The 71226-nt window shown below is 38.1% G+C and overlaps 10 protein-coding genes across 10 annotated transcripts; 9 read left to right on the forward strand and 1 right to left on the reverse strand.

Annotated features, from left to right (window-relative positions):
- Positions 1-4787: 4787 nt before the first annotated feature.
- LOC145134404 (F-box protein CPR1-like) lies at positions 4788-6862 on the reverse strand. The gene is made up of 2 exons (XM_079069252.1): positions 6772-6862; positions 4788-6295 (listed from the first exon to the last, which is right to left on the reverse strand). The coding sequence occupies exon 2, from the start codon at positions 6220-6222 to the stop codon at positions 5098-5100; it is 1125 nt and encodes a 374-aa protein (XP_078925378.1). The 5' UTR covers positions 6223-6295; positions 6772-6862; the 3' UTR covers positions 4788-5097.
- A 6789-nt stretch (positions 6863-13651) lies between these two features.
- LOC145130247 (uncharacterized) lies at positions 13652-14305 on the forward strand. Its single transcript, XM_079065080.1, has one exon. The coding sequence runs from the start codon at positions 13652-13654 to the stop codon at positions 14303-14305; it is 654 nt and encodes a 217-aa protein (XP_078921206.1).
- Positions 14306-15269: 964 nt separating this feature from the next.
- On the forward strand, positions 15270-15647 carry LOC145130248 (uncharacterized). Its single transcript, XM_079065081.1, has one exon. The coding sequence runs from the start codon at positions 15270-15272 to the stop codon at positions 15645-15647; it is 378 nt and encodes a 125-aa protein (XP_078921207.1).
- A 4466-nt stretch (positions 15648-20113) lies between these two features.
- LOC145130249 (uncharacterized) lies at positions 20114-20767 on the forward strand. The gene has a single exon (XM_079065082.1). It carries the CDS (start codon positions 20114-20116, stop codon positions 20765-20767), a length of 654 nt encoding a protein of 217 aa, XP_078921208.1.
- Positions 20768-24896: 4129 nt separating this feature from the next.
- On the forward strand, positions 24897-25550 carry LOC145130250 (uncharacterized). The gene has a single exon (XM_079065083.1). It carries the CDS (start codon positions 24897-24899, stop codon positions 25548-25550), a length of 654 nt encoding a protein of 217 aa, XP_078921209.1.
- Positions 25551-26514: 964 nt separating this feature from the next.
- On the forward strand, positions 26515-27168 carry LOC145130251 (uncharacterized). Its single transcript, XM_079065084.1, has one exon. The coding sequence runs from the start codon at positions 26515-26517 to the stop codon at positions 27166-27168; it is 654 nt and encodes a 217-aa protein (XP_078921210.1).
- Positions 27169-29681: 2513 nt separating this feature from the next.
- LOC145130252 (uncharacterized) lies at positions 29682-30335 on the forward strand. The gene has a single exon (XM_079065085.1). It carries the CDS (start codon positions 29682-29684, stop codon positions 30333-30335), a length of 654 nt encoding a protein of 217 aa, XP_078921211.1.
- Positions 30336-31299: 964 nt separating this feature from the next.
- Positions 31300-31953, forward strand: LOC145130253 (uncharacterized). Its single transcript, XM_079065086.1, has one exon. The coding sequence runs from the start codon at positions 31300-31302 to the stop codon at positions 31951-31953; it is 654 nt and encodes a 217-aa protein (XP_078921212.1).
- A 4129-nt stretch (positions 31954-36082) lies between these two features.
- Positions 36083-36736, forward strand: LOC145130255 (uncharacterized). Its single transcript, XM_079065087.1, has one exon. It carries the CDS (start codon positions 36083-36085, stop codon positions 36734-36736), a length of 654 nt encoding a protein of 217 aa, XP_078921213.1.
- Positions 36737-39319: 2583 nt separating this feature from the next.
- On the forward strand, positions 39320-39973 carry LOC145130256 (uncharacterized). Its single transcript, XM_079065089.1, has one exon. The coding sequence runs from the start codon at positions 39320-39322 to the stop codon at positions 39971-39973; it is 654 nt and encodes a 217-aa protein (XP_078921215.1).
- The last annotated feature ends 31253 nt before the right edge of the window (positions 39974-71226 follow it).

Consider the following 71226-nt stretch of genomic DNA (forward strand, 5'->3'; position numbering starts at 1 on the left):
TTTCCATGGATATAAAGTTCGTCAAAAACGGAGTTGAAACGAAGAAGTTATGGTCGTTTGAAGTTGGAGTGGTTCGGGTGAGTAATCGTTAACTTGTTGACCAAGCTCATTTAAGGCTCACGACATGAGCATGAAGTGCTCACGACGTGAGAAGCGCCTGATCCTCCAAAACCCTTATTTTCGGGTATTTAAAGGTATGAGATGATTAAGGTCGCTTCTCCTAAGCCTCTTTCACTCCCAAGACCTCTGGAAACCCTAATCACAGCCCCCATTGAAGTCCTTAATCATTCTTGGTGTTATTCATGACTTTTTGGGGTCTTTGAAGCTCATTTAGGAAGAAGAAGATCATTATGGTGCATTTGTTGGCATCTTGGCTTCATCATCAGCTAGTTGTGGAGCTTTTGGACCTTTGTAAGTCCTCAAGCTCATGCCTTTCCTTTCCTTACTTACTAGATCTAAGTTTCCATGCAATTTATGGCTAGTAATGTTGGCTAGCATGCATGGGATCCATAAAGTTGGCAACTTTATGGATCATGGTGGTATCTTAAGTCTTATAAGTCTCAGATCTGGATTTTGGTCATGGTTTTGGACTACAAGTTTGAGTCTTAGACCTTTTTCCTTCATTTTGACCTAAGTTGGTGTTTGAGTCATGTATTGGACATACATGACTAAAAAGCTTCGATTTTTATGGCCCTTGGGGTCAAGGAAGACCCTCTAGACTATCCCATGTCACGACTTAATGGATTAGGAGCATAATGCTATTTTTTTGGGTTAGAACCGGACTCATGACGTGAGGAATAAGACCTCACAACGTGAGATCGTGTTCGAGGATGTTTCTGGGAAGAGCCTCGACCTCACGACGTGATCATAAGGTGTTCACGACGTGAGCATCTCCTGTGCAAGTTTCAGACTCTTTGATGGTTGGCTAGCTTACTCTTGGACTTATCCTTTGGTTTAGGCTCATAATGGACTAAGGATTTTAGAGTAATGGACTTTTGGTTGGGCAGCCTTGCTGGGCTTGCCCTAATGGGCCTTGGATGGTGAATTAGGCCTTAGTGGGCCCAATGTAGTTAGGCATTGAGTGGGCCCAATGGGTTTGGACCTTTGGGCCATTGGAAAATCATTGTACCATGAATTTTTGGGCTTTAGGGTAACGAAAATATGGGGTTGGGCCTAATTTGGAAAATTGGGCCATTAATGGGCTTTTATGGATTTTGGAGTTTTGGGCTTGGGCCTTAGTTATGTATCTTGTTGGACTAGGGGTAAAATGGTCATTTTACCCCAAGTATGGATTCTGGATCATGGTTTGGGACCTAATTGCTAATTGGGTGATATTTTGGTATTGATAGCTCGAGGAGTTGCCAGGACAACAACTAAGGATTTCTTGCAGTGGACTTCACCGGTGTGAAGTGAGTTACCTTCTTATGTGAGTGGGTCTAAGGCACCAATGCCGACCCACTAGTAGTTGATTATAGTAGAGATGTTTGTCTTTGTGATAATTGCCTGGTATGTCACTATCTGTTGAAATTTATGTGCTTGTATGCTATGTATTATGTGGTAGTGGTAGGAGGGATGAAATAGACCCCGTAACCAGTTGAGATAAACCGGAGGGTATGTCGGGCACCCATATATGCTTGATAGTATGGTTATGATATTTTATTATGTGGTAGTGGTAGGAGGGTGAAATAGACCTCGTAACCGGTCGAAATAAACCGGAGGGTATGTCGGGCACCCAGATATGCCTGACAAGGGTAGGTCGGGCACCCAGATATGCCTGACAGGGTAGGTCGGGCACCCCGATATGCCTGACATGGGTAGGTTGAGCACCCATGTATGTTTAACAGGGCATGTCGGACACACATATATGCCTGACAAAGGTAGGTCGGGCACCTAGATATGCCTGACAGGGGTAGGTTGGGCACCCCGGTATGCCCGACATGGGTAGGTTGAACACCCAAGTATGCTCAACAGGGTAGGTCAGACACCCATATATGCCTGATAGTATGTTTATTGTATGGTATGTGGTATGATGGTGGAACTCACTAAACTTCGTTCTTACGTTTTACAGTTTTGGTTTCAGGTACTTCTTCTTCGAAGGGAAATGAGCCGGCATGATTGTAGCGCATCGCACTATGATTTTCCGCACATGAGATCTTTGGGTGTTGTACTTTGATGTTATTGTTGTATGACATGTTTTGACACTTGTGTTGGTTATGGTTTGGATGATACTGTTGACGTTCTCAGACTAACGTTTTTATATATTAGTTAATTAAATATGAAATTTTGTGTTATGAATTTTGGGTCGTTTCAACAACACACTTACAACTTCTTTTTCAGTGCCTTGTTGTCATGTTAGGGGATGTTCGTTTCACATCTTGATGGTTCCATTAAGAGTAACATGACTCGATGAACTTTAAAGTGTTTGGTTCTTTTTATTTTGTCAACTTAAGCAAAGGATCATTTTTGCCTCTAAACCATTCATACATGAAGTTATATCTGAACCATTCACGCTAAGAAACCCCACCCATTACCCTCGCTACCTCCAACCATCCACGCCTTCCTCACGGCCAATGTTGCTCTTGTATTCCACCATTGACGTCTCCTACCGCCGCCATCCTCCTTGAGTTTTCCCTCCTTCCTTAAAGACACAAAAAGAAATGACAACTTCCTTGTCGTCATCCTCATTGCCTCATATGATCTCCTCCCATCAGCAGCCACAACAAGCACCGACAACCTCCTCCCTCCATCCTCACCACCTTTACCATCACTGTCATCGTTGTCTTCCTCTTTCCTTGTTTATGAAATCGATTTTGGTAAGTTGCTAGAATCGTCTTCCTCGATCCTTGTTTTTTGAAATTTGAAGTTGAATTAAAGTAGGCTCCTTGAAATTGTCTTTCCTAAACTACGTATCAACATAATTTTCATTTCTTGTGTTCATAAGGTTCCCTTTTAGTTTAATCCTAGAACTAAATTATATGAGGGAACATATGAATAAATCCAAATTTCAAAAATGTGATTTGTATAAGCAATCACAACTCTATAATTTCTCGCTGTGTTAGTTTTCTTTTGACCTTTCCTATCACAATTCATAATTGAAAGCCGACTCTAATGTACGCTTAATTTTCTTATTGGCATATATTGAAGGGAAAATGACACAAATGTCCTACGAACTTTCTAGGGTTTACCCGTTGAGTCCATAAAGTTTTTGTCGGGCTTTATGGGTCCCTAAACTAGGATATGACCTGCCCTTTTAGTCCCTGTCAACTTGTAACAGCCGGTTCAGTGACCTTTTAGACCAAATAAACTCACGTTGTGCCCCTATAAAGCCAAAAAAATAAGTTCGGGGATCAATTCGTACAAAAAAAACTCTCCTTTTCTTCTAAAGCCAATTCACACTCAATTCGTACCCTCCCAAGAAATCGATCGTTGCTCTTCTTTCCGTCTTCACCCTCGATCGTCACACACACTCACCGAAGATCACAACCCGCTTCCCCTTCTAATTGATTCTCAATTACAACCCCTTCCACTATTTTCGTTGATTCGATTTCAGCTCTTCAAGGAATTGACCTCCTCCTTCCCTCTTCTCTGTTCAAAATCGCACAAGCTACCTCTCCTTCTCCCTCTGAGTTGCAGGTTTGATGGATGCGATGTTGAGAATGATGCGTGAGTTTGATGAGGTTCACAGAGAAAACGAGAGTTAATATCTTTTTTTCTTCGATTTGCATGTGATTGGTTATGGTGGCTGACTGGTGGTTTTTATGGGTTATGGGTGCTCCAACGGTGGCTTATTTCACGAGACAAAGGGGAGGAATAAGGGTGTTTGGATTGGGCTGTTGTGATATTGATTCGATGGTGATTAAGGTGGGTTATGGTGGCTGTAATGGCCGAATAAAATGTTGATGAACATTTGGTTAAGGAGGGTACGAATTGAGTGTGAATTGGCTTTAGAAGAAAATGAAAGTTTTTTTTTTTTGTACGAATTGATCCCCGAACTTATTTTTTTGGCTTTATAGGGCACAATGTGAGTTTTTTTGGTCTAAAAGGTCACTGAACCGACTATTACAGGTTGAAAGGGACTAAAAGAGCATGTCATATCCTAGTTTAGGGACCCATAAAGTCCGACAAAACTTTAGGGACTCAACGGGTAAACCCTTGAAAGTTCGTAGGGCATTTGTGTCATTTTCCCTATATAGAATTAGCCTTGTTTTACAATCTTAAGGACATGATTTGATCTTCCTTTACAATTTCAATAATTTATTTGATGTTGTGTAATTTTAAGAATTGGTTTGTGTTGTGCAAATCTAGATAGTAGGGTAAAATGATAGTTTAATCATTCAACAACATTATCAACCTATGTGACTGTAAGGCAAGTTTCCTTCAAGGTTCCTTAACAAATATCAACTTCCAATAAATACGATATATTTTAACCTACATCTTATTTCACTGCAAACATACTTTGTGGAAACCAAATACATACAATCCAATCTAAAAGCTTCACCTCCACGTGAGACTACTAATTCATTAACATTTTTTTTTTTGGGTTTAGTTGAGATCCAAAACATCAACCCAACCTAACTATAAAAAAAACTGAAGACACAAAAACATGAAATATCAAATACAAACTACAAAACATAGTCTACACATCTTTGGCGTCTTGACAAATACAATTTTTATCATCTAAATTAAGGTTTAAACAAAGTTGATAGTCTTGCATTAATATCGTTTAAAATAGTAAGTTAATTTTTTTTTTATCAAACATGAACTCACAATGAGTAGTTAGAAGAAAATTCTAAAAAAATCCTTAAATAGCAATAAGGCTTAGATGTTTACAATACCACCAACAGAGATGTACAATATATCAGAAATGTAAAAAGAGGATTAACTTTTCGGCATACATAGCAACTGAAACATAATGAAAACACACACCATGTCGGCAGTGGATAAAGTAGATGTAATTAATGGACTAAAAACTGAAACTTGACCTAAACAAAATTAAAAAACAGAGCCTCATGCAAAGTAATTAAGACAAGAGAGATAGAATAAGTAGACAATCTAAAGGCTTACCTCCCCATATTACTAAATATCACTGATGCCTCTTCAATTATTCAATTTATTGGCAGGTGCTATCCAAACAGGACTGTCAACATACTCCACAACTTTACTTCCATTAGATAATTTATGAATCTTGAAGGTTTTAGTCTTGGTTGTAACCAGATCATACAAATCATAACGATCCACATCATCCATAAATCCAAAAAGAAACTCACTGCGTGATGTAAATCCAAATGGTATTATTCTATCATCACCATTAAACTGGGAAAACGCATGATGTTTGACCCATGATTCAGCCACCCCATACTCATCCATCACCCACAACTCACATTTACCACTTTCAAAAATGCACGACATCACACAAAGCTTTCCAGCCAAAACTCCTAACACAATGAAGCACTCATGCCCACCATAATCTAGTAAAGAATCTGGAAGAGGTATCTCACTGAATGTCTTTACACTCAAATCAAATGCCAATATCGATGGTGTCATCCAGTTCAAACCAGTATAACAAAGCCAATGAACATGGCCTTCATGGCCATCTACACAAACTTCATCTTCATCTTTAATCCCTGTGATGTGTGATGGAAAGCTTTGAAATATCAACTCCCAGGAACCTTTTCTCAGGCTATAAACCTCAACTTGTGGTTCCATTCTGCGTGGGTTGAAAAGCGCTATGAGCTTAACAAGTTTGTAATCATCAGTTTTGGGATCATACCCAAACCGAAAGTAGATTTTTCCTGGATTATGGGAGGAGCCCAAAGAACATGGTGGGAGAGTTAACACTGCAGAGAGAGAATGGTTTCGAATGCAAACAGCATAATCATCACCTACTCTATAATAAAAGCATATTAAGCCATTCACAGATCCTATGATATTGCCAAAACTACGTTCAGATTGGGGATTAGCGTGGAATTTAAAGAAATTAGTGAATTCGATTTTGGGAGAATGAGAGGGCCTTGCAGTGATTGAAATACAGTCAAACCCGAAACCAAAGAACATGAGAATCTCATCGTTGTGATGGATAGAACGATGGAGGTGGGATTTTACAAAGGAAGATTCAGATAAGAGAGCATTCCAATCTTTACAAACACGCCTCATTTGAGCAAGCTGTTTGGCCGATAACTGGATGAATATATCTGATAAAACTTCATGTGGGAGGTTCTCCATGGTAGTTGGGTGTCGTGTTCCTTCTATGTTCTTCTGCTTAAAAGTGTATATTTGGATTTTTGGAGCTGAGGAGCTGCAAGCTAACAGGAGAAGCAGTTAGAAAAGGGTCAGTTAATGGCCAACCAACTGAAAGGCTTTTGACATCAATCTCTTCAATTGATAATGGTTTATGAGTTAATGCCCAACTGCAGAAATTTGTGCATGTGTTATGGGTCTTGTATGGTCATAGCCGATGATTTATGTTTTCTTTTTTAAGATCAATGCTTGTTAATGCCCAACTGAAAGGGCTTTTGACATCAATTTTGCCGGTTCCTTTTCAAGGGTTTTCCCCAGTTCAACATATAAGCTTTCTTTATGGTGACAATTTCTTCAATTGACATTGATTTATGAGTTAAATTTTCGGATTTTCACAAATAAAGATGATTTTTAAGGACAATATTAGATTATTTTAAATTTCTTTCTTTCTAGATTGTTAATAAGGAAACCCTAATAAAAATAACACGGGGGAAGACTAGAGACAATGAGAGAGAATCGGAGAGAGAAACATACAGCGAGACAGTGACAGCAAGACTCAGTGAGATCACCAGCGCAGAGCGGCGGCAAGTGGCGAGACAACGAGAGTTTTGAAACGGTTTGGAATTCCCGGGTAGACTGTAGAGATTACAAATAAAGGTTAATTCTTAGAAATAGAGATAAAAGGAGCACATATTAGGGAAAATACCGTATAAGGATAAGTATGTTTTAAAAACATTCGAAAAACACCTGTTCAAAAAATACCATCCAGCTAAGGGGTTAGTACAAACAAAACAACCAAGTATACGTTTTGTTCAAATCTCACCCATTTTCCTGCAGGATAAATGCTGATGTGGCCTAATACAATTACTTGGTGACATGACATAAGTGTGAGTGACATGGCTGTAATTGACGTACTCCTCCTTGGCTCCTTCATAAATCGAATTACCGCTTCATTTATCAACATACTCTTCTTCTTTTCGTCATTATCATTCTTCTTCTCGTCTCCTATGATGGCTTGGTATGTTTAACTAAGCTTTATAATACCCTTTTCCAATATATTTGCTTGGTATGTGATTAATTTTTGCTGCATATGTTCGGAAAGTCATAAGCTTGGCCAGAGAACAACTTACATATCTAGTATTAGGGTTTATGATATGTTCTAGACTATAATGAAATGTGGTCATGGATCTATAATTCTGTATTGCTTCTTGCTTCGTACGATTCTTAATACCAAATTGGGACTTTAGGTGATAGATCCCTTGCATCTTCTATATACTTGGATTGAGATGTCCGTTTGAAGCAATTACACAAAACACCCTTTCTTCACTATTATGTGAATGTTATAATATCTAAAATATTGCAAGTACGTTGCTATTATTTATACAGAGCAAATTATGTTATTATCGGTAATAAATGGAAATCCATTGCTATTATGGGTTAGGAAATGAAATCACATTGTTGGTACATATAAAAGCTAAAGTACGTTGCCTATATTGGTTTCCAATAAGGTCATAATAATCCATCAAGAACTTCTGCACCGAATAGTGAACAATCTTTATTTATATCACAAAAGGCAACCATCTTTAGTAATGTCTCGACTTAATCTGATCCCATTCACTCATTGTATATACCCTTTCAAAAAGATGGGTTATTTTCTTTTTTTGATCCTTTAAAATCTGAATCTAATTCCTGAAATCAGATCAGAACATGTTCCTAGAACATAAATGTGAACATGAGGTGAAGTATGCAACCAATCTTCAAGATTTAAATAAGTTATTGGTGATTTTCCAGCCACATTCCCCAACTACAAACAGGGACGGAGCCGGAATTTTAACGGGTGCTTACCTTCCTGGACTATGAAAACACATTCTTTGCCATAATTTATTTTTTCCTTTTATCTAACCATGATGTGGTATATGACCTAACTCGATGTGAGTTGGATAACTTAAGACCGAAGGTCGTTTTTGGGATTATGAATCAAAGAATCTTACATCATTTAAATTTTAAATATCAATTTTTTTCACGTTCAGTATTGGCTATTCGATATTATTATTACTTTCACGCAATAAGGGTGTATTATAACATCTTCCATAAAATTATTCAGTAACAAGATTCAATTGTGGGCCATGAACATGTTTTTTTTAGAAAGGAATTGATGGTTTTTTTCTCGCTCATGATTTAGCTATGATTATAAAACATCAAATTAACAAGCATAATAACATTCTAATTACAAATTACTGAAAATTTAATAGTATCTGTAATAAATTTAATGATTAGTTTGTTATTAATCAGAATTTAACATCACAATGGTATTAAAATAATAACTCAATATTTACATAGAAGGTTTTTAAAATATTAAGTCCACAAGACCACCACAATTCAATTCATTGGGGGGAGGAAGTGACTTTTAATTTCAAAGTATAGGCTTGTGTGTGGTTTTATCTAATAAAATACTTCAAAAATAGATGACGAGATTAGGGGGGAGACACATTCGCTTGCCCCGGTAGTGGCTCCGCCAATGGCTACAAAGATCCTATTACAATAAAAAAAAAAAAGGGGAACCTAATAAGAAAACATATGCTTGCTTATTTGATTATAAATGAATAACTTTTTGCTTAGTTAACTATGATGAAAAGTCACCTCTTGTAACTGTTTTTTTGTTTTTGACATCCACTAGTGTCACATGTGATTGAATGAAGTGCTTGCAACGTCATTATACAATCTAATAATCACCAACAACTGATTTAAATCTTGAAGATTGGTTGCATACTTCACCTCATATACACTGTAATTACAACTTTATACAAATATGTATCTTATCTATGTCTTTCTTATTCCTGTTGGTTGATTTGCTTGATTTCAGTTTGCTCACCAAGAGCAGCCTGAAGTCTCCAAACCTGAAAAAGATAAATAAAGATTAAATTTGTTAAGCACAAATCACCATAAAAAAAATTAATACACAAAGAGAATAAGTATTGATTATTTTTGTCAGTGCTTACCTCCTGAACATTGTTACCACGTCTTGAAATTCGGGAAGAACATTTTTGCTTTTGGTGAGGCTCGAGGGAACTTAATAACATCCTTTAAAAATGTCAAGTCTTTTTTGAGCATCAGAAGCCTCAATGGTAAACTTGTGGAGAGAAGGGGAAAGAGCAAGAAGAAGCTTTATGAAGAGCAGTTCCGGTGTTGATCCTTGGAAAGATTTTATCTCCACAGTTTGAGACTTCTAAATGATCTGAAGAAGGTCCTGTTGGGATTAATCGATTATTTACCTAGGTCACGTGATTATGCATATGGCTGGATTTAGATTTATTTATGGTTTTATATGTTATGTTTTTATTAATATTTTATTAGGTAGAATAAGTATTTTGGTTTGACCGAATTTGTTAGAGTTGTACGTTGAGAAAGTGACGTTGGAAGATTGAGTCATGGGGTTGTACCAGTTCTTTAGGTGAAGTAATGGGTAGAACTGTATGGCTACTTTCATGCCTCACGTGGTACTCGATAAGGCTATATATAGCCATCTCTTTTCATGAATAAAGTAATGTGTTTTCCTCTATAAACTTTTGGACACTTCTTCTTTCTTTTCGTTAACTATTTTTATATTGTGAGCTTCTTTTCATCCGTGAGTTTTGACACTTGAGTGGGAGATTTCATAGTTGAGAAACTACATTTGGTATCAGAGCCCCACGGTTCTGGTGAAGGGGGTGTAACTCGTTTTTGTTAGCAGGCTGAAAAAATTGCAGCCTCCATCCTTGATCCATCTATTCAGTGTTAGAGGAGCCTAACCAAAAGCGGAAGAGACAAGCAGAAAAAATCAAAATGGGTGGGATTTTGGTTTGGCTTGCTTGCTGGGTAAAGGAAAACGGGATAGGCAGAAGCTTTGTTTTCTTGACTGGTGGAAAAAGCTCCTGGAACAGGTGAGATCGGAAGAGGTTGGGGCTGTGAAAAGAAAGAAAATAGTGACCATGGTACCAGCAAAAGAAGGTGGTTCAATGACATATCAGGTTCCGGTTCTGACCCCAACAAATTATCCGGTGTGGGCGGTCAAAGTGAAGTCCATTATGGATGCAAATGGCATATGGGAGACCGTTGAAGCGAGGGTGTCGGGTGACGAATCTGATCCAAAGAAGAAGAAACAAGCTCTTGCTTTCCTGTTTCAAGCAATACCAGAAGAGATGGTGTTGCAAATGTCCGATTACACCGATCCAAAAAGGGTTTGGGAAGGATTAAAAACTCGGTATTTGGGTGTGGATCGGGTAAGAACGACTCGATTAGCAACTTTGAAGAGGGAACTAGAAAGCTTGCGTATGAAGGAGGGAGAAACCGTTGATGATTTTGCAGCCAAGTTGAGTGGTTTAGCTTCGAAAGCACGGAGTCTCGGACATGAACTTGAAGAAGTTGACTTGGTGAAAAGGCTACTTGATTCTATGCCCAAGTCCTTTCTTCAAATTGTGGCGTCGATTGAGCAATGCTTTGAGTTGGATACGATGCTTTTTGATGAAGCTGTCGGTAGATTAAAGGCATATGAGGAGCGCATCAAAGGATCCGAGAAGGTGGAGGACGTTCATGGTGGGTTGTTGTTGTCAAGAGAAGAAAAGTCGGATGGTTGTATGCGTTGTGGCAGTGGCGGTTCGCATCGGGATGGCTTTGGACGTGGCCGGGGAAGAGGTCGTGGGTCCGGGAAGAGCCAAGATGGTAAGGAACGTGTTCGGGACAAGAGTCACGTAAAATGCTACAAATGTGGTGAATTCGGTCATTACAACAACGAATGTCCAAAGTGGGAAAAAGAAGCAAACTTGATCATCGAAGATGAACCGGCATTACTGTGAATGGAGTGGAAAAATAACCGATTAAGGGGGTGATTGTTGGGATTAATCGATTATTTACCTAGGTCACGTGATTATGCATATGGCTGGATTTAGATTTATTTATGGTTTTATATGTTATGTTTTTATTAATAGTTTATTAGGTAGAGTAGGTATTTTGGTTTGACCGAATTTGTTGGAGTTGTACGTTGAGAAAGTGACGTTGGAAGATTGAGTCATGGGGTTGTACCGGTTCTTTAGGTGAAGTAATGGGTAGAAATGTATGGCTACTTTCATGCCTCACGTGGTACTCGATAAGGATATATATAGCCATCTCTTTTCATGAATAAAGTAATGTGTTTTCCTCTATAAACTTCTGGACACTTCTTCTTTCTTTTCGTTAACTATTTTTAGATTGTGAGCTTCTTTTCATCCGTGAGTTTTGACACTTGAGTGGGAGATTTCAGAGTTGAGAAACTATATTTGGTATAAGAGCCCCACGGTTCTGGTGAAGGGGGTGTAACTCGTTTTTGTTAGCAGGCTGAAAAAATTGCAGCCTCCATCCTTGATCCATCTGTTCAGTGTTAGAGGAGCCTAACCAGAAGCGGAAGAGACAAGCAGAAAAAATCAAAACGGGTGGGATTTTGGTTTGGCTTGCTTGCTGGGTAAAGGAAAACGGGATAGGCAGAAGCTTTGTTTTCTTGACTGGTGGAAAAAGCTCCTGGAACAGGTTAGATCGGAAGAGGTTGGGGCTGTGAAAAGAAAGAAAATAGTGACCATGGTACCAGCAAAAGAAGGTGGTTCAATGACATATCAGGTTCCGGTTCTTACCCCAACAAATTATCCGGTGTGGGCGGTCAAAGTGAAGTCCATTATGGATGCAAATGGCATATGGGAGACCGTTGAAGCGAGGGTGTCGGGTGACGAATCAGATCCAAAGAAGAAGAAACAAGCTCTTGCTTTCCTGTTTCAAGCAATACCATAAGAGATGGTGTTGCAAATGTCCGATTACACCGATCCAAAAAGGGTTTGGGAAGGATTAAAAACTCGGTATTTGGGTGTGGATCGGGTAAGAACGGCTCGATTAGCAACTTTGAAGAGGGAACTAGAAAGCTTGCGTATGAAGGAGGGAGAAACCATTGATGATTTTGCAGCCAAGTTGAGTGGTTTAGCTTCGAAAGCACAGAGTCTCGGACATGAACTTGAAGAAGTTGACTTGGTGAAAAGGCTACTTGATTCTATGCCCAAGTCCTTTCTTCAAATTGTGGCGTCGATTGAGCAATGCTTTGAGTTGGATACGATGCTTTTTGATGAAGCCGTCGGTAGATTAAAGGCATATGAGGAGCGCATCAAAGGATCCGAGAAGGTGGAGGACATTCATGGTGGGTTGTTGTTGTCAAGAGAAGAAAAGTCGGATGGTTGTATGCGTTGTGGCAGTGGCGGTTCGCATCGGGATGACTTTGGACGTGGCCGGGGAAGAGGTCGTGGGTCCGGGAGGAGCCAAGATGGTAAGGAACGTGTTCGGGACAAGAGTCACGTAAAATGCTACAAATGTGGTGAATTCGGTCATTATAACAACGAATGTCCAAAGTGGGAAAAAGAAGCAAACTTGATCATCGAAGATGAACCGGCATTACTGTGAATGGAGTGGAAAAATAACCGATTAAGGGGGTGATTGTTGGGATTAATCGATTATTTACCTAGGTCACGTGATTATGCATATGGCTGGATTTAGATTTATTTATTGTTTTATATGTTATGTTTTTATTAATAGTTTATTAGGTAGAATAGGTATTTTGGTTTGACCGAATTTGTTGGAGTTGTACGTTGAGAAAGTGACGTTGGAAGATTGAGTCATGGGGTTGTACCGGTTCTTTAGGTGAAGTAATGGGTAGAACTGTATGGCTACTTTCATGCCTCACGTGGTACTCGATAAGGCTATATATAGCCATCTCTTTTCATGAATAAAGTAATGTGTTTTCCTCTATAAACTTCTGGACACTTCTTCTTTCTTTTCGTTAACTATTTTTATATTGTGAGCTTCTTTTCATCCGTGAGTTTTGACACTTGAGTGGGAGATTTCAGAGTTGAGAAACTACATTTGGTATAAGAGCCCCACGGTTCTGGTGAAGGGGGTGTAACTCGTTTTTGTTAGCAGGCTGAAAAAATTGCAGCCTCCATCCTTGATCCATCTGTTCAGTGTTAGAGGAGCCTAACCAGAAGTGGAAGAGACAAGCAGAAAAAATCAAAACGGGTGGGATTTTGGTTTGGATTGCTTGCTGGGTAAAGGAAAACGGGATAGGCAGAAGCTTTGTTTTCTTGACTGGTGGAAAAAGCTCCTGGAACAGGTGAGATCGGAAGAGGTTGGGGCTGTGAAAAGAAAGAAAATAGTGACCATGGTACCAACAAAAGAAGGTGGTTCAATGACATATCAGGTTCCGGTTCTGACCCCAACAAATTATCCGGTGTGGGCGGTCAAAGTGAAGTCCATTATGGATGCAAATGACATATGGGAGACCGTTGAAGCGAGGGTGTCGGGTGACGAATCAGATCCAAAGAAGAAGAAACAAGCTCTTGCTTTCCTGTTTCAAGCAATACCATAAGAGATGGTGTTGCAAATGTCCGATTACACCGATCCAAAAAGGGTTTGGGAAGGATTAAAAACTCGGTATTTGGGTGTGGATCGGGTAAGAACGGCTCGATTAGCAACTTTGAAGAGGGAACTAGAAAGCTTGCGTATGAAGGAGGGAGAAACCATTGATGATTTTGCAGCCAAGTTGAGTGGTTTATCTTCGAAAGCACGGAGTCTCGGACATGAACTTGAAGAAGTTGACTTGGTGAAAAGGCTACTTGATTCTATGCCCAAGTCCTTTCTTCAAATTGTGGCGTCGATTGAGCAATGCTTTGAGTTGGATACGATGCTTTTTGATGAAGCCGTCGGTAGATTAAAGGCATATGAGGAGCGCATCAAAGGATCCGAGAAGGTGGAGGACGTTCATGGTGGGTTGTTGTTGTCAAGAGAAGAAAAGTCGGATGGTTGTATGCGTTGTGGCAGTGGCGGTTCGCATCGGGATGGCTTTGGACGTGGCCGGGGAAGAGGTCGTGGGTCCGGGAGGAGCCAAGATGGTAAGGAACGTGTTTGGGACAAGAGTCACGTAAAATGCTACAAATATGGTGAATTCGGTCATTACAACAACGAATGTCCAAAGTGGGAAAAAGAAGCAAACTTGATCATCGAAGATGAACCGGCATTACTGTGAATGGAGTGGAAAAATAACCGATTAAGGGGGTGATTGTTGGGATTAATCGATTATTTACCTAGGTCACGTGATTATGCATATGGTTGGATTTAGATTTATTTATGGTTTTATATGTTATGTTTTTATTAATAGTTTATTAGGTAGAATAGGTATTTTGGTTTGACCGAATTTGTTGGAGTTGTACGTTGAGAAAGTGACGTTGGAAGATTGAGTCATGGGGTTGTACCGGTTCTTTAGGTGAAGTAATGGGTAGAACTGTATGGCTACTTTCATGCCTCACGTGGTACTCGATAAGGCTATATATAGCCATCTCTTTTCATGAATAAAGTAATGTGTTTTCCTCTATAAACTTCTGGACACTTCTTCTTTCTTTTCATTAACTATTTTTATATTGTGAGCTTCTTTTCATCCGTGAGTTTTGACACTTGAGTGGGAGATTTCAGAGTTGAGAAACTACATTTGGTATCATAGCCCCACGGTTCTGGTGAAGGGGGTGTAACTCGTTTTTGTTAGCAGGCTGAAAAAATTGCAGCCTCCATCCTTGATCCATCTGTTCAGTGTTAGAGGAGCCTAACCAGAAGCGGAAGAGACAAGCAGAAAAAATCAAAACGGGTGGGATTTTGGTTTGGCTTGCTTGCTGGGTAAAGGAAAACGGGATAGGCAGAAGCTTTGTTTTCTTGACTGGTGGAAAAAGCTCCTGGAACAGGTGAGATCGGAAGAGGTTGGGGCTGTGAAAAGAAAGAAAATAGTGACCATGGTACCAGCAAAAGAAGGTGGTTCAATGACATATCAGGTTCCGGTTCTGACCCCAACAAATTATCCGGTGTGGGCGGTCAAAGTGAAGTCCATTATGGATGCAAATGGCATATGGGAGACCGTTGAAGCGAGGGTGTCGGGTGACGAATCAGATCCAAAGAAGAAGAAACAAGCTCTTGCTTTCCTGTTTCAAGCAATACCATAAGAGATGGTGTTGCAAATGTCCGATTACACCGATCCAAAAAGGGTTTGGGAAGGATTAAAAACTCGGTATTTGGGTGTGGATCGGGTAAGAACGGCTCGATTAGCAACTTTGAAGAGGGAACTAGAAAGCTTGCGTATGAAGGAGGGAGAAACCGTTGATGATTTTGCAGCCAAGTTGAGTGGTTTAGCTTCGAAAGCACGGAGTCTCGGACATGAACTTGAAGAAGTTGACTTGGTGAAAAGGCTACTTGATTCTATGCCCAAGTCCTTTCTTCAAATTGTGGCGTCGATTGAGCAATGCTTTGAGTTGGATACGATGCTTTTTGATGAAGCCGTCGGTAGATTAAAGGCATATGAGGAGCGCATCAAAGGATCCGAGTAGGTGGAGGACGTTCATGGTGGGTTGTTGTTGTCAAGAGAAGAAAAGTCGGATGGTTGTATGCGTTGTGGCAGTGGCGGTTCGCATCGGGATGGCTTTGGACGTGGCCGGGGAAGAGGTCGTGGGTCCGGGAGGAGCCAAGATGGTAAGGAACGTGTTCGGGACAAGAGTCACGTAAAATGCTACAAATGTGGTGAATTCGGTCATTACAACAACGAATGTCCAAAGTGGGAAAAAGAAGCAAACTTGATCATCGAAGATGAACCGGCATTACTGTGAATGGTGTGGAAAAATAACCGATTAAGGGGGTGATTGTTGGGATTAATCGATTATTTACCTAGGTCACGTGATTATGCATATGGCTGGATTTAGATTTATTTATGGTTTTATATGTTATGTTTTTATTAATAGTTTATTAGGTAGAATAGGTATTTTGGTTTGACCGAATTTGTTGGAGTTGTACGTTGAGAAAGTGACGTTGGAAGATTGAGTCATGGGGTTGTACCGGTTCTTTAGGTGAAGTAATGGGCAGAACTGTATGGCTACTTTCATGCCTCACGTGGTACTCGATAAGGCTATATATAGCCATCTCTTTTCATGAATAAAGTAATGTGTTTTCCTCTATAAACTTCTGAACACTTCTTCTTTCTTTTCATTAACTATTTTTATATTGTGAGCTTCTTTTCATCCGTGAGTTTTGACACTTGAGTGGGAGATTTCAGAGTTGAGAAACTACATTTGGTATCAGAGCCCCACGGTTCTGGTGAAGGGGGTGTAACTCGTTTTTGTTAGCAGGCTGAAAAAATTTCAGCCTCCATCTGTTCAGTGTTAGAGGAGCCTAACCAGAAGCGGAAGAGACAAGCAGAAAAAATCAAAACGGGTGGGATTTTGGTTTGGCTTGCTTGCTGGGTAAAGGAAAACGGGATAGGCAGAAGCTTTGTTTTCTTGACTGGTGGAAAAAGCTCCTGGAACAGGTGAGATCGGAAGAGGTTGGGGCTGTGAAAAGAAAGAAAATAGTGACCATGGTACCAGCAAAAGAAGGTGGTTCAATGACATATCAGGTTCCGGTTCTGACCCCAACAAATTATCCGGTGTGGGTGGTCAAAGTGAAGTCCATTATAGATGCAAATGGCATATGGGAGACCGTTGAAGCGAGGGTGTCGGGTGACGAATCAGATCCAAAGAAGAAGAAACAAGCTCTTGCTTTCCTGTTTCAAGCAATACCATAAGAGATGGTGTTGCAAATGTCCGATTACACCGATCCAAAAAGGGTTTGGGAAGGATTAAAAACTCGGTATTTGGGTGTGGATCGGGTAAGAACGGCTCGATTAGCAACTTTGAAGAGGGAACTAGAAAGCTTGCGTATGAAGGAGGGAGAAACCGTTGATGATTTTGCAGCCAAGTTGAGTGGTTTAGCTTCGAAAGCACGGAGTCTCGGACATGAACTTGAAGAAGTTGACTTGGTGAAAAGGCTACTTGATTCTATGCCCAAGTCCTTTCTTCAAATTGTGGCGTCGATTGAGCAATGCTTTGAGTTGGATACGATGCTTTTTGATGAAGCCGTCGGTAGATTAAAGGCATATGAGGAGCGCATCAAAGGATCCGAGAAGGTGGAGGACGTTCATGGTGGGTTGTTGTTGTCAAGAGAAGAAAAGTCGGATGGTTGTATGCGTTGTGGCAGTGGCGGTTCGCATCAGGATGGCTTTGGACGTGGCCGGGGAAGAGGTCGTGGGTCCAGGAGGAGCCAAGATGGTAAGGAACGTGTTCGGGACAAGAGTCACGTAAAATGCTACAAATGTGGTGAATTCGGTCATTACAACAACGAATGTCCAAAGTGGGAAAAAGAAGCAAACTTGATCATCGAAGATGAACCAGCATTACTGTGAATGGAGTGGAAAAATAACCGATTAAGGGGGTGATTGTTGGGATTAATCGATTATTTACCTAGGTCACGTGATTATGCATATGGCTGGATTTAGATTTATTTATGGTTTTATATGTTATGTTTTTATTAATAGTTTATTAGGTAGAATAGGTATTTTGGTTTGACCGAATTTGTTGGAGTGGTACGTTGAGAAAGTGACGTTGGAAGATTGAGTCATGGGGTTGTACCGGTGCTTTTAGGTGAAGTAATGGGTAGAACTGTATGGCTACTTTCATGCCTCACGTGGTACTCGATAAGGCTATATATAGCCATCTCTTTTCATGAATAAAGTAATGTGTTTTCCTCTATAAACTTCTGGACACTTCTTCTTTCTTTTCATTAACTATTTTTATATTGTGAGCTTCTTTTCATCCGTGAGTTTTGACACTTGAGTGGGAGATTTCAGAGTTGAGAAACTACATTTGGTATCAGATCCCCACGGTTCTGGTGAAGGGGGTGTAACTCGTTTTTGTTAGCAGGCTGAAAAAATTGCAGCCTCCATCCTTGATCCATCTGTTCAGTGTTAGAGGAGCCTAACCAGAAGCGGAAGAGACAAGCAGAAAAAATCAAAACGGGTGGGATTTTGGTTTGGCTTGCTTGCTGTGTAAAGGAAAACGGGATAGGCAGAAGCTTTGTTTTCTTGACTGGTGGAAAAAGCCTCTGGAACAGGTGAGATCGGAAGAGGTTGGGGCTATGAAAAGAAAGAAAATAGTGACCATGGTACCAGCAAAAGAAGGTGGTTCAATGACATATCAGGTTCCGGTTCTGACCCCAACAAATTATCCGGTGTGGGCCGTCAAAGTGAAGTCCATTATGGATGCAAATGGCATATGGGAGACCGTTGAAGCGAGGGTGTCGGGTGACGAATCAGATCCAAAGAAGAAGAAACAAGCTCTTGCTTTCCTGTTTCAAGCAATACCATAAGAGATGGTGTTGCAAATGTCCGATTACACCGATCCAAAAAGGGTTTGGGAAGGATTAAAAACTCGGTATTTGGGTGTGGATCGGGTAAGAACGGCTCGATTAGCAACTTTGAAGAGGGAACTAGAAAGCTTGCGTATGAAGGAGGGAGAAACCGTTGATGATTTTGCGGCCAAGTTGAGTGGTTTAGCTTCGAAAGCACGGTGTCTCGGACATGAACTTGAAGAAGTTGACTTGGTGAAAAGGCTACTTGATTCTATGCCCAAGTCCTTTCTTCAAATTGTGGCGTCGATTGAGCAATGCTTTGAGTTGGATACGATGCTTTTTGATGAAGCCGTCGGTAGATTAAAGGCATATGAGGAGCGCATCAAAGGATCCGAGAAGGTGGAGGACGTTTATGGTGGGTTGTTGTTGTCAAGAGAAGAAAAGTCGGATGGTTGTATGCGTTGTGGCAGTGGCGGTTCGCATCGGGATGGCTTTGGACGTGGCCGGGGAAGAGTTCGTGGGTCCGGGAGGAGCCAAGATGGTAAGGAACGTGTTCGGGACAAGAGTCACGTAAAATGCTACAAATGTGGTGAATTCGGTCATTACAACAACGAATGTCCAAAGTGGGAAAAAGAAGCAAACTTGATCATCGAAGATGAACCGGCATTACTGTGAATGGAGTGGAAAAATAACCGATTAAGGGGGTGATTGTTGGGATTAATCGATTATTTACCTAGGTCACGTGATTATGCATATGGCTGGATTTAGATTTATTTATGGTTTTATATGTTATGTTTTTATTAATAGTTTATTAGGTAGAATAGGTATTTTGGTTTGACCGAATTTGTTGGAGTTGTACGTTGAGAAAGTGACGTTGGAAGATTGAGTCATGGGGTTGTACCGGTTCTTTAGGTGAAGTAATGGGTAGAACTGTATGGCTACTTTCATGCCTCACATGGTACTCGATAAGGCTATATATAGCCATCTCTTTTCATGAATAAAGTAATGTGTTTTCCTCTATAAACTTATGGACACTTCTTCTTTCTTTTCATTAACTATTTTTATATTGTGAGCTTCTTTTCATCCGTGAGTTTTGACACTTGAGTGGGAGATTTCAGAGTTGAGAAACTACATTTGGTATCAGAGCCCCACGGTTCTGGTGAAGGGGGTGTAACTCGTTTTTGTTAGCAGGCTGAAAAAATTGCAGCCTCCATCCTTGATCCATCTGTTCAGTGTTAGAGGAGCCTAACCAGAAGCGGAAGAGACAAGCAGAAAAAATCAAAACGGGTGGGATTTTGGTTTGGCTTGCTTGCTGGGTAAAGGAAAACGGGATAGGCAGAAGCTTTGTTTTCTTGACTGGTGGAAAAAGCTCCTGGAACAGGTGAGATCGGAAGAGGTTGGGGCTGTGAAAAGAAAGAAAATAGTGACCATGGTACCAGCAAAAGAAGGTGGTTCAATGACATATCAGGTTCCGGTTCTGACCCCAACAAATTATCCGGTGTGGGCGGTCAAAGTGAAGTCCATTATGGATGCAAATGGCATATGGGAGACCGTTGAAGCGAGGGTGTCGGGTGACGAATCAGATCCAAAGAAGAAGAAACAAGCTCTTGCTTTCCTGTTTCAAGCAATACCATAAGAGATGGTGTTGCAAATGTCCGATTACACCGATCCAAAAAGGGTTTGGGAAGGATTAAAAACTCGGTATTTGGGTGTGGATCGGGTAAGAACGGCTCGATTAGCAACTTTGAAGAGGGAACTAGAAAGCTTGCGTATGAAGGAGGGAGAAACCGTTGATGATTTTGCAGCCAAGTTGAGTGGTTTAGCTTCGAAAGCACGGAGTCTCGGACATGAACTTGAAGAAGTTGACTTGGTGAAAAGGCTACTTGATTCTATGCCCAAGTCCTTTCTTCAAATTGTGGCGTCGATTGAGCAATGCTTTGAGTTGGATACGATGCTTTTTGATGAAGCCGTCGGTACATTAAAGGCATATGAGGAGCGCATCAAAGGATCCGAGAAGGTGGAGGACGTTCATGGTGGGTTGTTGTTGTCAAGAGAAGAAAAGTCGGATGGTTGTATGCGTTGTGGCAGTGGCGGTTCGCATCGGGATGGCTTCGGACGTGGCCGGGGAAGAGGTCGTGGGTCCGGGAGGAGCCAAGATGGTAAGGAACGTGTTCGGGACAAGAGTCACGTAAAATGCTACAAATATGGTGAATTCGGTCATTACAACAACGAATGTCCAAAGTGGGAAAAAGAAGCAAACTTGATCATCGAAGATGAACCGGCATTACTGTGAATGGAGTGGAAAAATAACCGATTAAGGGGGTGATTGTTGGGATTAATCGATTATTTACCTAGGTCACGTGATTATGCATATGGCTGGATTTAGATTTATTTATGGTTTTATATGTTATGTTTTTATTAATAGTTTATTAGGTAGAATAGGTATTTTGGTTTGACCGAATTTGTTGGAGTGGTACGTTGAGAAAGTGACGTTGGAAGATTGAGTAATGGGGTTGTACCGGTGCTTTTAGGTGAAGTAATGGGTAGAACTGTATGGCTACTTTCATGCCTCACGTGGTACTCGATAAGGCTATATATAGCCATCTCTTTTCATGAATAAAGTAATGTGTTTTCCTCTATAAACTTTTGGACACTTCTTCTTTCTTTTCATTAACTATTTTTATATTGTGAGCTTCTTTTCATCCGTGAGTTTTGACACTTGAGTGGGAGATTTCAGAGTTGAGAAACTACATTTGGTATCAGAGCCCCACGGTTCTGGTGAAGGGGGTGTAACTCGTTTTTGTTAGCAGGCTGAAAAAATTGCAGCCTCCATCCTTGATCCATCTGTTCAGTGTTAGAGGAGCCTAACCAGAAGCGGAAGAGACAAGCAGAAAAAATCAAAACGGGTGGGAAAAAGCTCCTGGAACAGGTGAGATCGGAAGAGGTTGGGGCTGTGAAAAGAAAGAAAATAGTGACCATGGTACCAACAAAAGAAGGTGGTTCAATGACATATCAGGTTCCGGTTCTGACCCCAACAAATTATCCGGTGTGGGCGGTCAAAGTGAAGTCCATTATGGATGCAAATGGCATATGGGAGACCGTTGAAGCGAGGGTGTCGAGTGACGAATCAGATCCAAAGAAGAAGAAACAAGCTCTTGCTTTCCTGTTTCAAGCAATACCAGAAGAGATGGTGTTGCAAATGTCCGATTACACCGATCCAAAAAGGGTTTGGGAAGGATTAAAAACTCGGTATTTGGGTGTGGATCGGGTAAGAACGGCTCGATTAGCAACTTTGAAGAGGGAACTAGAAAGCTTGCGTATGAAGGAGGGAGAAACCGTTGATGATTTTGCACCCAAGTTGAGTGGTTTAGCTTCGAAAGCACGGAGTCTCGGACATGAACTTGAAGAAGTTGACTTGGTGAAAAGGCTACTTGATTCTATGCCCAAGTCCTTTCTTCAAATTGTGGCGTCGATTGAGCAATGCTTTGAGTTGGATACGATGCTTTTTGATGAAGCCGTCGGTAGATTAAAGGCATATGAGGAGCGCATCAAAGGATCCGAGAAGGTAGAGGACATTCATGGTGGGTTTTTGTTGTCAAGAGAAGAAAAGTCGGATGGTTGTATGCGTTGTGGCAGTGGCGGTTCGCATCGGGATGGCTTTGGACGTGGCCGGGGAAGAGGTCGTGGGTCCGGGAGGAGCCAAGATAATAAGGAACGTGTTCGGGACAAGAGTCACGTAAAATGCTACAAATGTGGTGAATTCGGTCATTACAACAACGAATGTCCAAAGTGGGAAAAAGAAGCAAACTTGATCATCGAAGATGAACCGGCATTACTGTGAATGGAGTGGAAAAATAACCGATTAAGGGGGTGATTGTTGGGATTAATCGATTATTCACCTAGGTCACGTGATTATGCATATGGCTGGATTTAGATTTATTTATGGTTTTATATGTTATGTTTTTATTAATAGTTTATTAGGTAGAATAGGTATTTTGGTTTGACCGAATTTGTTGGAGTTGTACGTTGAGAAAGTGACGTTGGAAGATTGAGTCATGGGGTTGTACCGGTTCTTTAGGTGATGTAATGGGTAGAACTGTATGGCTACTTTCATGCCTCACGTGGTACTCGATAAGGCTATATATAGCCATCTCTTTTCATGAATAAAGTAATGTGTTTTCCTCTATAAACTTCTGGACACTTCTTCTTTCTTTTCATTAACTATTTTATATTGTGAGCTTCTTTTCATCTGTGAGTTTTGACACTTGAGTGAGAGAATTCAGAGTTGAGAAACTACATTTGGTATCAGAGCCCCACGGTTCTGGTGAAGGGGGTGTAACTCGTTTTTGTTAGCAGGCTGAAAAAATTGCAGCCTCCATCCTTGATCCATCTGTTCAGTGTTAGAGGAGCCTAACCAGAAGCGGAAGAGACAAGCAGAAAAAATCAAAATGGGTGGGATTTTGGTTTGGCTTGCTTGCTGGGTAAAGGAAAACGGGATAGGCAGAAGCTTTGTTTTCTTGACTGGTGGAAAAAGCTCCTGGAACAGGTGAGATCGGAAGAGGTTGGGGCTGTGAAAAGAAAGAAAATAGTGACCATGGTACCAGCAAAAGAAGGTGGTTCAATGACATATTAGGTTCCGGTTCTGACCCCAACAAATTATCCGCTGTGGGCGGTCAAAGTGAAGTCCATTATGGATGCAAATGGCATATGGGAGACCGTTGAAGCGAGGGTGTCGGGTGACGAATCAGATCCAAAGAAGAAGAAACAAGCTCTTGCTTTCCTGTTTCAAGCAATACCAGAAGAGATGGTGTTGCAAATGTCCGATTACACCGATCCAAAAAGGGTTTGGGAAGGATTAAAAACTCGGTATTTGGGTGTGGATCGGGTAAGAACGGCTCGATTAGCAACTTTGAAGAGGGAACTAGAAAGCTTGCGTATGAAGGAGGGAGAAACCGTTGATGATTTTGCAGCCAAGTTGAGTGGTTTAGCTTTGAAAGCACGGAGTCTCGGACATGAACCTGAAGAAGCTGACTTGGTGAAAAGGCTACTTGATTCTATGCCCAAGTCCTTTCTTCAAATTGTGGCGTCGATTGAGCAATGCTTTGAGTTGGATACGATGCTTTTTGATGAAGCCGTCGGTAGATTAAAGGCATATGAGGAGCGCATCAAAGGATCCGAGAAGGTGGAGGACGTTCATGGTGGGTTGTTTTTGTCAAGAGAAGAAAAGTCGGATGGTTGTATGCGTTGTGGCAGTGGCGGTTCGCATCGGGATGGCTTTGGACGTGGCCGGGGAAGAGGTCGTGGGTCCGGGAGGAGCCAAGATGGTAAGGAACGTGTTCGGGACAAGAGTCACGTAAAATGCTACAAATGTGGTGAATTCGGTCATTACAACAACGAATGTCCAAAGTGGGAAAAAGAAGCAAACTTGATCATCGAAGATGAACCGGCATTACTGTGAATGGAGTGGAAAAATAACCGATTAAGGGGGTGATTGTTGGGATTAATCGATTATTTACCTAGGTCACGTGATTTTGCATATGGCTGAATTTAGATTTATTTATGGTTTTATATGTTATGTTTTTATTAATAGTTTATTAGGTAGAATAGGTATTTTGGTTTGACCGAATTTGTTGGAGTTGTATGTTGAGAAAGTGACGTTGGAAGATTGAGTCATGGGGTTGTACCGGTTCTTTAGGTGAAGTAATGGGTAGAACTGTATGGCTACTTTCATGCCTCACGTGGTACTCGATAAGGCTATATATAGCCATCTCTTTTCATGAATAAAGTAATGTGTTTTCCTCTATAAACTTCTGGACACTTCTTCTTTTTTTTCATTAACTATTTTTATATTGTGAGCTTCTTTTCATCCGTGAGTTTTGACACTTGAGTGGGAGATTTCAGAGTTGAGAAACTACATTTGGTATCAGAGCCCCACGGTTCTGGTGAAGGGGGTGTAACTCGTTTTTGTTAGCAGGCTGAAAAAATTGCAGCCTCCATCCTTGATCCATCTGTTCAGTGTTAGAGGAGCCTAACCAGAAGCGGAAGAGACAAGCAGAAAAAATCAAAACGGGTGGGATTTTGGTTTGGCTTGCTTGCTGGGTAAAGGAAAACGGGATAGGCAGAAGCTTTGTTTGCTTGACTGGTGGAAAAAGCTCCTGGAACAGGTGAGATCGGAAGAGGTTGGGGCTGTGAAAAGAAAGAAAATAGTGACCATGGTACCAGCAAAAGAAGGTGGTTCAATGACATATCACGTTCCGGTTCTGACCCCAACAAATTATCCGGTGTGGGCGGTCAAAGTGAAGTCCATTATGGATGCAAATGGCATATGGGAGACCGTTGAAGCGAGGGTGTCGGGTGACGAATCATATCCAAAGAAGAAGAAACAAGCTCTTGCTTTCCTGTTTCAAGCAATACCATAAGAGATGGTGTTGCAAATGTCCTATTACACCGATCCAAAAAGGGTTTGGGAAGGATTAAAAACTCAGTATTTGGGTGTGGATCGGGTAAGAACGGCTCGATTAGCAACTTTGAAGAGGGAACTAGAAAGCTTGCGTATGAAGGATGGAGAAACCGTTGATGATTTTGCAGCCAAGTTAAGTGGTTTAGCTTCGAAAGCACGGAGTCTTGGACATGAACTTGAAGAAGTTGACTTGGTGAAAAGGCTACTTGATTCTATGCCCAAGTCCTTTCTTCAAATTGTTGCGTCGATTGAGCAATGCTTTGAGTTGGATACGATGCTTTTTGATGAAGCCGTCGGTAGATTAAAGGCATATGAGGAGCGCATCAAAGGATCCGAGAAGGTGGAGGACGTTCATGGTGGGTTGTTGTTGTCAAGAGAAGAAAAGTCGGATGGTTGTATGCGTTGTGGCAGTGGCGGTTCGCATCGGGATGGCTTTGGACGTGGCCGGGGAAGAGGTCGTGGGTCCGGGAGGAGCCAAGATGGTAAGGAACGTGTTCGGGACAAGAGTCACGTAAAATGCTACAAATATGGTGAATTCGGTCATTACAACAACGAATGTCCAAAGTGGGAAAAAGAAGCAAACTTGATCATCGAAGATGAACCGGCATTACTGTGAATGGAGTGGAAAAATAACCGATTAAGGGGGTGATTGTTGGGATTAATCGATTATTTACCTAGGTCACGTGATTATGCATATGGCTGGATTTAGATTTATTTATGGTTTTATATGTTATGTTTTTATTAATAGTTTATTAGGTAGAATAGGTATTTTGGTTTGACCGAATTTGTTGGAGTTGTACGTTGAGAAAGTGACGTTGGAAGATTGAGTCATGGGGTTGTACCGGTTCTTTAGGTGAAGTAATGGGTAGAACTGTATGGCTACTTTCATGCCTCACGTGGTACTCGATAAGGCTATATATAGCCATCTCTTTTCATGAATAAAGTAATGTGTTTTCCTCTATAAACTTATGGACACTTCTTCTTTCTTTTCATTAACTATTTTTATATTGTGAGCTTCTTTTCATCCGTGAGTTTTGACACTTGAGTGGGAGATTTCAGAGTTGAGAAACTACATTTGGTATCAGAGCCCCACGGTTCTGGTGAAGGGGGTGTAACTCGTTTTTGTTAGCAGGCTGAAAAAATTGCAGCCTCCATCCTTGATCCATCTGTTCAGTGTTAGAGGAGCCTAACCAGAAGCGGAAGAGACAAGCAGAAAAAATCAAAACGGGTGGGATTTTGGTTTGGCTTGCTTGCTGGGTAAAGGAAAACGGGATAGGCAGAAGCTTTGTTTTCTTGACTGGTGGAAAAAGCTCCTGGAACAGGTGAGATCGGAAGAGGTTGGGGCTGTGAAAAGAAAGAAAATAGTGACCATGGTACCAGCAAAAGAAGGTGGTTCAATGACATATCAGGTTCCGGTTCTGACCCCAACAAATTATCCGGTGTGGGCGGTCAAAGTGAAGTCCATTATGGATGCAAATGGCATATGGGAGACCGTTGAAGCGAGGGTGTCGGGTGACGAATCAGATCCAAAGAAGAAGAAACAAGCTCTTGCTTTCCTGTTTCAAGCAATACCATAAGAGATGGTGTTGCAAATGTCCGATTACACCGATCCAAAAAGGGTTTGGGAAGGATTAAAAACTCGGTATTTGGGTGTGGATCGGGTAAGAACGGCTCGATTAGCAACTTTGAAGAGGGAACTAGAAAGCTTGCGTATGAAGGAGGGAGAAACCGTTGATGATTTTGCAGCCAAGTTGAGTGGTTTAGCTTCGAAAGCACGGAGTCTCGGACATGAACTTGAAGAAGTTGACTTGGTGAAAAGGCTACTTGATTCTATGCCCAAGTCCTTTCTTCAAATTGTGGCGTCGATTGAGCAATGCTTTGAGTTGGATACGATGCTTTTTGATGAAGCCGTCGGTACATTAAAGGCATATGAGGAGCGCATCAAAGGATCCGAGAAGGTGGAGGACGTTCATGGTGGGTTGTTGTTGTCAAGAGAAGAAAAGTCGGATGGTTGTATGCGTTGTGGCAGTGGCGGTTCGCATCGGGATGGCTTCGGACGTGGCCGGGGAAGAGGTCGTGGGTCCGGGAGGAGCCAAGATGGTAAGGAACGTGTTCGGGACAAGAGTCACGTAAAATGCTACAAATATGGTGAATTCGGTCATTACAACAACGAATGTCCAAAGTGGGAAAAAGAAGCAAACTTGATCATCGAAGATGAACCGGCATTACTGTGAATGGAGTGGAAAAATAACCGATTAAGGGGGTGATTGTTGGGATTAATCGATTATTTACCTAGGTCACGTGATTATGCATATGGCTGGATTTAGATTTATTTATGGTTTTATATGTTATGTTTTTATTAATAGTTTATTAGGTAGAATAGGTATTTTGGTTTGACCGAATTTGTTGGAGTGGTACGTTGAGAAAGTGACGTTGGAAGATTGAGTAATGGGGTTGTACCGGTGCTTTTAGGTGAAGTAATGGGTAGAACTGTATGGCTACTTTCATGCCTCACGTGGTACTCGATAAGGCTATATATAGCCATCTCTTTTCATGAATAAAGTAATGTGTTTTCCTCTATAAACTTTTGGACACTTCTTCTTTCTTTTCATTAACTATTTTTATATTGTGAGCTTCTTTTCATCCGTGAGTTTTGACACTTGAGTGGGAGATTTCAGAGTTGAGAAACTACATTTGGTATCAGAGCCCCACGGTTCTGGTGAAGGGGGTGTAACTCGTTTTTGTTAGCAGGCTGAAAAAATTGCAGCCTCCATCCTTGATCCATCTGTTCAGTGTTAGAGGAGCCTAACCAGAAGCGGAAGAGACAAGCAGAAAAAATCAAAACGGGTGGGAAAAAGCTCCTGGAACAGGTGAGATCGGAAGAGGTTGGGGCTGTGAAAAGAAAGAAAATAGTGACCATGGTACCAGCAAAAGAAGGTGGTTCAATGACATATCAGGTTCCGGTTCTGACCCCAACAAATTATCCGGTGTGGGCGGTCAAAGTGAAGTCCATTATGGATGCAAATGGCATATGGGAGACCGTTGAAGCGAGGGTGTCGGGTGACGAATCAGATCCAAAGAAGAAGAAACAAGCTCTTGCTTTCCTGTTTCAAGCAATACCAGAAGAGATGGTGTTGCAAATGTCCGATTACACCGATCCAAAAAGGGTTTGGGAAGGATTAAAAACTTGGTATTTGGGTGTGGATCGGGTAAGAACGACTCGATTAGCAACTTTGAAGAGGGAACTAGAAAGCTTGCGTATGAAGGAGGGAGAAACCGTTGATGATTTTGCACCCAAGTTGAGTGGTTTAGCTTCGAAAGCACGGAGTCTCGGACATGAACTTGAAGAAGTTGACTTGGTGAAAAGGGTACTTGATTCTATGCCCAAGTCCTTTCTTCAAATTATGGCGTCGATTGAGCAATGCTTTGAGTTGGATACGATGCTTTTTGATGAAGCCGTCGGTAGATTAAAGGCATATGAGGAGCGCATCAAAGGATCCGAGAAGGTGGAGGACGTTCATGGTGGGTTGTTGTTGTCAAGAGAAGAAAAGTCGGATGGTTGTATGCGTTGTGGCAGTGGCGGTTCGCATCGGGATGGCTTTGGACGTGTCCGGGGAAGAGGTCGTGGGTCCGGGAGGAGCCAAGATGGTAAGGAACGTGTTCGGGACAAGAGTCACGTAAAATGCTACAAATGTGGTGAATTCGGTCATTACAACAACGAATGTCCAAAGTGGGAAAAAGAAGCAAACTTGATCATCGAAGATGAACCGGCATTACTGTGAATGGAGTGGAAAAATAATCGATTAAGGGGGTGATTGTTGGGATTAATCGATTATTTACCTAGGTCACGTGATTATGCATATGGCTGGATTTAGATTTATTTATGGTTTTATATGTTATGTTTTTATTAATAGTTTATTAGGTAGAATAGGTATTTTGGTTTGACCGAATTTGTTGGAGTGGTACGTTGAGAAAGTGACGTTGGAAGATTGAGTCATGGGGTTGTACCGGTGCTTTTAGGTGAAGTAATGGGTAGAACTGTATGGCTACTTTCATGCCTCACGTGGTACTCGATAAGGCTATATATAGCCATCTCTTTTCATGAATAAAGTAATGTGTTTTCCTCTATAAACTTCTGGACACTTCTTCTTTCTTTTCATTAACTATTTTTATATTGTGAGCTTCTTTTCATCCGTGAGTTTTGACACTTGAGTGGGAGATTTCAGAGTTGAGAAACTACATTTGGTATCAGATCCCCACGGTTCTGGTGAAGGGGGTGTAACTCGTTTTTGTTAGCAGGCTGAAAAAATTGCAGCCTCCATCCTTGATCCATCTGTTCAGTGTTAGAGGAGCCTAACCAGAAGCGGAAGAGACAAGCAGAAAAAATCAAAACGGGTGGGATTTTGGTTTGGCTTGCTTGCTGTGTAAAGGAAAATGGGATAGGCAGAAGCTTTGTTTTCTTGACTGGTGGAAAAAGCCTCTGGAACAGGTGAGATCGGAAGAGGTTGGGGCTATGAAAAGAAAGAAAATAGTGACCATGGTACCAGCAAAAGAAGGTGGTTCAATGACATATCAGGTTCCGGTTCTGACCCCAACAAATTATCCGGTGTGGGCCGTCAAAGTGAAGTCCATTATGGATGCAAATGGCATATGGGAGACCGTTGAAGCGAGGGTGTCGGGTGACGAATCAGATCCAAAGAAGAAGAAACAAGCTCTTGCTTTCCTGTTTCAAGCAATACCATAAGAGATGGTGTTGCAAATGTCCGATTACACCGATCCAAAAAGGGTTTGGGAAGGATTAAAAACTCGGTATTTGGGTGTGGATCGGGTAAGAACGGCTCGATTAGCAACTTTGAAGAGGGAACTAGAAAGCTTGCGTATGAAGGAGGGAGAAACCGTTGATGATTTTGCGGCCAAGTTGAGTGGTTTAGCTTCGAAAGCACGGTGTCTCGGACATGAACTTGAAGAAGTTGACTTGGTGAAAAGGCTACTTGATTCTATGCCCAAGTCCTTTCTTCAAATTGTGGCGTCGATTGAGCAATGCTTTGAGTTGGATACGATGCTTTTTGATGAAGCCGTCGGTAGATTAAAGGCATATGAGGAGCGCATCAAAGGATCCGAGAAGGTGGAGGACGTTCATGGTGGGTTGTTGTTGTCAAGAGAAGAAAAGTCGGATGGTTGTATGCGTTGTGGCAGTGGCGGTTCGCATCGGGATGGCTTTGGACGTGGCCGGGGAAGAGTTCGTGGGTCCGGGAGGAGCCAAGATGGTAAGGAACGTGTTCGGGACAAGAGTCACGTAAAATGCTACAAATGTGGTGAATTCGGTCATTACAACAACGAATGTCCAAAGTGGGAAAAAGAAGCAAACTTGATCATCGAAGATGAACCGGCATTACTGTGAATGGAGTGGAAAAATAACCGATTAAGGGGGTGATTGTTGGGATTAATCGATTATTTACCTAGGTCACGTGATTATGCATATGGCTGGATTTAGATTTATTTATGGTTTTATATGTTATGTTTTTATTAATAGTTTATTAGGTAGAATAGGTATTTTGGTTTGACCGAATTTGTTGGAGTTGTACGTTGAGAAAGTGACGTTGGAAGATTGAGTCATGGGGTTGTACCGGTTCTTTAGGTGAAGTAATGGGTAGAACTGTATGGCTACTTTCATGCCTCACATGGTACTCGATAAGGCTATATATAGCCATCTCTTTTCATGAATAAAGTAATGTGTTTTCCTCTATAAACTTATGGACACTTCTTCTTTCTTTTCATTAACTATTTTTATATTGTGAGCTTCTTTTCATCCGTGAGTTTTGACACTTGAGTGGGAGATTTCAGAGTTGAGAAACTACATTTGGTATCAGAGCCCCACGGTTCTGGTGAAGGGGGTGTAACTCGTTTTTGTTAGCAGGCTGAAAAAATTGCAGCCTCCATCCTTGATCCATCTGTTCAGTGTTAGAGGAGCCTAACCAGAAGCGGAAGAGACAAGCAGAAAAAATCAAAACGGGTGGGATTTTGGTTTGGCTTGCTTGCTGGGTAAAGGAAAACGGGATAGGCAGAAGCTTTGTTTTCTTGACTGGTGGAAAAAGCTCCTGGAACAGGTGAGATCGGAAGAGGTTGGGGCTGTGAAAAGAAAGAAAATAGTGACCATGGTACCAGCAAAAGAAGGTGGTTCAATGACATATCAGGTTCCGGTTCTGACCCCAACAAATTATCCGGTATGGGCAGTCAAAGTGAAGTCCATTATGGATGCAAATGGCATATGGGAGACCGTTGAAGCGAGGGTGTCGGGTGACGAATCAGATCCAAAGAAGAAGAAACAAGCTCTTGCTTTCCTGTTTCAAGCAATACCATAAGAGATGGTGTTGCAAATGTCCGATTACACCGATCCAAAAAGGGTTTGGGAAGGATTAAAAACTCGGTATTTGGGTGTGGATCGGGTAAGAACGGCTCGATTAGCAACTTTGAAGAGGGAACTAGAAAGCTTGCGTATGAAGGAGGGAGAAACCGTTGATGATTTTGCAGCCAAGTTGAGTGGTTTAGCTTCGAAAGCACGGAGTCTCGGACATGAACTTGAAGAAGTTGACTTGGTGAAAAGGCTACTTGATTCTATGCCCAAGTCCTTTCTTCAAATTGTGGCGTCGATTGAGCAATGCTTTGAGTTGGATACGATGCTTTTTGATGAAGCCGTCGGTACATTAAAGGCATATGAGGAGCGCATCAAAGGATCCGAGAAGGTGGAGGACGTTCATGGTGGGTTGTTGTTGTCAAGAGAAGAAAAGTCGGATGGTTGTATGCGTTGTGGCAGTGGCGGTTCGCATCGGGATGGCTTCGGACGTGGCCGGGGAAGAGGTCGTGGGTCCGGGAGGAGCCAAGATGGTAAGGAACGTGTTCGGGACAAGAGTCACGTAAAATGCTACAAATATGGTGAATTCGGTCATTACAACAACGAATGTCCAAAGTGGGAAAAAGAAGCAAACTTGATCATCGAAGATGAACCGGCATTACTGTGAATGGAGTGGAAAAATAACCGATTAAGGGGGTGATTGTTGGGATTAATCGATTATTTACCTAGGTCACGTGATTATGCATATGGCTGGATTTAGATTTATTTATGGTTTTATATGTTATGTTTTTATTAATAGTTTATTAGGTAGAATAGGTATTTTGGTTTGACCGAATTTGTTGGAGTGGTACGTTGAGAAAGTGACGTTGGAAGATTGAGTCATGGGGTTGTACCGGTGCTTTTAGGTGAAGTAATGGGTAGAACTGTATGGCTACTTTCATGCCTCACGTGGTACTCGATAAGGCTATATATAGCCATCTCTTTTCATGAATAAAGTAATGTGTTTTCCTCTATAAACTTCTGGACACTTCTTCTTTCTTTTCATTAACTATTTTTATATTGTGAGCTTCTTTTCATCCGTGAGTTTTGACACTTGAGTGGGAGATTTCAGAGTTGAGAAACTACATTTGGTATCAGAGCCCCACGGTTCTGGTGAAGGGGGTGTAACTCGTTTTTGTTAGCAGGCTGAAAAAATTGCAGCCTCCATCCTTGATCCATCTGTTCAGTGTTAGAGGAGCCTAACCAGAAGCGGAAGAGACAAGCAGAAAAAATCAAAACGGGTGGGAAAAAGCTCCTGGAACAGGTGAGATCGGAAGAGGTTGGGGCTGTGAAAAGAAAGAAAATAGTGACCATGGTACTAACAAAAGAAGGTGGTTCAATGACATATCAGGTTCCGGTTCTGACCCCAACAAATTATCCGGTGTGGGCGGTCAAAGTGAAGTCCATTATGGATGCAAATGGCATATGGGAGACCGTTGAAGCGAGGGTGTCGAGTGACGAATCAGATCCAAAGAAGAAGAAACAAGCTCTTACTTTCCTGTTTCAAGCAATACCAGAAGAGATGGTGTTGCAAATGTCCGATTACACCGATCCAAAAAGGGTTTGGGAAGGATTAAAAACTCGGTATTTGGGTGTGGATCGGGTAAGAACGGCTCGATTAGCAACTTTGAAGAGGGAACTAGAAAGCTTGCGTATGAAGGAGGGAGAAACCGTTGATGATTTTGCACCCAAGTTGAGTGGTTTAGCTTCGAAAGCACGGAGTCTCGGACATGAACTTGAAGAAGTTGACTTGGTGAAAAGGCTACTTGATTCTATGCCCAAGTCCTTTCTTCAAATTGTGGCGTCGATTGAGCAATGCTTTGAGTTGGATACGATGCTTTTTGATGAAGCCGTCGGTAGATTAAAGGCATATGAGGAGCGCATCAAAGGATCCGAGAAGGTAGAGGACATTCATGGTGGGTTTTTGTTGTCAAGAGAAGAAAAGTCGGATGGTTGTATGCGTTGTGGCAGTGGCGGTTCGCATCGGGATGGCTTTGGACGTGGCCGGGGAAGAGGTCGTGGGTCCGGGAGGAGCCAAGATAATAAGGAACGTGTTCGGGACAAGAGTCACGTAAAATGCTACAAATGTGGTGAATTCGGTCATTACAACAACGAATGTCCAAAGTGGGAAAAAGAAGCAAACTTGATCATCGAAGATGAACCGGCATTACCGTGAATGGAGTGGAAAAATAACCGATTAAGGGGGTGATTGTTGGGATTAATCGATTATTCACCTAGGTCACGTGATTATGCATATGGCTGGATTTAGATTTATTTATGGTTTTATATGTTATGTTTTTATTAATAGTTTATTAGGTAGAATAGGTATTTTGGTTTGACCGAATTTGTTGGAGTTGTACGTTGAGAAAGTGACGTTGGAAGATTGAGTCATGGGGTTGTACCGGTTCTTTAGGTGATGTAATGGGTAGAACTGTATGGCTACTTTCATGCCTCACGTGGTACTCGATAAGGCTATATATAGCCATCTCTTTTCATGAATAAAGTAATGTGTTTTCCTCTATAAACTTCTGGACACTTCTTCTTTCTTTTCATTAACTATTTTATATTGTGAGCTTCTTTTCATCCGTGAGTTTTGACACTTGAGTGAGAGAATTCAGAGTTGAGAAACTACATTTGGTATCAGAGCCCCACGGTTCTGGTGAAGGGGGTGTAACTCGTTTTTGTTAGCAGGCTGAAAAAATTGCAGCCTCCATCCTTGATCCATCTGTTCAGTGTTAGAGGAGCCTAACCAGAAGCGGAAGAGACAAGCAGAAAAAATCAAAACGGGTGGGATTTTGGTTTGGCTTGCTTGCTGGGTAAAGGAAAACGGGATAGGCAGAAGCTTTGTTTTCTTGACTGGTGGAAAAAGCTCCTGGAACAGGTGAGATCGGAAGAGGTTGGGGCTGTGAAAAGAAAGAAAATAGTGACCATGGTACCAGCAAAAGAAGGTGGTTCAATGACATATTAGGTTCCGGTTCTGACCCCAACAAATTATCCGCTGTGGGCGGTCAAAGTGAAGTCCATTATGGATGCAAATGGCATATGGGAGACCGTTGAAGCGAGGGTGTCGGGTGACGAATCAGATCCAAAGAAGAAGAAACAAGCTCTTGCTTTCCTGTTTCAAGCAATACCAGAAGAGATGGTGTTGCAAATGTCCGATTACACCGATCCAAAAAGGGTTTGGGAAGGATTAAAAACTCGGTATTTGGGTGTGGATCGGGTAAGAACGGCTCGATTAGCAACTTTGAAGAGGGAACTAGAAAGCTTGCGTATGAAGGAGGGAGAAACCGTTGATGATTTTGCAGCCAAGTTGAGTGGTTTAGCTTCGAAAGCACGGAGTCTCGGACATGAACTTGAAGAAGCTGACTTGGTGAAAAGGCTACTTGATTCTATGCCCAAGTCCTTTCTTCAAATTGTGGCGTCGATTGAGCAATGCTTTGAGTTGGATACGATGCTTTTTGATGAAGCCGTCGGTAGATTAAAGGCATATGAGGAGCGCATCAAAGGATCCGAGAAGGTGGAGGACGTTCATGGTGGGTTGTTTTTGTCAAGAGAAGAAAAGTCGGATGGTTGTATGCGTTGTGGCAGTGGCGGTTCGCATCGGGATGGCTTTGGACGTGGCCGGGGAAGAGGTCGTGGGTCCGGGAGGAGCCAAGATGGTAAGGAACGTGTTCGGGACAAGAGTCACGTAAAATGCTACAAATGTGGTGAATTCGGTCATTACAACAACGAATGTCCAAAGTGGGAAAAAGAAGCAAACTTGATCATCGAAGATGAACCGGCATTACTGTGAATGGAGTGGAAAAATAACCGATTAAGGGGGTGATTGTTGGGATTAATCGATTATTTACCTAGGTTACGTGATTTTGCATATGGCTGAATTTAGATTTATGTATGGTTTTATATGTTATGTTTTTATTAATAGTTTATTAGGTAGAATAGGTATTTTGGTTTGACCGAATTTGTTGGAGTTGTATGTTGAGAAAGTGACGTTGGAAGATTGAGTCATGGGGTTGTACCGGTTCTTTAGGTGAAGTAATGGGTAGAACTGTATGGCTACTTTCATGCCTCACGTGGTACTCGATAAGGCTATATATAGCCATCTCTTTTCATGAATAAAGTAATGTGTTTTCCTCTATAAACTTCTGGACACTTCTTCTTTTTTTTCATTAACTATTTGTATATTGTGAGCTTCTTTTCATCCGTGAGTTTTGACACTTGAGTGGGAGATTTCAGAGTTGAGAAACTACATTTGGTATCAGAGCCCCACGGTTCTGGTGAAGGGGGTGTAACTCGTTTTTGTTAGCAGGCTGAAAAAATTGCAGCCTCCATCCTTGATCCATCTGTTCAGTGTTAGAGGAGCCTAACCAGAAGCGGAAGAGACAAGCAGAAAAAATCAAAACGGGTGGGATTTTGGTTTGGCTTGCTTGCTGGGTAAAGGAAAACGGGATAGGCAGAAGCTTTGTTTGCTTGACTGGTGGAAAAAGCTCCTGGAACAGGTGAGATCGGAAGAGGTTGGGGCTGTGAAAAGAAAGAAAATAGTGACCATGGTACCAGCAAAAGAAGGTGGTTCAATGACATATCACGTTCCGGTTCTGACCCCAACAAATTATCCGGTGTGGGCGGTCAAAGTGAAGTCCATTATGGATGCAAATGGCATATGGGAGACCGTTGAAGCGAGGGTGTCGGGTGACGAATCATATCCAAAGAAGAAGAAACAAGCTCTTGCTTTCCTGTTTCAAGCAATACCATAAGAGATGGTGTTGCAAATGTCCTATTACACCGATCCAAAAAGGGTTTGGGAAGGATTAAAAACTCAGTATTTGGGTGTGGATCGGGTAAGAACGGCTCGATTAGCAACTTTGAAGAGGGAACTAGAAAGCTTGCGTATGAAGGATGGAGAAACCGTTGATGATTTTGCAGCCAAGTTAAGTGGTTTAGCTTCGAAAGCACGGAGTCTTGGACATGAACTTGAAGAAGTTGACTTGGTGAAAAGGCTACTTGATTCTATGCCCAAGTCCTTTCTTCAAATTGTTGCGTCGATTGAGCAATGCTTTGAGTTGGATACGATGCTTTTTGATGAAGCCGTCGGTAGATTAAAGGCATATGAGGAGCGCATCAAAGGATCCGAGAAGGTGGAGGACGTTCATGGTGGGTTGTTGTTGTCAAGAGAAGAAAAGTCGGATGGTTGTATGCGTTGTGGCAGTGGCGGTTCGCATCGGGATGGCTTTGGACGTGGCCGGGGAAGAGGTCGTGGGTCCGGGAGGAGCCAAGATGGTAAGGAACGTGTTCGGGACAAGAGTCACGTAAAATGCTACAAATATGGTGAATTCGGTCATTACAACAACGAATGTCCAAAGTGGGAAAAAGAAGCAAACTTGATCATCGAAGATGAACCGGCATTACTGTGAATGGAGTGGAAAAATAACCGATTAAGGGGGTGATTGTTGGGATTAATCGATTATTTACCTAGGTCACGTGATTATGCATATGGCTGGATTTAGATTTATTTATGGTTTTATATGTTATGTTTTTATTAATAGTTTATTAGGTAGAATAGGTATTTTGGTTTGACCGAATTTGTTGGAGTTGTACGTTGAGAAAGTGACGTTGGAAGATTGAGTCATGGGGTTGTACCGGTTCTTTAGGTGAAGTAATGGGTAGAACTGTATGGCTACTTTCATGCCTCACGTGGTACTCGATAAGGCTATATATAGCCATCTATTTTCATGAATAAAGTAATGTGTTTTCCTCTATAAACTTCTGGACACTTCTTCTTTCTTTTCATTAACTATTTTTATATTGTGAGCTTCTTTTCATCCGTGAGTTTTGACACTTGAGTGGGAGATTTCAGAGTTGAGAAACTACATTTGGTATCAGAGCCCCACGGTTCTGGTGAAGGGGGTGTAACTCGTTTTTGTTAGCAGGCTGAAAAAATTGCAGCCTCCGTCCTTGATCGATATGTTCAGTGTTAGAGGAGCCTAACCAGAAGCGGAAGAGACAAGCAGAAAAAATCAAAACGGGTGGGATTTTGGTTTGGCTTGCTTGCTGGGTAAAGGAAAACGGGATAGGCAGAAGCTTTGTTTTCTTGACTGGTGGAAAAAGCTCATGGAACAGGTGAGATCGGAAGAGGTTGGGGCTGTGAAAAGAAAGAAAATAGTGACCATGGTACCAGCAAAAGAAGGTGGTTCAATGACATATCAGGTTCCGGTTCTGACCCCAACAAATTATCCGGTGTGGGCGGTCAAAGTGAAGTCCATTATGGATGCAAATGGCATATGGGAGACCGTTGAAGCGAGGGTGTCGGGTGACGAATCAGATCCAAAGAAGAAGAAACAAGCTCTTGCTTTCCTGTTTCAAGCAATACCAGAAGAGATGGTGTTGCAAATGTCCGATTACACCGATCCAAAAAGGGTTTGGGAAGGATTAAAAACTCGGTATTTGGGTGTGGATCGGGTAAGAACGGCTCGATTAGCAACTTTGAAGAGGGAACTAGAAAGCTTGCGTATGAAGGAGGGAGAAACCGTTGATGATTTTGCAGCCAAGTTGAGTGGTTTAGCTTCGAAAGCACGGAGTCTCGGACATGAACTTGAAGAAGCTGACTTGGTGAAAAGGCTACTTGATTCTATGCCCAAGTCCTTTCTTCAAATTGTTGCGTCGATTGAGGAATGCTTTGAGTTGGATACGATGCTTTTTGATGAAGCCGTCGGTAGATTAAAGGCATATGAGGAGCGCATCAAAGGATCCGAGAAGGTGGAGGACGTTCATGGTGGGTTGTTTTTGTCAAGAGAAGAAAAGTCGGATGGTTGTATGCGTTGTGGCAGTGGCGGTTCGCATCGGGATGGCTTTGGACGTGGCCGGGGAAGAGGTCGTGGGTCCGGGAGGAGCCAAGATGGTAAGGAACGTGTTCGGGACAAGAGTCACGTAAAATGCTACAAATGTGGTGAATTCGGTCATTACAACAACGAATGTCCAAAGTGGGAAAAAGAAGCAAACTTGATCATCGAAGATGAACCGGCATTTCTGTGAATGGAGTGGAAAAATAACCGATTAAGGGGGTGATTGTTGGGATTAATCGATTATTTCCCTAGGTCACGTGATTTTGCATATGGCTGAATTTAGATTTATTTATGGTTTTATATGTTATGTTTTTATTAATAGTTTATTAGGTAGAATAGGTATTTTGGTTTGACCGAATTTGTTGGAGTTGTATGTTGAGAAAGTGACGTTGGAAGATTGAGTCATGGGGTTGTACCGGTTCTTTAGGTGAAGTAATGGGTAGAACTGTATGGCTACTTTCATGCCTCACGTGGTACTCGATAAGGCTATATATAGCCATCTCTTTTCATGAATAAAGTAATGTGTTTTCCTCTATAAACTTCTGGACACTTCTTCTTTTTTTTTCATTAACTATTTTTATATTGTGAGCTTCTTTTCATCCGTGAGTTTTGACACTTGAGTGGGAGATTTCAGAGTTGAGAAACTACATTTGGTATCAGAGCCCCACGGTTCTGGTGAAGGGGTTGTAACTCGTTTTTGTTAGCAGGCTGAAAAAATTGCAGCCTCCATCCTTGATCCATCTGTTCAGTGTTAGAGGAGCCTAACCAGAAGCGGAAGAGACAAGCAGAAAAAATCAAAACGGGTGGGATTTTGGTTTGGCTTGCTTGCTGGGTAAAGGAAAACGGGATAGGCAGAAGCTTTGTTTGCTTGACTGGTGGAAAAAGCTCCTGGAACAGGTGAGATCGGAAGAGGTTGGGGCTGTGAAAAGAAAGAAAATAGTGACCATGGTACCAGCAAAAGAAGGTGGTTCAATGACATATCACGTTCCGGTTCTGACCCCAACAAATTATCCGGTGTGGGCGGTCAAAGTGAAGTCCATTATGGATGCAAATGGCATATGGGAGACCGTTGAAGCGAGGGTGTCGGGTGACGAATCATATCCAAAGAAGAATAAACAAGCTCTTGCTTTCCTGTTTCAAGCAATACCATAAGAGATGGTGTTGCAAATGTCCTATTACACCGATCCAAAAAGGGTTTGGGAAGGATTAAAAACTCAGTATTTGGGTGTGGATCGGGTAAGAACGGCTCGATTAGCAACTTTGAAGAGGGAACTAGAAAGCTTGCGTATGAAGGATGGAGAAACCGTTGATGATTTTGCAGCCAAGTTAAGTGGTTTAGCTTCGAAAGCACGGAGTCTTGGACATGAACTTGAAGAAGTTGACTTGGTGAAAAGGCTACTTGATTCTATGCCCAAGTCCTTTCTTCAAATTGTTGCGTCGATTGAGCAATGCTTTGAGTTGGATACGATGCTTTTTGATGAAGCCGTCGGTAGATTAAAGGCATATGAGGAGCGCATCAAAGGATCCGAGAAGGTGGAGGACGTTCATGGTGGGTTGTTGTTGTCAAGAGAAGAAAAGTCGGATGGTTGTATGCGTTGTGGCAGTGGCGGTTCGCATCGGGATGGCTTTGGACGTGGCCGGGGAAGAGGTCGTGGGTCCGGGAGGAGCCAAGATGGTAAGGAACGTGTTCGGGACAAGAGTCACGTAAAATGCTACAAATATGGTGAATTCGGTCATTACAACAACGAATGTCCAAAGTGGGAAAAAGAAGCAAACTTGATCATCGAAGATGAACCGGCATTACTGTGAATGGAGTGGAAAAATAACCGATTAAGGGGGTGATTGTTGGGATTAATCGATTATTTACCTAGGTCACGTGATTATGCATATGGCTGGATTTAGATTTATTTATGGTTTTATATGTTATGTTTTTATTAATAGTTTATTAGGTAGAATAGGTATTTTGGTTTGACCGAATTTGTTGGAGTTGTACGTTGAGAAAGTGACGTTGGAAGATTGAGTCATGGGGTTGTACCGGTTCTTTAGGTGAAGTAATGGGTAGAACTGTATGGCTACTTTCATGCCTCACGTGGTACTCGATAAGGCTATATATAGCCATCTCTTTTCATGAATAAAGTAATGTGTTTTCCTCTATAAACTTCTGGACACTTCTTCTTTCTTTTCATTAACTATTTTTATATTGTGAGCTTCTTTTCATCCGTGAGTTTTGACACTTGAGTGGGAGATTTCAGAGTTGAGAAACTACATTTGGTATCAGAGCCCCACGGTTCTGGTGAAGGGGGTGTAACTCGTTTTTGTTAGCAGGCTGAAAAAATTGCAGCCTCCGTCCTTGATCGATATGTTCAGTGTTAGAGGAGCCTAACCAGAAGCGGAAGAGACAAGCAGAAAAAATCAAAACGGGTGGGATTTTGGTTTGGCTTGCTTGCTGGGTAAAGGAAAACGGGATAGGCAGAAGCTTTGTTTTCTTGACTGGTGGAAAAAGCTCCTGGAACAGGTGAGATCGGAAGAGGTTGGGGCTGTGAAAAGAAAGAAAATAGTGACCATGGTACCAGCAAAAGAAGGTGGTTCAATGACATATCAGGTTCCGGTTCTGACCCCAACAAATTATCCGGTGTGGGCGGTCAAAGTGAAGTCCATTATGGATGCAAATGGCATATGGGAGACCGTTGAAGCGAGGGTGTCGTGTGACGAATCAGATCCAAAGAAGAAGAAACAAGCTCTTGCTTTCCTGTTTCAAGCAATACCATAAGAGATGGTGTTGCAAATGTCCGATTACACCGATCCAAAAAGGGTTTGGGAAGGATTAAAAACTCGGTATTTGGGTGTGGATCGGGTAAGAACGGCTCGATTAGCAACTTTGAAGAGGGAACTAGAAAGCTTGCGTATGAAGGAGGGAGAAACCGTTGATGATTTTGCAGCCAAGTTGAGTGGTTTAGCTTCGAAAGCACGGAGTCTCGGACATGAACTTGAAGAAGTTGACTTGGTGAAAAGGCTACTTGATTCTATGCCCAAGTCCTTTCTTCAAATTGTGGCGTCGATTGAGCAACGCTTTGAGTTGGATACGATGCTTTTTGATGAAGCCGTCGGTAGATTAAAGGCATATGAGGAGCGCATCAAAGGATTCGAGAAGGTGGAGGACGTTCATGGTGGGTTGTTGTTGTCAAGAGAAGAAAAGTCGGATGGTTGTATGTGTTGTGGCAGTGGCGGTTCGCATCGGGATGGCTTTGGACGTGGCCGGGGAAGAGGTCGTGGGTCCGGGAGGAGCCAAGATGGTAAGGAACGTGTTCGGGACAAGAGTCACGTAAAATGCTACAAATGTGGTGAATTCGGTCATTACAACAACGAATGTCCAAAGTGGGAAAAAGAAGCAAACTTGATCATCGAAGGTAAACCGGCATTACTGTGAATGGAGTGGAAAAATAACCGATTAAGTGGGTGATTGTTGGGATTAATCGATTATTTACCTAGGTCACGTGATTATGTATATGGCTGGATTTAGATTTATTTATGGTTTTATATGTTATGTTTTTATTAATAGTTTATTAGGTAGAATAGGTATTTTGGTTTGACCGAATTTGTTGGAGTTGTACGTTGAGAAAGTGACGTTGGAAGATTGAGTCATGGGGTTGTACCGGTTCTTTAGGTGAAGTAATGGGTAGAACTGTATGGCTACTTTCATGCCTCACGTGGTACTCGATAAGGCTATATATAGCCATCTCTTTTCATGAATAAAGTAATGTGTTTTCCTCTATAAACTTCTGGACACTTCTTTCTTTTCATTAACTATTTTTATATTGTGAGCTTCTTTTCATCCGTGAGTTTTGACACTTGAGTGGGAGATTTCAGAGTTGAGAAACTACATTTGGTATCAGAGCCCCACGGTTCTGGTGAAGGGGGTGTAACTCGTTTTTGTTAGCAGGCTGAAAAAATTGCAGCCTCCATCCTTGATCCATCTGTTAAGTTTTAGAGGAGCCTAACCAGAAGCGGAAGAGACAAGCAGAAAAAATCAAAACGGGTGGGAAAAAGCTCCTGGAACAGGTGAGATCGGAAGAGGTTGGGGCTGTGAAAAGAAAGAAAATAGTGACCATGGTACCAGCAAAAGAAGGTGGTTCAATGACATATCAGGTTCCGGTTCTGACCCCAACAAATTATCCGGTGTGGGCGGTCAAAGTGAAGTCCATTATGGATGCAAATGGCATATGGGAGACCGTTAAAGCGAGGGTGTCGGGTGACGAATCAGATCCAAAGAAGAAGAAACAAGCTCTTGCTTTCCTGTTTCAAGCAATACCAGAAGAGATGGTGTTGCAAATGTCCGATTACACCGATCCAAAAAGGGTTTGGGAAGGATTAAAAACTTGGTATTTGGGTGTGGATCGGGTAAGAACGACTCGATTAGCAACTTTGAAGAGGGAACTAGAAAGCTTGCGTATGAAGGAGGGAGAAACCGTTGATGATTTTGCAGCCAAGTTGAGTGGTTTAGCTTCGAAAGCACGGAGTCTCGGACATGAACTTGAAGAAGTTGACTTGGTGAAAAGGGTACTTGATTCTATGCCCAAGTCCTTTCTTCAAATTATGGCGTCGATTGAGCAATGCTTTGAGTTGGATACGATGCTTTTTGATGAAGCCGTCGGTAGATTAAAGGCATATGAGGAGCGCATCAAAGGATCCGAGAAGGTGGAGGACGTTCATGGTGGGTTGTTGTTGTCAAGAGAAGAAAAGTCGGATGGTTGTATGCGTTGTGGCAGTGGCGGTTCGCATCGGGATGGCTTTGGACGTGTCCGGGGAAGAGGTCGTGGGTCCGGGAGGAGCCAAGATGGTAAGGAACGTGTTCGGGACAAGAGTCACGTAAAATGCTACAAATGTGGTGAATTCGGTCATTACAACAACGAATGTCCAAAGTGGGAAAAAGAAGCAAACTTGATCATCGAAGATGAACCGGCATTACTGTGAATGGAGTGGAAAAATAACCGATTAAGGGGGTGATTGTTGGGATTAATCGATTATTTACCTAGGTCACGTGATTATGTATATGGCTGGATTTAGATTTATTTATGGTTTTATATGTTATGTTTTTATTAATAGTTTATTAGGTAGAATAGGTATTTTGGTTTGACCGAATTTGTTGGAGTTGTACGTTGAGAAAGTGACGTTGGAAGATTGAGTCATGGGGATGTACCGGTTCTTTAGGTGAAGTAATGGGTAGAACTGTATGACTACTTTCATGCCTCACGTGGTACTCGATAAGGCTATATATAGCCATCTCTTTTCATGAATAAAGTAATGTGTTTTCCTCTATAAACTTCTGAACACTTCTTCTTTCTTTTCATTAACTATTTTTATATTGTGAACTTCTTTTCATCCGTGAGTTTTGACACTTGAGTGGGAGATTTCAGAGTTGAGAAACTACATTTGGTATCAGAGCCCCACGGTTCTGGTGAAGGGGGTGTAACTCGTTTTTGTTAGCAGGCTGAAAAAATTGCAGCCTCCATCCTTGATCCATCTGTTAAGTTTTAGAGGAGCCTAACCAGAAGCGGAAGAGACAAGCAGAAAAAATCAAAACGGGTGGGAAAAAGCTCCTGGAACAGGTGAGATCGGAAGAGGTTGGGGCTGTGAAAAGAAAGAAAATAGTGACCATGGTACCAGCAAAAGAAGGTGGTTCAATGACATATCAGGTTCCGGTTCTGACCCCAACAAATTATCCGGTGTGGGCGGTCAAAGTGAAGTCCATTATGGATGCAAATGGCATATGGGAGACCGTTGAAGCGAGGGTGTCGGGTGACGAATCAGATCCAAAGAAGAAGAAACAAGCTCTTGCTTTCCTGTTTCAAGCAATACCAGAAGAGATGGTGTTGCAAATGTCCGATTACACCGATCCAAAAAGGGTTTGGGAAGGATTAAAAACTTGGTATTTGGGTGTGGATCGGGTAAGAACGACTCGATTAGCAACTTTGAAGAGGGAACTAGAAAGCTTGCGTATGAAGGAGGGAGAAACCGTTGATGATTTTGCAGCCAAGTTGAGTGGTTTAGCTTCGAAAGCACGGAGTCTCGGACATGAACTTGAAGAAGTTGACTTGGTGAAAAGGGTACTTGATTCTATGCCCAAGTCCTTTCTTCAAATTGTGGCGTCGATTGAGCAATGCTTTGAGTTGGATACGATGCTTTTTGATGAAGCCGTCGGTAGATTAAAGGCATTTGAGGAGCGCATCAAAGGATCCGAGAAGGTGGAGGACGTTCATGGTGGGTTGTTGTTGTCAAGAGAAGAAAAGTCGGATGGTTGTATGCATTGTGGCAGTGGCGGTTCGCATCGGGATGGCTTTGGACGTGTCCGGGGAAGAGGTCGTGGGTCCGGGAGGAGCCAAGATGGTAAGGAACGTGTTCGGGACAAGAGTCACGTAAAATGCTACAAATGTGGTGAATTCGGTCATTACAACAACGAATGTCCAAAGTGGGAAAAAGAAGCAAACTTGATCATCGAAGATGAACCGGCATTACTGTGAATGGAGTGGAAAAATAACCGATTAAGGGGGTGATTGTTGGGATTAATCGATTATTTACCTAGGTCACGTGATTATGCATATGGCTGGATTTAGATTTATTTATGGTTTTATATGTTATGTTTTTATTAATAGTTTATTAGGTAGAATAGGTATTTTGATTTAACCGAATTTGTTGGAGTTGTACGTTGAGAAAGTGACGTTGGAAGATTGAGTCATGGGGATGTACCGGTTCTTTAGGTGAAGTAATGGGTAGAACTGTATGACTACTTTCATGCCTCACGTGGTACTCGATAAGGCTATATATAGCCATCTCTTTTCATGAATAAAGTAATGTGTTTTCCTCTATAAACTTCTGGACACTTCTTCTTTCTTTTCATTAACTATTTTTTTATTGTGAACTTCTTTTCATCCGTGAGTTTTGACACTTGAGTGGGAGATTTCAGAGTTGAGAAACTACATTTGGTATCAGATCCCCACGGTTCTGGTGAAGGGGGTGTAACTCGTTTTTGTTAGCAGGCTGAAAAAATTGCAGCCTCCATCCTTGATCCATCTGTTCAGTTTTAGAGGAGCCGAACCAGAAGCGGAAGAGACAAGCAGAAAAAATCAAAACGGGTGGGAAAAAGCTCCTGGAACAGGTGAGATCGGAAGAGGTTGGGGCTGTGAAAAGAAAGAAAATAGTGACCATGGTACCAGCAAAAGAAGGTGGTTCAATGACATATCAGGTTCCGGTTCTGACCCCAACAAATTATTCGGTGTGGGCGGTCAAAGTGAAGTCCATTATGGATGCAAATGGCATATGGGAGACCGTTGAAGCGAGGGTGTCGGGTGACGAATCAGATCCAAAGAAGAAGAAACAAGCTCTTGCTTTCCTGTTTCAAGCAATACCAGAAGAGATGGTGTTGCAAATGTCCGATTACACCGATCCAAAAAGGGTTTGGGAAGGATTAAAAACCCGGTATTTGGGTGTGGATCGGGTAAGAACGGCTCGATTAGCAACTTTGAAGAGGGAACTAGAAAGCTTGCGTATTAAGGAGGGAGAAACCGTTGATGATTTTGCAGCCAAGTTGAGTGGTTTAGCTTCGAAAGCACGGAGTCTCGGACATGAACTTGAAGAAGTTGACTTGGTGAAAAGGCTACTTGATTCTATGCCCAAGTCCTTTCTTCAAATTGTGGCGTCGATTGAGCAATGCTTTGAGTTGGATACAATGCTTTTTGATGAAGCCGTCGGTAGATTAAAGGCATATGAGGAGCGCATCAAAGGATCCGAGAAGGTGGAGGACGTTCATGGTGGGTTGTTGTTGTCAAGAGAAGAAAAGTCGGATGGTTGTATACGTTGTGGCAGTGGCGGTTCGCTTCGGGATGGCTTTGGACGTGGCCGGGGAAGAGGTCGTGGGTCCGGGAGGAGCCAAGATAGTAAGGAACGTGTTCGGGACAAGAGTCACGTAAAATGCTACAAATATGGTGAATTCGGTCATTACAACAACGAATGTCCAAAGTGGGAAAAAGAAGCAAACTTGATCATCGAAGATGAACCGGCATTACTATGAATGGAGTGGAAAAATAACCGATTAAGGGGGTGATTGTTGGGATTAATCGATTATTTACCTAGTTCACGTGATTATGCATATGGCTGGATTTAGATTTATTTATGGTTTTATATGTTATGTTTTTATTAATAGTTTATTAGGTAGAATAGGTATTTTGGTTTGACCGAATTTGTTGGAGTTGTACGTTGAGAAAGTGACGTTGGAAGATTGAGTCATGGGGTTGTACCGGTTCTTTAGGTGAAGTAATGGGTAGAACTGTATGGCTACTTTCATGCCTCACGTGGTACTCGATAAGGCTATATATAGCCATCTCTTTTCATGAATAAAGTAATGTGTTTTCCTCTATAAACTTCTGGACACTTCTTCTTTCTTTTCATTAACTATTTTTATATTGTGAGCTTCTTTTCATCCGTGAGTTTTGACACTTGAGTGGGAGATTTCAGAGTTGAGAAACTACATTTGGTATCAGAGCCCCACGGTTCTGGTGAAGGGGGTGTAACTCGTTTTTGTTAGCAGGCTGAAAAAATTGCAGCCTCCATCCTTGATCCATCTGTTCAGTGTTAGAGGAGCCTAACCAGAAGCGGAAGAGACAAGCAGAAAAAATCAAAACGGGTGGGATTTTGGTTTGGCTTGCTTGCTGGGTAAAGGAAAACGGGATAGGCAGAAGCTTTGTTTTCTTGACTGGTGGAAAAAGCTCCTGGAACAGGTGAGATCGGAAGAGGTTGGGGCTGTGAAAAGAAAGAAAATAGTGACCATGGTACCAGCAAAAGAAGGTGGTTCAATGACATATCAGGTTCCGGTTCTGACCCCAACAAATTATCCGGTGTGGGCGGTCAAAGTGAAGTCCATTATGGATGCAAATGGCATATGGGAGACCGTTGAAGCGAGGGTGTCGTGTGACGAATCAGATCCAAAGAAGAAGAAACAAGCTCTTGCTTTCCTGTTTCAAGCAATACCATAAGAGATGGTGTTGCAAATGTCCGATTACACCGATCCAAAAAGGGTTTGGGAAGGATTAAAAACTCGGTATTTGGGTGTGGATCGGGTAAGAACGGCTCGATTAGCAACTTTGAAGAGGGAACTAGAAAGCTTGCGTATGAAGGAGAGAGAAACCGTTGATGATTTTGCAGCCAAGTTAAGTGGTTTAGCTTCGAAAGCACGGAGTCTCGGACATGAACTTGAAGAAGTTGACTTGGTGAAAAGGCTACTTGATGCTATGCCCAAGTCCTTTCTTCAAATTGTGGCGTCAATTGAGAAATGCTTTGAGTTGGATACGATGCTTTTTGATGAAGTCGTCGGTAGATTAAAGGCATATGAGGAGCGCATCAAAGGATCCGAGAAGGTGGAGGACGTTCATGGTGGGTTGTTGTTGTCAAGAGAAGAAAAGTCGGATGGTTATATGCGTTGTGGCAGTGGCGGTTCGCATCGGGATGGCTTTGGACGTGGCCGGGGAAGAGGTCGTGGGTCCGGGAGGAGCCAAGATGGTAAGGAACGTGTTCGGGACAAGAGTCACGTAAAATGCTACAAATGTGGTGAATTCGGTCATTACAACAACGAATGTCCAAAGTGGGAAAAAGAAGCAAACTTGATCATCGAAGATGAACCGGCATTACTGTGAATGGAGTGGAAAAATAACCGATTAAGGGGGTGATTGTTAGGATTAATCGATTATTTACCTAGGTCACGTGATTATGCATATGGCTGGATTTAGATTTATTTATGGTTTTATATGTTATGTTTTTATTAATAGTTTATTAGGTAGAATAGGTATTTTGGTTTGACCGAATTTGTTGGAGTTGTACGTTGAGAAAGTGACGTTGGAAGATTGAGTCATGGGGTTGTACCGGCTCTTTAGGTGAAGTAATGGGTAGAACTGTATGGCTACTTTCATGCCTCATGTGGTACTCGATAAGGCTATATATAGCCATCTCTTTTCATGAATAAAGTAATGTGTTTTCCTCTATAAACTTCTGGACACTTCTTCTTTCTTTTCATTAACTATTTTTATATTGTGAGCTTCTTTTCATCCGTGAGTTTTGACACTTGAGTGGGAGATTTTAGAGTTGAGAAACTACATTTGGTATCAGAGCCCCACGGTTATGGTGAAGGGGGTGTAACTCGTTTTTGTTAGCAGGCTGAAAAAATTGCAGCCTCCATCCTTGATCCATCTGTTCAGTTTTAGAGGAGCTTAACCAGAAGCGGAAGAGACAAGCAGAAAAAATCAAAACGGGTGGGATTTTGATTTGGCTTGCTTGCTGGGTAAAGGAAAACGGGATAGGCAGAAGCTTTGTTTTCTTGACTGGTGGAAAAAGCTCCTGGAACAGGTGAGACCGGAAGAGGTTAGGGCTGTGAAAAGAAAGAAAATAGTGACCATGGTACCAGCAAAAGAAGGTGGTTCAATGACATATCAGGTTTCGGTTCTGACCCCAACAAATTATCCGGTGTGGGCGGTCAAAGTGAAGTCCATTATGGATGCAAATGACATATGGGAGACCGTTGAAGCGAGGGTGTCGGGTGACGAATCAGATCCAAAGAAGAAGAAACAAGCTCTTGCTTTCCTGTTTCAAGCAATACCATAAGAGATGGTGTTGCAAATGTCCGATTACACCGATCCAAAAAGGGTTTGGGAAGGATTAAAAACTCGGTATTTGGGTGTGGATCGGGTAAGAACGGCTCGATTAGCAACTTTGAAGAGGGAACTAGAAAGCTTGCGTATGAAGGAGGGAGAAACCGTTGATGATTTTGCAGCCAAGTTGAGTGGTTTAGCTTCGAAAGCACGGAGTCTCGGACATGAACTTGAAGAAGCTGACTTGGTGAAAAGGCTACTTGATTCTATGCCCAAGTCCTTTCTTCAAATTGTGGCGTCGATTGAGCAATGCTTTGAGTTGGATACGATGCTTTTTGATGAAGTCGTCGGTAGATTAAAGGCATATGAGGAGCGCATCAAAGGATCCGAGAAGGTGGAGGACGTTCATGGTGGGTTGTTGTTGTCAAGAGAAGAAAAGTCGGATGGTTGTATGCGTTGTGGCAGTGGCGGTTCGCATCGGGATGGCTTTGGACGTGGCCGGGGAAGAGGTCGTGGGTCCGGGAGGAGCCAAGATGGTAAGGAACGTGTTCGGGACAAGAGTCACGTAAAATGCTACAAATGTGGTGAATTCGGTCATTACAACAACGAATGTCCAAAGTGGCAAAAAGAAGCAAACTTGATCATCGAAGATGAACCGGCATTACTGTGAATGGAGTGGAAAGTTAACCGATTAAGGGGGTGATTGTTGGGATTAATCGATTATTTACCTAGGTCACGTGATTATGCATATGGCTGGATTTAGATTTATTTATGGTTTTATATGTTATATTTTTATTAATAGTTTATTTGGTAGAATAGGTATTTTGGTTTGACCGAATTTGTTGGAGTTGTACGTTGAGAAAGTGAAGTTGGAAGATTGAGTCATGGGGTTGTACCGGTTCTTAGGTGAAGTAATTGGCAGAACTGTATGGCTACTTTCATGCCTCATGTGGTACTCGATAAGGCTATATATAGCCATCTCTTTTCCTGAATAAAGTAATGTGTTTTCCTCTATAAACTTCTGAACACTTCTTCTTTATTTTCATTAACTATTTTTATATTGTGAGCTTCTTTTCATCCGTGAGTTTTGACACTTGAGTGGGAGATTTCAGAGTTGAGAAACTACAGGTCCCACATCACCACGTTGAAATTTCTGAATATACAAAAAGTGGTTGTTAGCATCCAACTCTTGCACCATCTCCAAGGATATCACAGAAAAACTTTCTAGATTGGGCGCGTTTCGAAGCAAACAGAGAGCACCTTCAAATTGATCTAAATCACCAAGTTGAAACCTTAGCAACCATATACTCTTTAAACTATTATACGCATGTGGAAGCCATTTTGGAAGCTTTTCTACAATCACTACCTGTCAAGTGAACCTAAAAAACATGAGAATTAAAATAGACAGTAAAAGCTGAGTTTGTAATTTGTATCATACCTTAAAGAGACCACCTTCGGTATGTAGAACTTTAGCTTTGGGCAAGTTACTCAACATCATGGCAAATGTCATTTTTTTCAACTCGTACAACAAAGTCGTCGACATAAGGTACAAAGTCGTCGCTATAGATCCTGGAGACTAGGGATGAGCAGCGAAAGCGGGTACCTGCTTTCGGAACCGGAACCGCCTCGGAACTGCCGGTTCTGGAACCGGAACTGCCTTAGGCGGTTCCGGTTCCGGTTCCTAAAGTCTCGGAACCGCCTTAAGCGGTTCCGGTTCCAATTCTCATTTTTAAAAAACCGATACCCGCCGGATACCCGCCGGTTCCGGTTCCAATACCGGGTACCCGGAACCGGCGGTTAACTGGAACCGGTACCGCCGGGTACCCGCCTCTTTAAAATATGTATATATATATATATATATATATATATATATATATATATATGTATATATATATAATTTAATATTTATATTTTGGAAAAAGAAGGTGGCGTAATTGCCTTTTGCCTTATCATTTTTAGGGTTTGTGAACTGTAACTGAGAATTCATTCTTACCAAAAAAACGCGAACACTCATACTCCCCTCTCGCAATCGTAAGACGCCGACACTCCCCTCTCCCCTCTCGCAATCGTTTGATTCGCTGGAGTAGAAGACGAAGGTGGACTCGTTCGATTCTTAGACCCCCGCTCAGTCGCTCACGTTGTTCCCTCTGTTCAATCGACGAACGAAGAAACCCAATTGCCGACGCAATCGCCGACCATCGCTGCAAGCCTACAACTACAAGTCATCATCTTCAAGGTTAGATTCTCGAAGTCTCAAACTGTTACCTCCATCTATTAATCTCTCGATTATTACCTGCGATTTACATTATTTCCATATGGTAAAATGTCTATTTTTTGACTGGTACCTCCATGACTGGTACCATCTGTTCTGTAATATATGTTCTATCGATTTTCCTGTTGATTGTAACTATAAATTTCGAAATTACATTTGTTGTAATCTATATTATGTAATCTGTTATATCTAAGGTTAGATTCTCGACGTCTCAAACTGTTATATCTATATTGTAACTATCGATTTACCTGGTGATTGTAACTAGGAATGTCGAAATTGCATTTGTTGCAGTCCTAGTCTCCTATTGTTTATAAAAGTTTATTTCAATGAAATGTATACAATAAAAGATGTAAATTATCAAGAAGCCGGGTATCCGGAACCGGAACCGGTTCCGGCGGTTCCGGGAGCGGTTTCAATTTTCTAGGAACCGGTGTAGGCGGTTCTGGTTCCAATACCCAAAAACTAAGAACCGCCGGTTTCGGGAGCAGTTCCGGTTCCGGCTAAAATAGGCGGGTACCCGATTATGCTCATCCCTACTGGACCCCTAGCCAACTCTATAGCGACGACTTGTTTGTTAAGATTTATGGAGTCTTGAATAAATTGACAAGTTCCTAAGAGTTCAAGGGCCATAAATGAAACTTGTAAATTAAAACAATTGAATATTGAATTGGACGCACTATCAATTGTTTAATAATATTGAAGTGGACGTCGGCTCTATTTTGGACGGCTAAAGAAATCAACGCATTCTTTTTTTCAAACTTTGCGGCATATATATATTCTAGTCAAATATAGCGGCAATTTGTGTAAACAAAAGAAAAAGGCTTACGGCTCTCTCATATATATATATATATATATATATATATATATATATATATATATATATGAATTGTAAGAAGAGCGATGTAGCGTAGCGTAGAACAACAAAAGTGCTGAGTGATATTACCATTTGTAATCTTATAGTGAGTTAATATAAAATCTAGTTGCGTCCGTGGACGTAGGATTTACACCGAATCCGAACCACGTAAAATCCTTGTGTTCCTTCTTGCTTTATTTCCTTCGTGTGTTTGTGTGTGTGATAGTGTGTTTCCGCTGCGTGTACCCGGTCCGATTCCTAACAACTGGTATCAGAGCCTGGTTAGCGAGGTTTTGGAGGGTACGATCGTTTTTCTGTCACACACGAGTATACCTTATTTTTTTTGTTCGCCGTAATGGCTGAAGACAAGGTTATAATCGAAAGGTTCAATGGTTCTGATTTTAGCTGGTGGAAAATGCAATTAGAAGCATTGCTATGTCAGAAAGACTTGGACGTGGTACTCGGAGACAAACCGGAGAAAATGGAAAAAGCTTTTGAAGATGCGTGGAACTCAAAGGACAAGAAAGCCAAGGCGGTTATTACATTGTCATTGACGAAGAGCGTTGCTTTCAACATCATGAATGAAACCACGGCGCGTGGTATGATGGAGGCTCTGTCAAATATGTATGAGAAACCATCGGCGGCTAACAAGGTGTTCTTGATGAGGGAGTTGTTCACTACAAGGATGAATGAGGAAGGCTCAGTTACGGTTCACATTAACAATCTAAATTCAATTCTGTCCAGATTATCATCTGTGGGAATTAAATTTGATAACGAGACTCAAGCATCACTGCTACTAGATTCTCTACCTGATAGCTGGTCCGGAACAGTTACCGCTGTTACGAGTTCCGTGGGGACCAGTGGTATGACTTTTGAAGGGGTTAGAGATTTGGTTCTTGGCGAAGATATCAGACGCAAGAATCAAGGTGGATCTTCTTCTTCTGAGTTATTAAATATCGGAAGAGGGAGAGGGAATAGCAGGAATAGTGGAAGCAGTGGGAGTCGGGGAAGAAGTTCATCTAGAACTAAGAAGAATGTGAAGTGCTGGAACTGCCAGGAGGTGGGACATGTTAAGAGTCAATGTCCAAAGAAAGAATTGAACATTACCGGTGCTGAGAGTGTGTCTGAGGATGATGCATTGATACTCAGTATGGAAAGTTCTGTAGACTCTTGGGTCATGGATTCAGGGGCTTCGTTTCACGCCATGGACAACGGGGAAACGATGGTGAATTTGAAAGAAGGAGATTTTGGAAAGGTACGTTTGGCAAATGACGAGATGCTTCAGGTAACGGGCATGGGATATATTGATTTGGTTACTTCATTAGGAACTACATGGAGCCTGAAGGATGTCAGGGTGATTCCGGAGCTGAAGAAGAAATTGATTTCTGTTGGTCAGCTGGATAAACAAGGACTGGAAGTAAGGTTTGGTGGTGGTAAATGGATGGTGGTCAATGGTGATCTGGTGATTGCTCGTGGTATGAAGTGTGGGTCATTGTATATGGTTGAGGTACCTGCTGAGGGAAGTATGACCGTCCCTGTTAAGCAAGACAAAATCTGGTTCGCTAAATCTACGGCTAAGAGAGTTCATTTTGCAAACATGAATTCTGGAGCCAAGGGGATGTTAGCTGAACGAGTCGGAAAGTCTAAACCAGTCAGGAGATTCTGTGACAGTGGGAGCACGAGACGTGTTTCGGGTACAGTTACAAAGAGCCGTTGGGTTTTGAAGACTAAGACTGAAAAATTCTCTTCTGTTGAATGTTTGCAAAGTTGGGAGAGTGTTAGTGGTCCTCGGTGTATCTCTGGATCTGGTGGAGTGTCCAAACCGGTTGAGACAGAGGATGAGTCGGTGGTGGGATTAGCCACGGCTGAGTTGGAGATAGTGGGAGCTTCAACTGGCCCTTCTAGTAATTGATGATGAGGGGCGGCTGCAACTAGAGAAATCAGACTAAGTTTTAGCTTGTTCTTTGGAACTGGAAACCTAAAAGGACTTGGTTGTTTTTTAAGATTATTGGAGTAATTGAGAGTTGAATGGCGGAGAAAAGCTAAAGTTGTTCAAGCCTCCAAGTGGGAGATTGTTAAGATTTATGGAGTCTTGAATAAATTGACAAGTTCCTAAGAGTTCAAGGGCCATAAATGAAACTTGTAAATTAAAACAATTGAATATTGAATTGGACGCACTATCAATTGTTTAATAATATTGAAGTGGACGGCGGCTCTATTTTGGACGGCTAAAGAAATCAACGCATTCTTTTTTTCAAACTTTGCGGCATATATATATTCTAGTCAAATATAGCGGCAATTTGTGTAAACAAAAGAAAAAGGCTTACGGCTCTCTCCTATATATATATATATATATATATATATATATATATATATATATATATATATATATATATATATATATATATATATATATATATATATATATATATATATATATATATATATATATATATTTCAAGCATGAATTTGATTAACTTGATTATTATTAAATGCGAGTATTATTTTAACAAAAATTTCAAATTTTGTAGAATTAATAGTTAGAATAACTCGAAATGAGATTGCCATAGAGATAATACAACAATTGAATAAAATTCTTTATATATTACCTTCTTTTAAATTACAATCAGAGCATCCGTCTGGAGCAAGTATGATTTGAAAATCTAAAGATTTTGAACATCTAGAAGTAGATAGGAGAACACTTTTCTTAGACATGAACTAAACATTTGAGAGAAATTAAATGAGAGAAATTTTTAGAGAACCCATAGATGATTCTAATTAAAACATATCTCCTTAATATATAGGAGTCTTGGAGTCTTGAAATATCTTGAAACGGGAAACCGAAGGATTACCGGATCAATCTTGAGAATTATTGAATCAACTTGCATTTGTCGGAGTGTAGATGTGGCAGACAAAACTCTAAAGCTTTTGACAAATTGGCATCATATTTTGTCATTTTTTGATAATGGAAAATCTTCTTTTGCGATAATGGAGCATCTTCTTTCATCTTTGTAAAAGTTGTTTGTTTTCGTGTAATAATTTAGCATCTTATCTCTGCAGAAGATTTGATAATATTTTTGATAATTGATGTACTCACACAGTGTATAAATTTGATAACAGTTGAATAAATACTAACACAATTATTATTTTGTGAACAGAGAGGGCATCGGCCCAACGATGATTGTGGTCCGGCTCCGCGACTTACCATACTTGCACGTCTTACGCTAATCCAACCAATCACTGGTCTGGTCTCTGTATCATTCTTAACAAAACTCATAATTTTCTTAAAATTCTTCAAACAAAAATTAATTAAATAACAAACAGAAATATCATACATAACTATCAAAAATAGAACACGTAAGTTTTCTTATAAAATCTTTAAACTAAAATTAATTAAATATGAGTAGATTTTCAAACATATTATCTAAAAAATATGATACTGGTAAAAATATCATGAATAAAGAACAAGATTATGATGATAACCATATAAACTCTATTGAAGAAACTATTGATAATATAGAACAAAATTTAAATAATTGGACTATACCTAAAACAAATATAAATACAATTTATAGAATAGGGACTTTTGATTATTTTCAAAGTTACTCAATTAAAATGACTGAACAAACCCTATCCATTGGTCAAGACCAACAAAATATAAATTTGTTATCATCAAGATCTATTTTTGAACATAGACAAAAATATAAATTTCTTCATTTAGGTCTTGTTCAAATTGCTATCAAACCTCTTTTTAGAATTGGTGTTGATGCTCCTGTTCTCTTAATATTAAGAGATAAAAGACATACAGATTTTCAAAATTCTATTTTAGCTATGGCAGAAACAAATATCGCAAATGGACCAATTTATTTTAATTGTTATCCAAATTTTTCTGTAGGATTATTTGACAAAAATATTTTAGACACTTTGGTTTTAACTATTGAAACAAAGAATTTAGAATTTAAAAATAACTCTAAACCTTTAGCAATCATTTATCGTGTTTGTTATAAAACCATGACAACTACTTTAGAACCAAAAACCCGTTTGTCAAGTCCAAGAAATGAAACAATTATTTACGAAGCAAATACTAATCATACAAAAGTTCATATGCCTAAACGACTTAAATGGTCAGAAATTACTCAATCGTGTAATTGGAATTTACAAAATGTTATTGAACCAAAATCTTTAGATTCTTCAAAACAAATTTCAAATATAATTGAGCATAATGATGGCTCAGTTGATATAAATTTTTCTTCTATAAATTTTTCATCATCTAGATTTTCTACTAATTCTATTCCTGAAATTGGTACTTCTAAATCTTCGTTTTCAAAATCAAAGTCTTTAAATTTAAAAACTGTTGACTATTCTAGTTCTATTCCTAAACCTCTTTATCAAGAAGATCAAACTAGTGATACAAGTTTACCAAGTCCTACTAAATCTGATTTTATTAATGAACTTCAAAATTATAGACAACAATTATGAGTAATAAAGTTCAAATAAATTGTAATTCTTTAAACAGAAATAGAGTTACTGCTATTAAAAGATTAAGAAATTCAATAAAAATATTTAAAAAACTCTTACAAGAAAAGGTATTAGAATTAAAAAAATATAAATTTAATAATTAATGATAAGGAACTATTAGAATTAGAACAAGAAATAAATAACATAAAAGCAGTATTAAAAACCTTTAATATACATCTTGATAATTATTTAACAAATTTATCTAAATATACGTGTTAATGAGTTCTAAAAGACAGATTAGTTGTTGTAATAATAATACTTTTTGGAATAATTTATTAAAGACTAGATGGCAAATTATTGCAAGCGTTTCTAAAGAAATAAATAGAATTAAACAACTTAAAGAAGACGAAGAAATTAAATTATCTAATATTGAAAAGGACACATATAATTATAATATTCAAAAGGAAATAATATATTGTTTATCAAAAATGATTAAAAATAAATATATTGTTATTAATGCTCAACTTAGTATTATTAAAAATATATCTTTCAGATTAAATCAATCAACTTGTTAAAATGAATAATAATATAGATATTTCTAAAATACCTTCATATGTTAATTTTGATTATTTAAAAGAAGAAGAATATTATAAAGATTATAATAATACAAAAAGAATTTGGCATGAAGAAAACTTTTCATATTATATAAGATTTTTACATTTTGGACTTTGGGAAGATTATGTTTTATCAAATCAAATTCACTCTCCGTTTTTTCAATGGTTCGAATTGATTTATGTTCCTAAACATAATATAGATTATCCTTTTAAAATGCAAACTGTTTTTCCTGTTTCTTCAAAAACATACAAGGATGTTATTACTAATCAAGAAATTATTTCTGAATATCCGCCAAAAAAGGAAATCATTATTGATAATAATTTTATTGCAACTCCTTTAGTTAAAGTTCCAAGTCAGATAACAAATGAAAAATGTTTTCAAAATATTATTTATCAAAATAATTATTCGAATGAAACTCTTTTAACTATTTCAGATCAACTAAATAGGATTGAAGAAAATACTATAAATTTACAGTTATCAAAAGAAAATAAAATTGAAACAAAAAATTTTTATAATAATATAGCAAGCTCTAGTAATGTCAGCTTTATTCCTCATCAAATAAATGGAAATTTTAATCTTGGAAATAAAGATTTAATTGATGAATTAGAAAAAAGACTTACTAATTTTCGTATTTCAAAAAACGTATCTATAAATATGTTAAAAACAAATAATGACTCTTTTGACGAATCTGACGAAAGTAATAATGAAAGTGAATTAAATTTAGATAATCTTACTCAACAATTCATAAATGATAATGATGATATAAATCAGCTTACAAATGATTTTTCAAGATTAAATAAGATTAATTCTTTTGGTAATAATCCAAAACCAACTATTAAAAATTACTGGAATAGACCTTCTCTTCCTGATGTTCAAATTGAAGAAAGAGCTTTTCAATATGATCTTTCAGCTTACGATGGTACCTCTGTTTACGAATGGAATATCGATGGTAACTCTGAACATCAAATTCTTAATATTGTTCAAGAAATGACCATGACAGCTAATGCTTACAAGTCTCACAATAATACTCAACTTCAAATTGTTAATATTATTATTTCTGGGTTTACTGGTACTCTTAAAGGTTGGTGGGATTTCTATATTACACAAGAAGAAAAGAATTTTATTATGACTGCCAAGAAAACCGTTATAAAACAAGAAAATAATTTACCTATTCAAACTCAAGAGGATGATATGGTTAATACTTTAATTTTTGCTATAATCAAAAACTTTGTAGGAGATCCTACTACTTTTCAAGAAAGAACTTCTGAAATTCTAATGAACTTACATTGTAGAAAATTAACTGATTTCAGATGGTACAAAGATAATTATCTCGTTAAAGTTTTTTCAAGACCTGATTGTAAAGAATCTTATTGGAAAGAACGTTTTATTGCTGGACTTCCAAAGCTTTTTGCCGAAAGAATTAGACAAAATTTAAGAGAAAATTTTAATAATACAATTCCTTATCAAAACCTAACTTATGGAGATTTAATTAATTATATTAATAAAGAAGGATTAGCTATTTGTGCTGACCTTAGATTTAAAGAAAAACTTAAAAAGGATAGAATTAATAGTAAAAATGAATTAGGAAATTTTTGTCAGCAATATGGTTATCAACCATTAACAGGTCCGTCTACTTCAAAAACCAAAAAATATAATAAAAAATCTTCAAAATATTTCAAGAAAAAGAAATATAATAAATCGGAAAATTATAAGAATTATAAGAAAAATAAATTTTCAACATCAAAAAACCCTTATAAACAATCTAATAAAAAATCTAAAAGAAAATCAAAAGACATTATTATTTGCCATAAATGTGGTCGTAATGGTCATAATGCTAATAATTGTTATGCAAAAACAAAAATTAATGAATTAAATATTTCGGAAGAATTAAAAGAACAAATTAGAAAAATTATGTTAAATTCTGATTCCGATTCTGATTCTAGTTTTTCCGATTTTCAAGAAAATGATTTAAACATTTTAGAGCAAAATAGTTCAAGTTCGGAAGATTCTGATACATGCGAATGTGTTGGAAAATGTAATTGTAATTATTCAATTAATGTCCTTACAAACAATGACAAAGATCTTTTAAAATATTTAGATTCCATTAAAGATAAAAATATCCAAGAATTGTTAATAAAACAAATGCTTAATAAGAATGAAAATTCTGTTTCAGATAATACAAAAAATTCTAATTTAAAAGACATATATGAAAGATTTTCTGAAACAAAACCCATTTCCATGCAAGAACTTCAAGAAGAATTAAAATCAGTTAAACAAGACATAAAAGAAATTAAAGGCAAAATTATAACTCTTGAAAAGGGAAAAAATATTATTAATTCACAAAATAATGATAATAAAGATGAAAAGGTTATCGAAAGAATTATAAATGATCAAATTTCTCAAAAATGGAATACTCAAATAACTTTAGTAAAGGATAATTTTAAAATGGATATTACTGCTCTAATTGATAGTGGTGCTGATATGAACTGTATACAAGAAGGTATATTTCCCACTCAATTTTATGAAAAAACTTCTTCTAGGCTTACTGGAGCTGAAGGAACCAGTTTAAAAATAAATTATAAAGTTTCCGATGTTTATATTTGTAACAATCAAGATTATTGTTATAAAACTCATTTAATTTTAGTAAAAAATCTTACTTCTCCTTTAATTTTAGGAACACCTTTTATTACTAAATTATATCCTTTTATGGTTCAAGATGATGAAATTATTACTAAAGTTTTTGGAAAAGAAATTATGTTTAAATTTTGTGAACCTCCGTCTTATTCAACTATTAATATTCTTAATTATAAAACAAAACAAGCAAATTACCTTATCAATGAAATTAATGATTTTCGTATACATAATCAATTACAAGATAAGTATATTCAAGACAAAATTATAGCTTTAAAACAAAAGTTTGAAAATAATGTTTGCTCAAATATTCCAAACGCCTTTTGGAACAGAAAACAACATATTGTCAAATTACCTTATATTAAAACTTTTAATGAAAAAGATATTCCTTCAAAATCAAGAGCTATTCATATGAATAATGAATTAGAAGCTCATTGTAAAAAAGAAATTCAAGATTTATTGGACAAAAAATTAATTAGACCTTCTAAATCTCCTTGGTCTTGTTCAGCTTTCTATGTTATGAATGCTGCTGAATTAGAAAGAGGATCACCAAGATTAGTTATCAATTATAAACCTTTAAATAAAGTTTTAGATTGGATTAGATATCCTATTCCTAATAAAAGAGATTTATTGAAAAAACTTTATGATTCAAAAATATTTTCAAAATTCGATATGAAATCTGGTTTTTGGCAAATTCAAATTCATGAAGAAGATAAATACAAAACAGGTTTTAATGTTCCTTTTGGACATTATGAGTGGAACGTTATGCCCTTTGGTTTAAAGAATGCTCCTTCTGAATTTCAAAACGTTATGAATGATATTATCATTCCTATAAATAGTTTTTCAATTGTTTATATTGATGATGTTCTTATTTTTTCAAAATCTATTGATCAACATTTCAAACATTTAAATCAGTTTTATGATTTAATTTATAAAAATGGCTTAGCTGTTTCAGCTAAGAAAATGCATTTATTTCAAAATGAAATTAGATTTTTAGGACATAACATTGTTAATAATACTATTAAACCTATTATAAGAAGTTTAGAATTTTCTAATAAATTTCCTGATGAAATTATAGATAAAAAACAACTTCAACGGTTTCTAGGATGTTTAAATTATATTCATGATTTTTTCAAAGATTTAGGAACTCTTTGCAAACCTCTTTATAATAGATTAAAAAACAATCCAGAACCTTGGACTCAAGAACATACTAATATTGTTAAACTTATAAAACAAAAAATTCCTTCTTTACCTTGTTTAAATTTACCACATCCTCATGCTAATATCATAGTCGAAACTGATGCTAGTGATATTGGATTTGGAGGTATTTTAAAACAAAAATTATCAAATTCTTCTGATGAACAATTGGTTCGTTTTTATTCAGGTGCTTGGAATAATACTCAAAAGAATTATTCAACTGTTAAAAAGGAGATTTTAAGTATTGTTTTATGTATTACTAAATTTGAAGATGATTTATTTATGAAAATTTTTTTATTAAGAATTGATTGTCAATCTGCAAAATCAATTTTAGAAAAAGATGTTAAAAATATTATTTCTAAACAAATTTTTGCTAGATGGCAAACATTGTTGGGCAATTTTGATTTCGATATTGAATTTATAAAAGGAGAAAGCAATTCATTACCAGATTTTCTTTCTCGTGAATTTTTGCAGGGAAAATGAGTTCATCGTCTTCCTCCAAGATTGAAGACAAGAAACCAGTTAATCAAAAGCTTGTTCCTTTCTCAAGTCAAAATCGTTTTTCCCCATTAACTCCAATTGCAAAAAATTCTCAACTTTATTCAAACATGCTACAATCAAAACTAGCTACTCCAAACATTTCTCCAGTTCAATCAATTAGCCCTTTTTCAAAACCTATTCCTTCTGAAACACAAATTTCAACAAATCCTAAACCTACAAATAAAGCCCCTTATGTTCTCAATCCAAATCTCTTGAAAATCCAAATACTTGAAGATTCTCAAATTCTTAAGCTTAATCAAGGTTTTCATGTTCTTACTGAACACCTCTTTGGTCGAGGAAAAACCTTTCATGAAAACTCTTACAAATCTCGAGAATATTATCAAACCATTCTACAAGAATCTGGATCTGTTCAGATTGATCACCGTTCTAATAATAAGGAAGGATCTATCGATTTTAGCAAAGCCCGAATTCTTAAAATCATTTCTGCAGAAAATTGGTCATCCAATCTTTCCTTAGAAAAACCCCTTTATCAATTCCCTGCTTATCCAAGATATTCATATTATGATTACCAAGAAGCTTGGACTAAAGCATTTTTTCTTCGAAACTATTCTCATTCATGGTTCATTTTCTTTGATAAAAATTTCAACTGTGAATACCCCAGATGGTTTGTCAATTGGTATCATTATATGAGACTTGTTCCTATTTGTTTACCCACTGAAATTCTCAAAGGATTTTCTAAATTCAAAGAACTATTTATTCAACAAATCCCAGAATTTGAATATTTGTTACAGTTCACCATGTTATTCAAAGTTCCATGGATCATGTCCTGGACATTCTCTTATCAAGAAGCAACAGACTTAAATCCCCCTTGGCTCAATAGACAATTTCGTCTAAAATGGTGGGATAAAGTCACAATTTCTCAAGCAAACGAGCAGGCTGTTTTCAATCATTATCAATCAATGTATAATCAAAAGCCAGAAATTGAAGCGAATCTTATCAAGAGTCTATCTTCTCCAGATGCTAATCTTATTAGCAAAATTCGTGCCGCTGCAAATTCTTCCCTTGAAGATCTACAACAATTACTTCAAGAAATTCGCAATTCTCCAACTACTTCAGAAAATTCTCCCACATCTGTCAAAAATAATTTTCAAGATGCTCAAGATCCTTTTGATGATCCATTTGCAGATTAATTAAATTTTTATTTTTGGTGTTATACCTTCAATGTAAGGTATTCTTTCATTTCGTATTTCACCCTCCACCCTTGGTGTCATACCTTTTTAGGTATTTTGCAAAAGTGTTTGTTATTCAAGGGGGGGTACGTGTTATCAAATTGTGTTAGTATTTATTCAACTGTTATCAAATTTATACACTGTGTGAGTACATCATTTATCAAAAATATTATCAAATCTTCTGCAGAGATAAGATGCTAAATTATTACACGAAAACAAACAACTTTTACAAAGATGAAAGAAGATGCTCCATTATCGCAAAAGAAGATTTTCCATTATCAAAAAATGACAAAATATGATGCCAATTTGTCAAAAGCTTTAGAGTTTTGTCTGCCACATCTACACTCCGACAAATGCAAGTTGATTCAATAATTCTCAAGATTGATCCGGTAATCCTTCGGTTTCCCGTTTCAAGATATTTCAAGACTCCAAGACTCCTATATATTAAGGAGATATGTTTTAATTAGAATCATCTCTGGGTTCTCTGAAAATTTCTCTCATTTAATTTCTCTGAAATGTTTAGTTCATGTCTAAGAAAAGTGTTCTCCTATCTACTTCTAGATGTTCAAAATCTTTAGATTTTCAAATCATACTTGCTCCAGACGGATGCTCTGATTGTAATTTAAAAGAAGGTAATATATAAAGAATTTTATTCAATTGTTGTATTATCTCTATGGCAATCTCATTTCGAGTTATTCTAACTATTAATTCTACTATATAAAGAATTTTATTCAATTGTTGTATTATCTCTATGGCAATCTCATTTCGAGTTATTCTAACTATTAATTCTACAAAATTTGAAATTTTTGTTAAAATAATACTCGCATTTAATAATAATCAAGTTAATCAAATTCATGCTTGAAATATTTAAATAACTTTTGTTCTTTTATTATTCATCATGTCTGATTCAAAGATACAAGCTAATCGTCATTATTATTGTAATCAATTAAAAGCTTAACAAGTTCTAATCAATAATCATAAGTTTATAAGCAAAGATAGAAAACAGTTTTATAAATTAATGTATGATTTTTATCATCAAAAAATATCTGAAACTACTTGTTAATTTGTTCCGCACTATTGGTCATCATAATCTTGTTCTTTATTCATGATATTTTTACCAGTATCATATTTTTTAGATAATATGCGTGAAAATCTACTCATATTTAATTAATTTTAGTTTAAAGATTTTATAAGAAAACTTACTTGTTCTATTTAGGATGAACAGAGAGGGCATCGGCCCAACGATGATTGTGGTCCGGCTCCGCGACTTACCATACTTGCACGTCTTACGCTAATCCAACCAATCACTGGTCTGGTCTCTGTATCATTCTTAACAAAACTCATAATTTTCTTAAAATTCTTCAAACAAAAATTAATTAAATAACAAACAGAAATATCATACATAACTATCAAAAATAGAACACGGCTCTGATACCAATATAAACTCTATTGAAGAAACTATTGATAATATAGAACAAAATTTAAATAATTGGACTATACCTAAAACAAATATAAATACAATTTATAGAATAGGGACTTTTGATTATTTTCAAAGTTACTCAATTAAAATGACTGAACAAACCCTATCCATTGGTCAAGACCAACAAAATATAAATTTGTTATCATCAAGATCTATTTTTGAACATAGACAAAAATATAAATTTCTTCATTTAGGTCTTGTTCAAATTGCTATCAAACCTCTTTTTAGAATTGGTGTTGATGCTCCTGTTCTCTTAATATTAAGAGATAAAAGACATACAGATTTTCAAAATTCTATTTTAGCTATGGCAGAAACAAATATCGCAAATGGACCAATTTATTTTAATTGTTATCCAAATTTTTCTGTAGGATTATTTGACAAAAATATTTTAGACACTTTGGTTTTAACTATTGAAACAAAGAATTTAGAATTTAAAAATAACTCTAAACCTTTAGCAATCATTTATCGTGTTTGTTATAAAACCATGACAACTACTTTAGAACCAAAAACCCGTTTGTCAAGTCCAAGAAATGAAACAATTATTTACGAAGCAAATACTAATCATACAAAAGTTCATATGCCTAAACGACTTAAATGGTCAGAAATTACTCAATCGTGTAATTGGAATTTACAAAATGTTATTGAACCAAAATCTTTAGATTCTTCAAAACAAATTTCAAATATAATTGAGCATAATGATGGCTCAGTTGATATAAATTTTTCTTCTATAAATTTTTCATCATCTAGATTTTCTACAAATTTTATTCCTGAAATTGGTACTTCTAAATCTTCGTTTTCAAAATCAAAGTCTTTAAATTTAAAAACTGTTGACTATTCTAGTTCTATTCCTAAACCTCTTTATCAAGAAGATCAAACTAGTGATACAAGTTTACCAAGTCCTACTAAATCTGATTTTATTAATGAACTTCAAAATTATAGACAACAATTATGAGTAATAAAGTTCAAATAAATTGTAATTCTTTAAACAGAAATAGAGTTACTGCTATTAAAAGATTAAGAAATTCAATAAAAATATTTAAAAAACTCTTACAAGAAAAGGTATTAGAATTAAAAAAATATAAATTTAATAATTAATGATAAGGAACTATTAGAATTAGAACAAGAAATAAATAACATAAAAGCAGTATTAAAAACCTTTAATATACATCTTGATAATTATTTAACAAATTTATCTAAATATACGTGTTAATGAGTTCTAAAAGACAGATTAGTTGTTGTAATAATAATACTTTTTGGAATAATTTATTAAAGACTAGATGGCAAATTATTGCAAGCGTTTCTAAAGAAATAAATAGAATTAAACAACTTAAAGAAGACGAAGAAATTAAATTATCTAATATTGAAAAGGACACATATAATTATAATATTCAAAAGGAAATAATATATTGTTTATCAAAAATGATTAAAAATAAATATATTGTTATTAATGCTCAACTTAGTATTATTATTAAAAATATATCTTTCAGATTAAATCAATCAACTTGTTAAAATGAATAATAATATATATATTTCTAAAATACCTTCATATGTTAATTTTGATTATTTAAAAGAAGAAGAATATTATAAAGATTATAATAATACAAAAAGAATTTGGCATGAAGAAAACTTTTCATATTATATAAGATTTTTACATTTTGGACTTTGGGAAGATTATGTTTTATCAAATCAAATTCACTCTCCGTTTTTTCAATGGTTCGAATTGATTTATGTTCCTAAACATAATATAGATTATCCTTTTAAAATGCAAACTGTTTTTCCTGTTTCTTCAAAAACATACAAGGATGTTATTACTAATCAAGAAATTATTTCTGAATATCCGCCAAAAAAGGAAATCATTATTGATAATAATTTTATTGCAACTCCTTTAGTTAAAGTTCCAAGTCAGATAACAAATGAAAAATGTTTTCAAAATATTATTTATCAAAATAATTATTCGAATGAAACTCTTTTAACTATTTCAGATCAACTAAATAGGATTGAAGAAAATACTATAAATTTACAGTTATCAAAAGAAAATAAAATTGAAACAAAATTTTTTTTATAATAATATAGCAAGCTCTAGTAATGTCAGCTTTATTCCTCATCAAATAAATGGAAATTTTAATCTTGGAAATAAAGATTTAATTGATGAATTAGAAAAAAGACTTACTAATTTTCGTATTTCAAAAAACGTATCTATAAATATGTTAAAAACAAATAATGACTCTTTTGACGAATCTGACGAAAGTAATAATGAAAGTGAATTAAATTTAGATAATCTTACTCAACAATTCATAAATGATAATGATGATATAAATCAGCTTACAAATGATTTTTCAAGATTAAATAAGATTAATTCTTTTGGTAATAATCCAAAACTAACTATTAAAAATTACTGGAATAGACCTTCTCTTCCTGATATTCAAATTGAAGAAAGAGCTTTTCAATATGATCTTTCAGCTTACGATGGTACCTCTGTTTACGAATGGAATATCGATGGTAACTCTGAACATCAAATTCTTAATATTGTTCAAGAAATGACCATGGCAGCTAATGCTTACAAGTCTCACAATAATACTCAACTTCAAATTGTTAATATTATTATTTCTGGGTTTACTGGTACTCTTAAAGGTTGGTGGGATTTCTATATTACACAAGAAGAAAAGAATTTTATTATGACTGCCAAGAAAACCGTTATAAAACAAGAAAATAATTTACCTATTCAAACTCAAGAGGATGATATGGTTAATACTTTAATTTTTGCTATAATCAAAAACTTTGTAGGAGATCCTACTACTTTTCAAGAAAGAACTTCTGAAATTCTAATGAACTTACATTGTAGAAAATTAACTGATTTCAGATGGTACAAAGATAATTATCTCGTTAAAGTTTTTTCAAGACCTGATTGTAAAGAATCTTATTGGAAAGAACGTTTTATTGCTGGACTTCCAAAGCTTTTTGCCGAAAGAATTAGACAAAATTTAAGAGAAAATTTTAATAATACAATTCCTTATCAAAACCTAACTTATGGAGATTTAATTAATTATATTAATAAAGAAGGATTAGCTATTTGTGCTGACCTTAGATTTAAAGAAAAACTTAAAAAGGATAGAATTAATAGTAAAAATGAATTAGGAAATTTTTGTCAGCAATATGGTTATCAACCATTAACAGGTCCGTCTACTTCAAAAACCAAAAAATATAATAAAAAATCTTCAAAATATTTCAAGAAAAAGAAATATAATAAATCGAAAAATTATAAGAATTATAAGAAAAATAAATTTTCAACATCAAAAAACCCTTATAAACAATCTAATAAAAAATCTAAAAGAAAATCAAAAGACATTATTATTTGCCATAAATGTGGTCGTAATGGTCATAATGCTAATAATTGTTATGCAAAAACAAAAATTAATGAATTAAATATTTCGGAAGAATTAAAAGAACAAATTAGAAAAATTATGTTAAATTCTGATTCCGATTCTGATTCTAGTTTTTCCGATTTTCAAGAAAATGATTTAAACATTTTAGAGCAAAATAGTTCAAGTTCGGAAGATTCTGATACATGCGAATGTGTTGGAAAATGTAATTGTAATTATTCAATTAATGTCCTTACAAACAATGACAAAGATCTTTTAAAAAATTTAGATTCCATTAAAGATAAAAATATCCAAGAATTGTTAATAAAACAAATGCTTAATAAGAATGAAAATTCTTTTTCAGATAATACAAAAATTTTTAATTTAAAAGACATATATGAAAGATTTTCTGAAACAAAACCCATTTCCATGCAAGAACTTCAAGAAGAATTAAAATCAGTTAAACAAGACATAAAAGAAATTAAAGGCAAAATTATAACTCTTGAAAAGGGAAAAAATATTATTAATTCACAAAATAATGATAATAAAGATGAAAAGGTTATCGAAAGAATTATAAATGATCAAATTTCTCAAAAATGGAATACTCAAATAACTTTAGTAAAGGATAATTTTAAAATGGATATTACTGCTCTAATTGATAGTGGTGCTGATATGAACTGTATACAAGAAGGTATATTTCCCACTCAATTTTATGAAAAAACTTCTTCTAGGCTTACTGGAGCTGAAGGAACCAGTTTAAAAATAAATTATAAAGTTTCCGATGTTCATATTTGTAACAATCAAGATTATTGTTATAAAACTTATTTAATTTTAGTAAAAAATCTTACTTCTCCTTTAATTTTAGGAACACATTTTATTACTAAATTATATCCTTTTATGGTTCAAGATGATGGAATTATTACTAAAGTTTTTGGAAAAGAAATTATGTTTAAATTTTGTGAACCTCCGTCTTATTCAACTATTAATATTCTTAATTATAAAACAAAACAAGCAAATTACCTTATCAATGAAATTAATGATTTTCGTATACATAATCAATTACAAGATAAGTATATTCAAGACAAAATTATAGCTTTAAAACAAAAGTTTGAAAATAATGTTTGCTCAAATATTCCAAACGCCTTTTGGAACAGAAAACAACATATTGTCAAATTACCTTATATTAAAACTTTTAATGAAAAAGATATTCCTTCAAAATCAAGAGCTATTCATATGAATAATGAATTAGAAGCTCATTGTAAAAAAGAAATTCAAGATTTATTGGACAAAAAATTAATTAGACCTTCTAAATCTCCTTGGTCTTGTTCAGCTTTCTATGTTATGAATGCTGCTGAATTAGAAAGAGGATCACCAAGATTAGTTATCAATTATAAACCTTTAAATAAAGTTTTAGATTGGATTAGATATCCTATTCCTAATAAAAGAGATTTATTGAAAAAACTTTATGATTCAAAAATATTTTCAAAATTCGATATGAAATCTGGTTTTTGGCAAATTCAAATTCATGAAGAAGATAAATACAAAACAGGTTTTAATGTTCCTTTTGGACATTATGAGTGGAACGTTATGCCCTTTGGTTTAAAGAATGCTCCTTCTGAATTTCAAAACGTTATGAATGATATTATCATTCTTATAAATAGTTTTTCAATTGTTTATATTGATGATGTTCTTATTTTTTCAAAATCTATTGATCAACATTTCAAACATTTAAATCAGTTTTATGATTTAATTTATAAAAATGGCTTAGCTGTTTCAGTTAAGAAAATGCATTTATTTCAAAATGAAATTGGATTTTTAGGACATAACATTGTTAATAATACTATTAAACCTATTATAAGAAGTTTAGAATTTTCTAATAAATTTCCTGATGAAATTATAGATAAAAAACAACTTCAACGGTTTCTAGGATGTTTAAATTATATTCATGATTTTTTCAAAAATTTAGGAACTCTTTGCAAACCTCTTTATAATAGATTAAAAAACAATCCAGAACCTTGGACTCAAGAACATACTAATATTGTTAAACTTATAAAACAAAAAATTCCTTCTTTACCTTGTTTAAATTTACCACATCCTCATGCTAATATCATAGTCGAAACTGATGCTAGTGATATTGGATTTGGAGGTATTTTAAAACAAAAATTATCAAATTCTTCTGATGAACAATTGGTTCGTTTTTATTCAGGTGCTTGGAATAATACTCAAAAGAATTATTCAACTGTTAAAAAGGAGATTTTAAGTATTGTTTTATGTATTACTAAATTTGAAGATGATTTATTTATGAAATTTTTTTTATTAAGAATTGATTGTCAATCTGCAAAATCAATTTTAGAAAAAGATGTTAAAAATATTATTTCTAAACAAATTTTTGCTAGATGGCAAACATTGTTGGGCAATTTTGATTTCGATATTGAATTTATAAAAGGAGAAAGCAATTCATTACCAGATTTTCTTTCTCGTGAATTTTTGCAGGGAAAATGAGTTCATCGTCTTCCTCCAAGATTGAAGACAAGAAACCAGTTAATCAAAAGCTTGTTCCTTTCTCAAGTCAAAATCGTTTTTCCCCATTAACTCCAATTGCAAAAAATTCTCAACTTTATTCAAACATGCTACAATCAAAACTAGCTACTCCAAACATTTCTCCAGTTCAATCAATTAGCCCTTTTTCAAAACCTATTCCTTCTGAAACACAAATTTCAACAAATCCTAAACCTACAAATAAAGCCCCTTATGTTCTCAATCCAAATCTCTTGAAAATCCAAATACTTGAAGATTCTCAAATTCTTAAGCTTAATCAAGGTTTTCATGTTCTTACTGAACACCTCTTTGGTCGAGGAAAAACCTTTCATGAAAACTCTTACAAATCTCGAGAATATTATCAAACCATTCTACAAGAATCTGGATTTGTTCAGATTGATCACCATTCTAATAATAAGGAAGGATCTATCGATTTTAGCAAAGCCCGAATTCTTAAAATCATTTCTGCAGAAAATTGGTCATCCAATCTTTCCTTAGAAAAACCCCTTTATCAATTCCCTGCTTATCCAAGATATTCATATTATGATTACCAAGAAGCTTGGACTAAAGCATTTTTTCTTCGAAACTATTCTCATTCATGGTTCATTTTCTTTGATAAAAATTTCAACTGTGAATACCCCAGATGGTTTGTCAATTGGTATCGTTATATGAGACTTGTTCCTATTTGTTTACCCACTGAAATTCTCAAAGGATTTTCTAAATTCAAAGAACTATTTATTCAACAAATCCCAGAATTTGAATATTTGTTACAGTTCACCATGTTATTCAAAGTTCCATGGATCATGTCCTGGACATTCTCTTATCAAGAAGCAACAGACTTAAATCCCCCTTGGCTCAATAGACAATTTCGTCTAAAATGGTGGGATAAAGTCACAATTTCTCAAGCAAACGAGCAGGCTGTTTTCAATCATTATCAATCAATGTATAATCAAAAGCCAGAAATTGAAGCGAATCTTATCAAGAGTCTATCTTCTCCAGATGCTAATCTTATTAGCAAAATTCGTGCCGCTGCAAATTCTTCCCTTGAAGATCTACAACAATTACTTCAAGAAATTCGCAATTCTCCAACTACTTCAGAAAATTCTCCCACATCTGTCAAAAATAATTTTCAAGATGCTCAAGATCCTTTTGATGATCCATTTGCAGATTAATTAAATTTTTATTTTTGGTGTTATACCTTCAATGTAAGGTATTCTTTCATTTCGTATTTCACCCTCCACCCTTGGTGTCATACCTTTTTAGGTATTTTGCAAAAGTGTTTGTTATTCAAGGGGGGG

This window comes from Lactuca virosa, chromosome 8, assembly GCF_052849685.1.
Source record: "Lactuca virosa cultivar CGN04683 chromosome 8, Lactuca_virosa_CGN04683_v6, whole genome shotgun sequence".
Taxonomy (NCBI): domain Eukaryota; kingdom Viridiplantae; phylum Streptophyta; class Magnoliopsida; order Asterales; family Asteraceae; genus Lactuca; species Lactuca virosa.

Coding starts and splice junctions, on each gene's coding strand:
- LOC145134404 (XM_079069252.1), bottom strand. CDS start 6,222: ATGGAGAACCTCCCACATGAAGTTTTATCAGATATATTCATCCAGTTA.
- LOC145130247 (XM_079065080.1), top strand. CDS start 13,652: ATGGTGTTGCAAATGTCCGATTACACCGATCCAAAAAGGGTTTGGGAA.
- LOC145130248 (XM_079065081.1), top strand. CDS start 15,270: ATGGTGTTGCAAATGTCCGATTACACCGATCCAAAAAGGGTTTGGGAA.
- LOC145130249 (XM_079065082.1), top strand. CDS start 20,114: ATGGTGTTGCAAATGTCCGATTACACCGATCCAAAAAGGGTTTGGGAA.
- LOC145130250 (XM_079065083.1), top strand. CDS start 24,897: ATGGTGTTGCAAATGTCCTATTACACCGATCCAAAAAGGGTTTGGGAA.
- LOC145130251 (XM_079065084.1), top strand. CDS start 26,515: ATGGTGTTGCAAATGTCCGATTACACCGATCCAAAAAGGGTTTGGGAA.
- LOC145130252 (XM_079065085.1), top strand. CDS start 29,682: ATGGTGTTGCAAATGTCCGATTACACCGATCCAAAAAGGGTTTGGGAA.
- LOC145130253 (XM_079065086.1), top strand. CDS start 31,300: ATGGTGTTGCAAATGTCCGATTACACCGATCCAAAAAGGGTTTGGGAA.
- LOC145130255 (XM_079065087.1), top strand. CDS start 36,083: ATGGTGTTGCAAATGTCCTATTACACCGATCCAAAAAGGGTTTGGGAA.
- LOC145130256 (XM_079065089.1), top strand. CDS start 39,320: ATGGTGTTGCAAATGTCCTATTACACCGATCCAAAAAGGGTTTGGGAA.